The sequence below is a fragment of the Calidris pugnax genome, unplaced genomic scaffold (assembly GCF_001431845.1).
Source record: "Calidris pugnax isolate Ruff unplaced genomic scaffold, ASM143184v1 scaffold44, whole genome shotgun sequence".
NCBI lineage: Eukaryota > Metazoa > Chordata > Aves > Charadriiformes > Scolopacidae > Calidris > Calidris pugnax.
Window position 1 is genome coordinate 44,861,681 of NW_015094506.1, and position 71,794 is coordinate 44,933,474.

Genomic DNA, 71,794 nt, shown 5'->3' on the forward strand with positions numbered 1-71,794 from the left:
CCGCCGAGGAAGGTTCTCGCTCCTCTCCTCATTCTCCACCCCTTGCCAGGGTGTAGCTGCTCTCGGGGGAAGCTTTCCATTCCGCCCCCTCTCTGCGTCAGGCTTCACCCACCGCAAGGGAAAGTTTCCCCCTCGGCGCCTACTCGCTCCGCCCGAGTGTGGGAGCGCTGCTCCAGCGGCCGGGTGTACTAACGTAAATGCCGCCCCTTCTCGCTCGGCTTCCCCTCCTCGGGTGCGAGAGCGTTTTTGTCTGTAAGTTAGGTTCCCCGGAATAACTAAAAGAGTCAGTTTAAGCGCTGTTTAAATGACCTCATTAAAACAGCTGAGGACCATGTACGGGCTGGGCGGAGTTGCTCTTCTGACGAGGAGGTCGTCGCATTTGCAGTGTTGCTTTGCTGGGGGTACGGCGGGGGTGGGGGGAACGGCTAAGGAAAAACCTGCCAACTATTAATGACTTTATTCTATTTGAACAGAACTTCGTTATGGAAAAACGGATCGATATTCGTTTATTTGTATGTTGTTGGATCCTGTTGTAGGAGTTGAGCAGCTTATGCGTGGGGGTAATGTGGTGTGTATTACAAAGTTGGGCCGCGGCTGGCCTGTGCCTTTAACACTGGCATTTAACTATATACTTAGTGAAAATGAAAACTATGGTATGCAGATATCGTGAAAATGGCCCATGTCTTAATTTCTGAGATTCATAGGAAGATGAACTTATCACACATGTCTGGGTAGGCTTGGAAACTTGGTAGATATATTTTCTGGGTTTTTTTCATTATTTCAGTATTCTGATGGGAAGTAAAAAATGTTTTTCAATCCTAATGCTTTTTTTTTGTTTGTTTTAAGGAATGCAACTCATTACTGTTTGGGTGGGGTTCCTGTCTTTTCAAAGCAATTCAGTGGTAGTTCCCATGTCTTGTTTTTGTGTGGCAGGGTGTAAATATAGCTTCTGCATTTAACCTAGTCAGCGAATAAACAGTTAAAATTGCTGATGCTTTAAGGGTGGTGGTTAGTTTCACTTAAAAATGTTCTGTAGCACTTCTCCCGCTCTTAATTTGTCCCCAGATATGATTTATTTTTTTTCTTTCTTTTTCCTCTGCAGTAGTAACTTGGTGGGGGATGAAGCTTGAATATTTGGTGAATGTGTAGTGTGAGAACTCCCAGAATGAAAGTTGCTGGGTATATGACTAATAGGGAAGACTCCTGCCTAATAGATGCTACTTAATACGTGTTACATAAGTAATATGGTGAGGTGGAGTCTAGTTGCATAAGAACCGACTGGGGCCTTGGGAGCTCCTGTAAGTAGTCCATATGAGTTGCAGATATAGCTTGCAGGGCATCTCTGTGTTGTGTGGGGGAGGGGGTAGAAGAACAGGATTGGAAGCATCTAACAGTGCTACATTTTTCCTTTGTAGGTTATATAAAGGATACCAGGAAAGAAATTAAGGAGACAGTAATTAAGGATGACGCAGTGCAAAGCTCTTGAAGGTTCAGAGTCTCATTTGAGCCCAGCTTTTAGGATATAAGCTCTGCTTCCTAAAAGAACAGCCCCCTCCCTTTTTTGAATGTCAGGTGATGGCTGTCAGCTGAGCATTGCACCAACCAATTTTGTTCTGTGCAGACTTCTACAGAGAGCAGGATTCTTGAGTCCTAGAGTTTGTGAGGCTTTTTTTTATAAAAAAAAATAATAAAGGCTTACTGGAAATAGTGTTATGAGGAGGCAGTTGGTTTGTTGACCAAACATTTTAAGTGACTGATTCTTCTTGTGTAGGCATAGTATGACACAAGGTAAATACTCCCTTTGTAATGGAAGCTTCCAGAGAGGCTTGCAGTATACAATGATTCTTTTGATACAGAACAGATTTATTTGGGACCTGACATTGCAGATATCTCATTGCAGATGTGTTAAAAATGTTAATTTGAGCTGAAGATAAGAAAAAATGCAATTCTGTTTTATTAGCACTTTAATTTAGGCATATATTCTGTAATTATGAAATAGGGAGTAGTTGTCTGCCTCATGGTAAGCAAGCAGTTTGAATGCTTAGGTTAGAGTAGTTTATATAGAATACCTGGAAATCAAAAGCTTAACTATGGCCGCTAGAGCTCTAATTCTTAAAGCACCCTTTTAGGTATCTCACATTAATACCAGATCTTGCTTTAAAAACCAAGAAGTGAAATACTTTGAAAGTCTCTGTGTACTGGTATCTTATTGCAGGAGTACTTGAATTGAGATGTCTTTCTATGCTCTTTATGAAGCTACAGAAATGAAGGCAAGTTTAAATGAGCTCATAATATCGGTTGGTTTGTTTGTTTCAAGGTTATTCTGTTAGCTGTTCTCAGGGAAGCAGTGTTAGTTATCTTTAAAGAAACAACTCCAGCAGTGTTGTGGTGCAGTCTCAAAACAATGACTGATGCATTCTGAATTACTTCTGCAGCAGAACATGAGTTAAAAAAAACAAATGTGCATACTGAAACCTCAAGGGAGGGGATTTGCCTAAAGGCCAGTCTGATGCAAGCAGTGTTTTAACCTGAAAGGTGAGGGGAAGGAAAGGAGAGGGGGGCTGGGTAAAAACAGGCATGTAGCCTGTGTTAATGGTAGCCTATCAAGAGAGAGAAACAATTTCTACTGAACTACCATTCTTTCCTTTAAATAAGGATTTTAATTGGCTGGATGTTCTCCAGCAGTTAGACTTGTGGTTCTGACTTGCAATGATAGCTAGTTTGTGCTTGTATATGTGGTCTCTGCTTTTGCTAAGACCTGTTATTTAAACACTGTTGTTTACTTTTAGCCTTACAAAGGGACTGACAAGAGTTCAAGGGTATGTAGGGGAGAAAGGAGAGAGATACTAACAGCGTAATAGATCTGAGTATACGTTAATGCCATAGTTGAAGTAGTGCTCATGCTGAAAGATGATCCTGCACCTTTTCCCAGCTGTTCATTCTTGCTTCTGTGCCACCCCCTTTTTTGATGGTGCAAGTGATCGTGTGTGAAGAAGAATGGATGCAGCATAAACTTAATTAGAACAGGTGATTTTCTAATGTGAATGTTCACTGCATGGCTTCACAGACACTCCTGCTTGAACAGGAGTAGGAAGAAGCAGCTGCAGGGGGAATGAAAATGTGCAGGTTTTAACCGTTAGAGAAATCAGATGTGTTTGTTCTTGGCAAAGATGCAGTTCTTAGGGAATTTTGAGAGACAACTCTTAAAGGCACATGGCTACTGCAACTAGAATCTCTGCTTAAGGAGTCAAGCATACTCAAAAAACCCCCTCAAATGTTCAAAACTTCATATGAGTATATAAGGTACTGCTAGATTGACCTGCAGTTGTAGGCAGCAAGATCATTTCAGATTCACTGAAATAGTACCCTACAAATATAAGTTAAATGCTGTTTCTCCTCAAATGCAGCCTAGTTAAGTGTTCACAAGATTTTGGACTTCAGGAGCTTATTTTGTTGGAACAGGGTAAAACTTAGAATGGACTTGCTTTTTCCAGAATTGACTAATAATCTAATAGTTGAGGTTGTCAGTGAAGAATCATTCTTACTAGGTGAGTTCTAAGCTATTGTTAAATATATAAATAAAGTTACACCAGTGGGACACAGTGGTCACTAGTCAAATGAATATGTGTTATTTGCATGTAGTAGAGCAGGTTGAGTGACTGCCAGCTGATCAGTTCATCCACCTGAATGTGGAAAGACTGTGTTCCAGGCTTGAGCAGCAGCAGGGTAGGAACTTCCTTCACACACCACTTCAGGCCTTGTGTTTTGATGAGCTCTTCTGAAAAAGTTGAGACTAACAAGCTTTTTGTCTAGAAGGAGAACAAGTTATTGGGTGGTTCTGCAATTCTTAACAGTTGAGTTCCTCACTTAAAGGAGCAAGTTTAAAACTGCTGTGCAGTCTGCTAATCCCAGGATTAGTGGGAATTTGCACCAAGTCCAGCTCACTAATATGACCTTTGGGTAGTTATGTAGGGTGGTGGTTTTTTTTTCCTTCTAGCATGACCTTGTTAGTTGAAGTAGAGCCTTTCTGATGAGCTTCTGGTTGCTTCGGAGAGCAGTATTGAGCTGTCATCAGTCAATGTTAAGATGCAGGCAGCATAAGAACAGTGGTTGTTCTTGAGGATCTGAAGGAAGAAAATGGGGGAAAATACTGCTTTCTGAGAGTTAGGCTGTGCTAGAGTCAGGAAGTTACTGAACTGTGAGCTCCAGCACCTGGAACTGTGGCTGAAGGTGGTCCTATCACAGAGAAAGCAAATGTTTATGTTGCTTGTAAGCCTGGAAACCAAACAAAACTTACCTGTTGTATTTTTGTGGTTATTAAGCGTTGGACAAAACAGGTTGCTTATCTCTGCTGAAACTCCTTACTGTGTCTTGTCTGGAGGGAGCTTTTTAATAGGGGTAGAGAACAACCACAGGCTCAACAAATAAATTTTCTGTACTCCTGATACTCAAGTATCAAAGCACTCTGCTACCATGTTAATGATGCAATTGTTCTTATTCCAAAGTAGAAATGCAGCTTGAGTGCAGTGGTATTTCATGTCCCTTCAAAGGTTTAGCCTTTGAGGACTGCCATAGTCCTACTCGGTGTGGCCTGTTAGGACTCAGTTTTGGAAGTACAGAAGTCTGACAGCAGAAGGGTGTACTCATAATGGGTAGCTTTCTGACATTGAGTACCACTGGTGAAAATAATGGATTTGTTTCCTGCAGGCTGCAGTAGATTGGCAGCTAATGAAACTTTGTATTGGTGGAGTTCAGTTCTTAGTATCTGATCTATAGGAATTAGTATGTGTCTTTCTCTCCAGTTGGTTGCCAAGTATATGGATCTTTGATAGTTGCTTGATGCAGTGCTAATGCAACTGCAACAGACTAATGAAGTACAAGTCCAACGCTGCCTTGTGTGGTGGATCTGGGGTGTGTCAAATTGAGTGGGGAGGGCACTAGGAGAACTTGTAGCAAAGAGCTATCTGGAAAACAAGCATTAGCATCTAATTCTTGTGCTGAACTCCCTCTTTTCCTTGCCTCCTGTGTTCCTGCCTTTCCTTATCAGGTTAGATGACTGTCATGTGGTTCCCCAAATTTAAGTGAAGTGGAAAAAAAAAATGAACTGGAGGTGCAAAGCTACGCTGATTTATTAAGGCAAGCAAAGCAATCCCTTGAAGAGACTGTAGCTGGTCATGAGATTGAGAAAGTAATTCAGTCTTTAGCCTAAGAGATCTTTTACCAGCTTTATTCCCCATTAAGTGGTAAACTGTGCAATGGTTGTGCTGGTTCATTTTCGGCTGTGGTGTTTGTCACCCAATGTTGTTGGGCTGATTATAGTTTGCTCGATGTTGTCTTACCTGCTGAGACAGGGTAAATTGTCTCGAATTGCATCCAGAAGAACTGTGAGCCTTCTGGTTAGAAAACTTTATAAAAGCATGTTACTTTAAATGTCATTGTCACAGCTATCCTGATTTAGAAGACCACTCTTCACAAAATGAAACTCTTGCTTTTATCAGGGTTTGATATTCATCTCCAAGGCTGTGCTCCGTTACCCCAGCATTCATGTGCTGGAGCAAGCTCATAAGCTTATAAAGGCATGCTGGGCAGTTGTCAGATCCTATTTTTAAACCATTTCTGAGAAACACTTCTGTCTCCTATCTCTGTACAAGCATAGGAAAGGCTATACTTCATGTAGGAGCCACAGTGTCTGGGCTCAGTTAACGGTGTTACACTTTGAATTCATCTCCAAGGCTGTGCTCCGTTACCCCAGCATTCATGTGCTGGAGCAAGCTCATAAGCTTATAAAGGCATGCTGGGCAGTTGTCAGATCCTATTTTTAAACCATTTCTGAGAAACACTTCTGTCTCCTATCTCTGTACAAGCATAGGAAAGGCTATACTTCATGTAGGAGCCACAGTGTCTGGGCTCAGTTAACAGCAATTTTTGAACTTGAGTGTCTCCTCTGCAGAGATAGTAAAGTTGAATCTGCACTGACTTGTGTTGGGGAGGGGAAATGACAATAATTAGGAAATAGTGGCAGTGGACTATTGACTCCTTGCCTATGATTACCTATAGTGAAAGAGGTCTAAGGTGCTTGACAGATGGGCCAAACTTTAATAGGAGTCCTGATGGCTAGTGTCTAAGTACCTGCTTTGCTATATTTATTGGAGTACAAGAAGAGTTGAGAGCCGCAACACTTTAAATGGTATCTCTCCTTGTGAATCTTAAACATAGCTGCTTTGCTTAATGATCTGCTATTGATTTGCAGTAACACATTTACTAGAATTGTGTGATGCTACTGAACACCACCTTTAAATTTTCACTAATATTGGAAGATTGCGTAAAAATGAAACTGGGTTCTATGTGCAAGTAGGGCTAGTACTTTAAAGTCTTTCCTCCCTGTGTCCAAGATCATCTGCTTCAGACTAGGCCTGAAATACAAACACAGAATATGGGTGTTAACATGATCTTGCTATACTAGGGAGGGAAGTCCAAAATTGAAGGACTACTTCAGAGAATATATATATTGTTAGTTTGGGGCAAAATAAAGAATACTGATAAAAGATTTAGACTTGGTTTTGTTTGTCTTTTAAAACTGGTAGGCAGGGATATTTCAAACTGGGCTAGGTACTATGAACAGGAAGAAAAAACATCATGCTGCTGTGAGATGAATTATACAGTGCAAAATCAACATACTGAGCTCTACAGATCTTAGAGCTCTTTCAAGAGATTCCTTGGACACTGCAGATGATAGTGTAGACCTAATTGATGGGAGGGAATCACTGTTTCAAAGCACTATTAGGACTGTAGCTAAGACTGCACTACTTCTAAGAGTTGGCAATGCAGGGTCTTCTGTTGTTTTGTGGTGTTTTTTTTCTAGAACAGGCAAGCTGCTCCTCCACATTTTACTGCAGATTGTGCACTAACAAATATTATTGGCCTTGGAAGCGCAGCTGTTAACTAAATTGGTTTGTCTTGTCTTCAGTTTCAGTGGTATGACTACTTAATAATCATGTTCCCATTTAAGTAAATTGGAGTAGTTAACAGACACCAAGGAGAAGAGCAGCTCTCTAAATTTTTTGCCTTGTGGGCCAAGTGTTAGTGCGTATGTGAAGGAGGAAAGCTTACTATTGGATCCATTGTAATCTCATCCTACAGCTACCAAAGCAAAGTAATCTGTTTGAGGGGTAAGATATCTTCTGCATTTGATCTCCTGTTTAAATCTGTTTGCTTAAACATGCCCTTTAATTTCAGTAGTGCAATGATAACTGCAGCATGTGTTCTAGAACTGTTTCCTCATTTAAAAACAAAACCAAAAAAACCCCCTTCAACTTCACACACTTCTGTAACCTATCAAGAATATTCATATACTTGGATCCTTTTCTGTTCAGTTTAATGACTGCCTTACCTGTTCTGATGGGGACTGTAGGCTTATATCTCACATTTCTCATATGACTAATCATTTCAATGTATTTTGTAAAGAGCATATCACCAAGTGAGCAGTGATTGAGCTGTCTACAAGTGCACCTTCTATATAAGTGACTTGCTGGAAGCTACTTGAGCATGTCTGTAGATGCTGCATAAAGCTTGGATTTTTTTTCCTGTAGATGGCCTGTGTATTTAACAGGAAGTGTCTTGCCCTGGGTGCCTCTTTTTTTTTTTTTTGCTTCAATGTTGTTGAGCAACAATTATGTACTGATTGCATTCATTACAAGTAAACTCTACATCCTGTTTAGAATAGGATGTACATATTAACAAGTGTAAAACATCTGTTGCATCCTCCTAGAAATAGCATGTTGCAGTCTTGGATATTTCAGCTTCACAGCTGTTCAGAAGCCATTCCATATTTTAAATCCAAAGCCTTTAATGGGTGTCTGAAATAACAGTTTAAAATAGGTAGTGGGGTTTTATTACATGCTGCAAGAATGAATATTGTTTTGGAGTTGGTACTCATTACTGTTGTGCGTTATCCATCCTCTCAGTGGCACTCTCCACTGTTTTAACAGACCATCAAAGAGCAAAAAAGAACTAAACTGGTTGTCCAGTAAGGTAAGTCCAGGAGACCTTGCTTTTTCTGTATGTGCCTTTCTGAGATTCTTGGTTGAATCTGAATTTTGGATACGCCCAGCTGGCACTGGAGTGAAGGAGAGATTTCTTTACTGCTTAGAAACACTTTTGCTGTAGCTCAGAAGCTGAAATCTTGCTTTACTTGTCATATGATAAATAAAGATGAGATGCTTCATTAAACTCGTTTGCTTTTCCCTTACACAAGTCTAATGTGAGCATTGGTGTGTGGTTTGTTTTTTTTTTTAATATATGGGGTTTTGAGTCCCATTAAGCAAGAGCATGTCTGACTTTGAAACCTTTCTGAAACTCCCTTAATATCAAATTCTCAGTGCTTAACTGAAAGTGGTCAAAGGGGATTCCTGGCCTTCTTGAGTGTTGCAGGAAAAATGAAATGCATTCTTCTGTAAGCAAGCTTCACAAAGATCTTTTTGAAGTAATTCTTCTTCAATACATGTCAGATAAAACCATCAACACACAAAATATGACTATATGTGTGACCATGCTCACAATTATGGGTGACCAAAGGGAGGATGATGGGGGTCTCTAGAGGTAACTGCAGCTCTTCAGAGGGAGGGATGAAAGAATAGATGGGTTGAAGCAAAAGGTATATTCCTGATGTCAACTGAAAAGTATTCTCATCAGCATTTGTAGGTTTTCTAAGCCATTTGTCACTTAAAAAAAAAGAAAAATCTGAATCAAGTACATAATCATTAGAGGTCCTGCCCCTAACAGCAGCAAAAAGGTGGACTGTAAGAAGGAAACCTGATTGAAATCCTGCTGTCTTGGTTGAAAATAGGCAGGCCTAACCTGTAGTTCTTGGAACAGCATATAACTTCTAAGTAGCTCAGGGCTATATCTGAAGTAGATCATAGAAATGATGAAAATAGAGGCATTGTATGCAGCAGCAGAAATCTGAAAGACCAGTTTGGAGAGGGATCTTCTGCATGTGAATAACATCCCTATTTCAAGAAGTTGTGCTGCATCCTACATCACATGATTGCTAGCTGTTGTGTAACAGGAAAACATGGCTTTTTTTTTCCATTCATCTTATGGAGCTCGTGGAGGGAAACACAGATTGGACTTGTATTTAACTATAACTTCCTTCCTGTTGGGAACTCATGTCTGAACTGTTACGGATTTCTGGCACTTAATCTGCCATGTGGAATACTTTGGTTTCCTGCCCATACGAAATTTGAGTAAGCTTTGGAGTCTCAGGGTGAAGAGGGAGCCATCTTCCTGTGGTTTCTCTGGGAATCATCTTTCTGTGGGATAAGAAAGTAATTCTATGATTGTTTCCTTCCCAGCTTTCTGGATGGGTACAACTAGGTGTACTGTGGTATATCATTGTCCACTGGTAGTATGTATAAGCTAACAATATAGCATGTAAGACCTATTTAAGCTTTTTTATTCTCAAACTTAAGGACTCTTACTTTCAGAACTTAAGATGGTTTTGTTATATCTGAATGATACTTTGTGTTATTTCTAAGCTTTAAAATGACTAGACTGGAGGCAAGCTTAACGGAAGGCAATTTTATGCTTAAATTTGCACCTGCCTACCAGACTTCTCCAAAATCAGCTTTTAGTTTTCCTATGCAACAAATGGATAGTGTGAAGTACATAAAGAAGCCATGGAAACCAGCTGAAGAATGAGGAAGATTGCTCAAGAATGAGCAGCACAGAAAGTGAAGGTGCTTATCTTTAGTTTGGTCTGCCTCTTAATTTTGAATCCTGTTTTGGCAGTAGATATTCGTGCTAAATCTCCTTTTCTAGCTTTCTGAAAGACAAGAAGCTTTAACCACCAAATCAGTAGCAGTGTTAAATGTAGGAGAACTGGAATCTTGAAGCCTGTAAACGTGCTTCCGAAGTCATGCAAATTCTCTGTACAACTTGCTTGTCTGCATGGCATAATCAATCTCTTGTTTTTTACAACTCTAAATTTCTAGAAATTTAACTTTCGTGTTTATAGATGGAAGTAGAAAGAACGTGATTTATTGCAATCTGTTTTTATACTGTCATGGAAGAATCTGTCTTGTGGCAGTTGCCTGTATGTCATTTTTTTTCTAATGTCTCTAATATATGTGATTTGTTTCCTATCTGTGTACTCATGCTGTTTCTATTAACTTCATGTACCCATTTAAATATAAAGGTGTTCATTTCATTTGTTTTCTAATGCGAACGAGAAACTCTGCTAAACCTGCTGATTTTTCATGACAGAGCAAGAAGTGCTCAAAAGGGGGGGAGCTAGTGTTTGAGTTCACAAGCCAGAATAGTCTTATAGCTTGTAGTTTTTCCTTAACTGACTTCTAAGATATTGGTAGAAAAAAAGCTATAGTTGAAAAACAGCTGGCAACAGGCTCATCTCTACCCTCAGAAAAGTAAACTTTCCTGCCACAATGTCCTGATCTGTTTGGATAATGATAAAAAGATACTGGGCAAAACCCAAGAGTTCTGTGACTGTTTGCCCAGAGTATAAATATTTCAGGTTTTATTGAGTGCTTGTGTGGCTTAAATGTTGCAGCAATACTGTCTCCGTTATTTTTAGGTTTGGGGAGCAGGAAGAGTGCTTGCTTCCTGTCTTCCCCTCCCCCAAAAACCTTGGGTACCTTAGAGAAGGGGAGCTGTTTTATGAGCTCCAATTGAAGGATGTCAGTATACGCTTCCTGACCTCCTTTGTGAAAGGGGTAGTAGAGCCACTGCAGTGCTCTGACAGTATTCTTTCTTTTCAACCAACACAAAGGCACCAAGCTTCTCGACTGAAACGAGAACATGGTTTGTTATCTGTATATGGATAGTCCATGAAACATGACTATTAAAGCTCATAACTAGAATTACTACTCCTCCAGTTGCTGTCATGGGAACTTTGATGCTATGCACAGGCATGACTAACATGAGAAATCAGTGAAACTCAATACTCTAGTGCCTCTTAGTCATTAGAACATGAATATATTTAGGTAATAAGCATTAATGTCTTCACATCAGCTGCTACTTCTCTTCTTATCCATAGCTACGAATTACTCCTGCTTGTAGGTTTTGATACTTATCTGTGCTATAAAATGAAGGAATGGGATAACTTGGTAACAGTACTTGTCTAGTTTGAGGTATGCCAAACTGCATAATAAAAACCCTTAAAAAACCAAAATCCGAAACCCAACCCTAAATTGCTACTTTGACCCTTAGAGGCATAAAAAGATCCATAGCAGTTCCTTGGATTTTTCTCCTAGGGGAGAAATGCAAAAATTGCATGTGGTCCTGGTTACTGGTACTGTAAAAATTGTGTTAAGACCACAGTTTTCTTGTTGCATGAGTTTATTGGCAGCAGTGCACAGGTGTTCAATTTGTGAGGAAAAGTGCTGGGCTATCATGTGGATCTCACTATATTTGCAGTCAATGTGCATATACCCTTAGTATAAATAATCTCTCTTCCTGACAAATCAGACTGCAGAAATCCACCAGAAGTATGGTCTCTTGGCATTGCAAAGCATGTTCAGAACAGGCCTGGAATCACTCAGGCAAGAAGCAGATAAATAACTGGCTTTGGCATGTAGAAGTGTCCGTGTGTGTAGAGCAAAGACAGAAGCAGCAGGCTTGTCCTAGCATGCTCCTCCAGCAGCTACACAGAAATGTCACTACTGTGTAGAACTGTGCTCTCCCTCCAGTTTTCTTTGTGTTTACCACTTATTTAGTAGTGGTGGTCATGCTCCGTTTGGAGATGTTGGTTTGCAGTTTGACCTGGGTTTTTGTTTCATTTTAAGTTAGGACTTTTGAAAACTGATCAGATACCAGCTGCTTACTTTGATTCTTCCTGATGAAGTGAAAATTTCATACTGGTATTAGCTGCCTTGGAGAACTAGCTATGTATGAAGGGATACTGATTGAGAACAAAGTTTTCAGAATCTTGAGCTCTGGAAAAAACTGAGTATCTGCTTACAGAAAGATTTGTAACCTCTTGCATCACTACTTAGGCACAGACAGTAAAGCCTTAATCTCCTGATGTCTGAATCATGCTAATTTGGTTAAAAAGACAAAGCAGTATGGTCACTGAACTAGTGAGAAAGTTGAGCAATTACATTTGCCCTCAAATATATTTTTAATTTGCAGATGAAAACTAAAAATTTTGCTGCTAGTTAAACTTTTTAATCAGTAATTCTGTGGGCTTGTGCAATTTGTTTTGCAGCTTTGACCAAGGAATCCTCATTTTCTTACAGTAATTCAATACGAAATTAGTAATAAACTAACAACTGGGTGAACACTTAAATAGTTGGATATTGGTAGAACTGCCCCTATCCAAAGATAAAAAGAACATAAACATAAGCTAAAGCAGTGAATCGCATGAAGGACAGGGGTTTAAGTCAACATATGTTCCCTTGAAACAGTAGGGTCTGCTAACTGCACGCAAGTCTTATGTGGGTATTGAAAGGTTCAAATGCAAGTAGGGCTGGTAGCACCATCCGTTGTTCTTGATATGTTTTTAGTTTCCCAAAGTCCCAAAACTAAAGTTGTACGTTGTAGAACTGAGGGCACTGGAGGAATCATGCTCCAATTCTTGGTTTTATGCTTTAGAGTAAAGCCTCTTGCTGTTTTTATGAGGACTCGCCAAAATCTTATCCAAGCTGTGATCCTTTCATGGGAAAAGAGTGTATCTCAATAGTAGGTGTGGTTTAAGGAGCTTGTGTTTCAAAATGAATCTTTCACAATTCCTGATGCTGGTCAGATTATATGTACCTTAGACGTGTGAAACAGATGTGACTTACCCATGTATAACACGTCCTTTTCATGGGTATCGCTTAGAGGCTGAGTAACATTAACTAGATCTGGAAAACTTGGGTAAATTTTTCATAAAATGGTCATTCTGGACTGCTCTGAGTGTATGAGCATGTATTACTGCTAATTGCTTCTAGTTAAACTAACATCTGAGCAGAAAGGAAGAAGAAACCACTTTGGTAAAGCTTTTTTTTTTTTTTCGTTGAAAGATCAGTAACAACAGCACGCAAGTGGTAAATTGACATATATACATAACAAGGCTAAGAGGGGTACATTAAGATACAATTAAGGACCTCCAAGAACAAAGGCAGGACTGGGATCTAGAGAAGGGAGAGGGGGTGGGAATTGGTGGGATGAGAGGGAAAAGCAGAAAGAGAAGGTCCTTCCATAGGACCTTCCACAGGACCGTCTCTTGCTCACCTCTTGGTGAGCAAGAGAAGGTCCTATGATGATGAGAGCCACCTTTAGCAACAGCAAAAGAAAAGGAAGCCTTATGTGAGGGCCTGCTGAAACATAGTGACTGTTAGCTAATGACACCTGCCATCAAGAAGTCAATGAAAAAGTCTGCTGGATCTGGAAGCATGGGATTGACAAAAGCAGCACTGAAGCAGCTGGTGGGGTTGTTGCTTGGCCTAGGGGCTGGAGGAGTCGTCGCGGTGGTGTGGCTAGTTGGAAGAAAGAATAACTAGTGGGATGGTAACCCAACAAAGTAAAAAGTCATAGCAATAGGACCATGCTGATGGTGACTGAACAAGTTCAACTCCGTGTTGGAACACTGCCAGCTTCTTAATGAGCCCTAACTAGGAAGTGGTATGTCAGGGCCTGTTGTGGGTGTGAGAGGCAACAGTGGCTTAAAGTATTATCTCTGCTTGCTCTTCACTGCTATAGGTTATTGTCCTGGCAGCATGGTGTAGTGCTCCATCAACTCAGCTGTGTTACCATTTGTGAGAGTATGCGGTGAACAAGGGATTCACTTGTTTAATAAGGAAGTCACTTTCTCCCGCCTCTGACAATTTTTGAGCCGAGTCTCAGTGTGGATCTTAAGATTCATCAAAATGAAGGGGGAGCTATTGTATGATGTGAAACAGAATCCCTCCAGGCCTGTATTGATGCAGAAACACCTCTTCCTCCTTTTTACACTTCCATTTAAACTGTGTAAGTCAATTTTCAAAGCATATCAGTGGTTTATGTCACAGGCATAGATAACTAGAAGCTAATAACTGGTAATCAGTGAAAAATTTGGCTTGAGGAATTTTGTTATGTAGGAAGTCTAAAGCAGAGAGAGGGGGCAAAGTCTCATCAAAGGCATATTGTTAAATATTACCATGAGATGCTCTTGGCTGTACTCTTATTAGTTTGTCACAATTTAACAAAACTGATTCTGCAGGAAATGAACCAGGGATCTCTTACTGATAACAAGAAATAAATTGGGCAACAGCAACGTAGCCTGTAATTACAAGCTTTATAAAACAAGGGGGTCCAGTGGCCCGGGCAGTTTGTTCTGATATTTCTCAACTTTCCCTTGTTAGATTTCATAATGTTACAAAACATAATGGAGATGAGTAGAACAGGATTTTCTGCAAGTGTGTTTTTTCTAAGCATCAAACACTTTTCACTTTCATTTAATGGATTAAAACACTGCAATTAGAACAGTGAGCTTAATGACAGAGTCTTACTTTCATAGATGACTACTCCCACCGCCCCCCTTGCCTTTCCATAGTAACTCCAGTACCTCATGAGTTACTAGTAATGCTGGCAGAGACTAATGTTTACAACTCAGTCTGTTTTTTGAATACAGGCTTCAGTCTTCTTTAGCAAATTAAACCCAGATGGGAACTGCAGGGAGCAGAATGGTATTTAATTCTGTTTTGTGGCTTGTGATGTTAACAAAACTCTTTGGGTATTTTCATTGTTATTTTGCCTAGAAAATGGCTTGTACCTTCTTCCTGTCCAGTCGCTGTAATGTGCGGTCGTCTTCCAGTGTGCTGGGGTAGCTGCTTTACTGAGGTATGTTGCTTTACTTCCACTACAGGGATAGGCTATGGTGTAAGCATATTACATTGATTTTTTTTTAATTTTTTTTTTTCTTTTTGCAAGTAAAAGGATCAAAAGCTAGTAAATCCAGCCAGAAAATGTTTTTTTCTCTGCTCTTGTGGCACAGCTGATGGAGATGTAATGCAGTTGTTTTGCAACATGTTACAAATCTTTCTCTTCTCTCCCTTAAACTACCCTCCTTGAAAGGAGACAGGGCACTAAAGAAATACTCAGTGGAACTTGATGAGGGACATAGGCTCAGTCACCTGAAACTTAGGTGGTCCTAGGATCTGAAACTTCAGTGGTCCTAGGATTTGTAACGCAGACAGGATAAGCATTTGTTCATGCATTTAATGCTGTGCTTGGTGCCACCTCAGAGGAAAAGACTCAACATGTTGAATCACAGAATTGTTGCTTCCTGCTGGGGTTTGGGATTTCCTTGCAGCTCCCCGCTCCGTAGCTGCAGGAGCTGGTTTTGCGTAGTGCGTGCGCTCAGGCAGGAACTTGCTGGAGCTGAAGACAGAAGCCAAACAGTTCTGCGCAGAATGTAATAGTTTCTGAGTCAAATTGTGTGGTAATTGTCAAAATATCATAGGGTGTGGTAGGAACTGCTGTGTCTAATGTTGCTGAGGATTTATCCCTTCATAATTTCCTTAAATGAGTATCATCTGTAAATCTCAATTAACATATGAAAGTGGGGGAAAGATTTCTTGATATTTTCTAGCTGTCTGAAACCTGATAGTGTGCAAAAATAAATTTCAGTGTGCTGGAGTGTTGGAGGGTTTGGGTTTTTTTTCCCCAGTTACTCAACTTACATTCTTTCTGAATTTCCCACAGAAAGAAAGAAAAGCTACTTGCAGAAGAAAAAGCTGTAGCTTCAAAAAGATAAACTCAGAAAACTCTGAGCACTGGAAATACGATAAAGCTTGAAATTACTATTTAGTTTCACTAGGAATTAAAAATATGTAACCCTGGAAGTTAGAGTAGTAAATTGTGGAGTATTTTGAAACAGAAACCTCCTTCATATGGCAGTTTGCTTCCTAAAAGAAAAGTATTCCTAACAGTTTGTTACAGTACTAAATTTTAGCATCAAATACAAGATTTTTGGTTTTACTATGAGCACAAAATTTAAGAGAATTCATATGAACTCTACTTCTTCAGTAGTTGTTCCTGATAAACCAGGTCTTACAGCTTCAAAAGGCAAACAGGGAAGGGGGGGAGTAGTCAAATTTTCAGACAGATAACTCCAGTAAACCGAATCTTTAAAAGGAAGAACATAATCAATGCTTGTTCCTTTTCTTGGTGACCACTTCAATTAAGTCTTGCACTTCTGTAATGCAGTGACGTGCCTTCCAGTGCTCAGAAATATTAGCCTGCTGTTTACTGGGAAGCATATTCCTTTGAGACCTAAGTTCAAGGACCAATCTAAAGCCTCTAGTGCCTGTACTGTGCCGTCTCTGTGATACAGCACAGGCGTTTGTGATGGAAATATTTCTGCGGTAGTTCTTTCTTTTTTCAGGCAATCTATTAGATAAATGGGAACGCTTTTGAAATAAATACAAAACCCCTTGCTTAAGCTTTCTGAATGTGCAATAGTGTGAAACAGTGCGTTACTCCTGTGCGTTATACTTTTTTCTTATGCTACTTCAGGTCTGCTGTATTTTTACCCTGCAGTGCCGGAGGGGAGCTCTGGAGGAAGCAATTTCTCTCCTGTGTTTTAACCTCTGCTATACTTGGTCCAGTCCTTGTACAGCAAACGGTTTCTTGTGGTGGACTATCTTCTGGTGCTCCTCGGAGGAAGGGGGAAGATTTGATCTTAACGGAGTGTCTGGAATAAAGGACTTCTGAGGGCTGCCCGAATTTGTTAAATCTAGTGTATTACAATCAGAGCATCTAGAAAAGCCTACTTCATATCATAATTTGTATTTGTTTCACTTTGTAAGTCCCAGCATATTCCATGAAAATGTTTCCAAAGCCTTTGAGTTTTTGTCTCTGAGCTCTAGTGGTCCTAGGACATGAACTAGTGCCTAAAGCACTACCGGAGAGGAAACTCTTCACTCCATTTTAAGTGAAGCATCCACCTCTAACTATAGTTCTTCCTGGGGTAAAAAAGGCTCTATATTTTAATTAGGTACGGTCCGTGTACCTTATTTGAAATAATAAGATATTTTTTAAGCATTTTCAAATGAAAATTTTCCTTAATGATGAAGGACAGCCATGTAAACTAAAGCTAGACTCTCTATGTGTGTGTGTGTGACTATTTGTTAAAGGAAAAGCATGTTTTCAGAGTGTGGTTTTTGGACTTCCAGACAGATTACACAAGCTCAAGAAGGCCCACCCCACATCCTGTGTAGAAAACCAGCTCACAGAAATGCCCATTGTTCTTCAGGATTATAAATCACTGTATTTTCTGCCTGCCTTTTTTTTCAAAGTACTATATGGAAAATACTAATGCAAAGTAACCACAGCAGCTTAACAAGTGCTTGGTCCTGCCAGGTACTGATTGCTTTGCTCTTACTGAAATGGGGGGTGAGGGGGTAGAGGGGATTAAAACATTAGGCTCCCTGGCTAGAGAACAAAGGTATTATGTTGGTAAAAATAGCTGAGAGTGTTTTATTAGTTATGTGAATCAATTGATAATTGACATACTTTAAGTCTGAAAGCTGTTTCTGGAGCCATATTGCAGCCATGCCAGTATTTACTGTCTTCAGGGGGGGGAAAAAGTTACACGGTATGCGGTTTGCTTCAAGCATGGTGAATTTTCCTTGACATTGCATCACCCCTACTCAGCTACTACCCCATTCCCTTTTTTTTTTCCGTGTCTGGATCTAATGCTCCACATAAGAGGTAGGTGGTTAGTTTTTCTGAATCTCTACCCATGCTTATTGCTGAGTTGTGTGCTATTCCATCTGCAAGTTAACAGACTGATCCGTGAAGAGAGCTATGAAGCCAAAAATGGTAAAACTTGTTCACTCTTCCTTTCTTTTTTTTTTTTTTTTAAATCTGTTTCACCTACGTTATCATCTTGGAGCTTGTTTTTTAAAAAGCTGAGGTGCTGTTTTTCATGTTCCATTTTCAAACAGGAAAAGTGTGTTTCAAAGTGAATTTTGAAGCCCTCGTATTACAGTTTTCTTACTTTAAAAAAGCAACAAATTGTATTTCTTACTAGAGTTCAGTACCTATTTAAGACCAAACCGTTTGTTATGATAATACAATGTAGCTAAGCACAAGGCAGCCATGACGCTGTTTGAGGCTGTATCCTGCTTTTCTGCAGTCCTCTGGAAGGAATCACCTCCCTTTAGTTGCTGCCAGTCTCCTGACTGTGCAGCATTCCCAAAACATGTGGCCCATAAAACGGGAAGGCATTCAAGTAAACAGAAGTTCCCTCAGGACAAGATTTGCGTTTTCATGTGGAGGTGCAGCCTCAGTCCCTAGTCAGGGTCGACTTCTCCTTTTGGTGACACCAAGGGTTGGGGAGTACCTAGGCCATCCCCAAGTTTTGGGCTTAGTGTGCTCCTGGGTTGGCTGGCACAACAGAGTTGAGTTCTTAGAGTGTTTTTGGAAGGACACACCCTTCAATTAATTACAAGTTAAGGGAAAATAATCCTTTCTGTGTCTCTTCAGTGTCTCTATGTAGCAATAAATGACCAGTCCCATGATGTGGCTATAGCTGCCAAAAATCTGCAGTGAATGTACAGCTGTATCCGTCATTAACTGTACAATATTGCTGAAGTGGCCCAGTGCTTTCATGAATTGCGTTCAAGGGTAAGTAGCTCCTTAAAGGTAAAGAGTTTTGTGCTTCTACAAGCACACAGTTATATTGGTGGATAATACTGTACTTCTATGATTGTGTAGTCCCATCCAGCCTGTTCTGTTGAAAGTACACAACTTGAGATGGGTTCAGTCTGCAGTTTGAGTACTTTGAAGTTCTTCTTTGAGACTAAATTATACTATCAGCCTCAGTGAGGAGTATTTCCAGACCTGTTTCCAGTCCTGGCCTTGGTAATTCAGGCTGTCATTGCTGCTCTGCAGGATTATGCTGCATGGGATATTAGGGCACAAACCCTTCAGACTCAGGCTCCTTTCACCGTGTCTCTTCTTCTCTTTCATAATTATAAAAAGTTGCCTTGGGTGGCTTTTCCAGTGGCTGCTAGACTCCAGGGGAATGATTCGGTCAGTAGTGGTCCCCTTATGCCGGTAGCAAGGGTTCAAGTGCTGATGGCCTTGTCTTGGCTTCCTAGATGTGCTGTTGAGTACCACAGCATAGAGGATTTTGTCCACAGGGAAAGCTACAGTTGTAAATATTCTTCTTAAAACAACAGGAATTCATAAATTCACGTGACTGTGTTTCAGACTGGCCTGTGTTGGTCACATCATTGACATGCTATTGGGCGTTAGTGAGGAGCGTGATAGAGATCCCTATGGGATGGAAGACTGCCTTATGCTTACTGCTGTTACCTTTCTTTAGAGGTGACTCTCAACAGAAACTGTTAAACTTCTCATAATTGATCTTGGCATGAAGCTTTGAACAAATACAGCACTGAGAATTTTCAGTTATCTGAAGAAATATAGGCCAGAAACTCTCCTTTTTTTATTTCTGCACCTGGCACAAAGAAGTATAGAGAACAGCCCTGGGAACAGGGGCGCCAGCCTGGTTCCTGCTGCCCTCAAAAGCGACACATTCATTCATTCGTGTACCCCCTATCGAAGCTGAAGCAAAGAATTGTTTGCTGTGGGTTCTAAATCAGCAGTCACTATTCTCTTTCTCTTGTTGATTGGTTTCTTTTCAAAGCATTTACAATGGGGAGCGCAGTTACAAAGTTGAGAGAGGTAAATTCAGGGCATGTAGCTCAAACCACAAATGACTGCACTTAGGAGTAATGTCGTTGTCACAGCTGTACACAGCTTTCGTTTCTAGAGAGTCTGATTCTCTGCACTGGTCTATAGGGGGGTATAAATGAGAGAAAGCAGTCCACCTTAATTTGATGGCAGTCTGCTGATAAGACTAGTGTTATTCTAAGACTGCTTAGTCCTGTTTAAAGGTTGGGATTTTTTTGAAAGGTCTCTGATTTCTGTGCATATTTTGTACAGAAACCCATTTAAAAGCTGGGGATTAATTGATCTGTAGTATTTGATACATAAAACATGATGCTTTCATCATATTTCAACTGCATGAGAGTTAAAAACGGGATTATTAAGTAATTTTTTTCCAAAGTTTAAGGAGATTAATTATATTTTTAATACCTCTAGGTTTATAGGATCTGATGCTGAATTATAAGAGGCAATAACAACACATTTAATTACTGCATATTACAAACATTGGGTAGATTATATAGATAGAACAGAAGGGAACTGAAAATGTCTTGTGAGTAACAGCAACAACTGCCTGTATTTCATTTAATTTCTGTGTGGGGTCATTTATGTTGTAGAAAACGATGTTTTATGAACAAGCTTTTGAGGGGAATGATACGTTGCTAAGGCTGCAGTATTTTGTATTATGCTGTACAGATTCTGTATCATAAATCAAGGAAGCAGAGCCATATATCCATGACCTCAACTCCAAAAATCCTGCAATTAGTTATGATTTAAATTAACATGTATGGGAAACAGCTTTTAGAAATCTTGGAAAATTGGAGGTGTGCTCAATGAAGGACCTCTCAGCACCTGCCAGAGCAGTGAAACACCAGCTCTGGCTGCCGTGAGCTGCCTTGTCTGCCTTACCAGGTCATCAGTCCTGTAGTATTAAAATTGAAACTTGCAAACTGGGGCACGCTAGGTAGAGTCAATATAATTGCTCAGTCATACAGAGCTGTAAACTCCAAACAGATGTCCATAACAGGGGTCTTTACCAGTTCACTTCAACCCATTCAGTAATGCATCATTCAGTGATTTATCCAAGCAGGTTGCGTACCCCAGCCCATGTGAGCCTCCCCTCCCCAGTGCACCCACATACCAGCACTGGCAGGCAGGGGAACTTGCAACGAGCTCGATCAGCAGAAAAAAAAAAAGATTTAGTCCAGTGTAGGTCTGTGAATGGCTTGTAGTGGGGTCAAATGGGTGTGAGTGCAAGAGAAACAGGAGGGGGCACCTCCTGTTTTGGCAACAATCAACAATCAGACTGGCTCTGTGATTTCATGAAATCATATCTGTAAGTTACACGCACATCTATAAGTTTCTGGAAAGCTGTGGTTGTTGAAGGCATCACTTCCCTGCAGCTGAGTGCCACCTCTCTCCTGGGGCACTGCCACTCTGTCAGCTGCTTGACACAAAGGCAGGTACAGGGGACAAATTATGAGCTTCTGAGATCTTTGTAGAAATTTCTAGGATTGATGGAGAAAAGTCCTATGGATAAAGTGTGGTTCAGATGAACTTATTTGTATGTTTACATTAATATGTGATTATATAGGTGACTCTTGGGTGACTATAAAAATGTCTAGACTCAGGCTTGGGCAGCTGCAATTAGGCAGATGAGCCATACTTGAGACTGAAGACCTCAGTGAAATTTGCTGGAAAATAAAGGAATCCATGTAGTAAAAAGACAAATGCAAGAATAGCTAACTAAGATCATTGGTAAGGAACTAGTATAACTCAAAAGCACAAAAACGAGTGGAGAGGAGGTTTACAAATCCCGGCCAGTTTATCTGGACCATCAGACTGGTGTCAAAGTACTGAGTTCAGTTTGTGGATGGGGGTAAGACATTACAAGGTCACCATCAGCTTGGGGAAGCAAAAAATCTTCATTTGTACTTGTAAAGTTCAAAGACCTTGAGCATTGTCTATCCGAGGACCTGTTTTAACTACCTACTGTTACAAGTGACACTAGAGATTACTAAAACTGGAAGAAGTTAGATGAACCAAACCTCTTTTCTCATTTTCTATTTTGTGCCGTCGTTAGCGTTCTTGGCAGCACTTCATAGATATTCACTTTCAGTGGGTTTTATGCTTGGTTGCACTTCCTGTCTCATATATTAGCATAATGATGTCATTCTCACGCACGGCTGGGGGGGAGCGTGGTGGTGTGCTCTGCCCAAACCTCTGCAAGAAAGGCTTCCTCACTCTCCTACGAGAAGACTTTGCTTCTCCTCTGATGGCTGACATCTTAACGAAGGTCTCGTTTTTGAGTCTCCCCTGTATGGAAGTGGGGAGCAGAGTGGGAGGAAGAGGCAGCGGGAGACGTACCTTCCTCACGCCATCTTCTGTAGGAAGCTACTGACACCACTGTCCATCTTCACCTACTATGGGTGAGCAACTGGAGCCTGCAGAATTCCCTCTGTGCCTCCATAGCCCTGTACGGAGCTGTAGAAAGGAAGGAAACGGTGGGGAAGCTGCTTATCCCGAAAGCAAACAAAGCAATGAAAAGTGGGACCGGAAGATTCAAACACGTCCCTGCTCCTCTGGCCAGGCCAGAGGGAGGAAAGTACTGAGAAAGTCCCATCTGCCCAGTGCTCTTCTCATGGACTGGGCGAGCAGCAGGGTTCGTTCCTCTGGTTCTCCTGCATGTCCCAAGAAGGCAGTGAGGACAGAGTGGTTTCTCCTTGGGGATGTTGCTGCAGGAGAGGGAGGAGGGTGGCTGCCAGGAGCGGCCCCAGCACCTCTGGGGAGCAGCCTGGGCCTGCTGTTCTTCCTGCCTCGTCAGGTCGGTGTGTACCAGGCCAGGCTTTGCTGTGCAAGCAGCAATTATGCAGAAAGCTTCAAAGCGATAGAAATCAGCATGTTTAAATAAACGTAGGAAAAACTTCTGGAAGACTTTGTCCCCTTAAATCTGGCTGAAAGGGGCTCTTCCAGCATGAGTCACCCGCAGCTGTAGAGGAGCCCTGGGCAGAGCCTTCCTCCCCTTCACTGAATGGAGCTGTCAGAGTGCCCGGAGCCAGGGCAGGGAGAAAAATACCCCGATTCATTTCCTAACGAGATATGCATGGGAGAATTCCCCACGGGGCCACCGGTGGGGGTTTGCGGCTTTGTGTTTTTCAGTCACTCAGCTCCACATAAGCAACATTGTCCGGCTTCGAGCTCCCACCCAGAGGACTGAAACACCCCAAGCCCGTCCCCGGGAAGCAGACAATAGTGTTGATACGCCTGTTGCTGCAGAGGAAGTGGCTTCTGTTATAACCAACAAGCAATCTGCCAAAGTCCACGGTTTGGGTGGTTGCCAAGCTAAATTTGACATAAAATATTTAACCTTTTTGGCTTTTCTCTTGCTGTTTTCTGGAGATGTTTCTCCTGTTTCCTACCATTTAAATCTCACATATGGCAGAGGTTTCTTTCACCCCCATAAAAATTAATACAGGCTTTTATTTAGAAGACACATAATTGTTAACAGAGAATCCAGTCTGATAGATGAAAATATTCTCAAATGCTCTCAGTAGGTTAGCAAAACTAGGGCTAAACTGTATGCAACTGAGGTGCTGCTCAGGGCTTCATTGTGTCCTCTCCCATTCCCCCGTGCTGCATTCAGTTTTTTATCTGAATTTGACATTGGAAATACAACGTATTGCAGAAAAGCTGGTATGTGAAAGGCAGACTTCAGGTATTTGAGGCTCCAGGCGCCCTCTTGTGCTGTTTTTCTGGGAGCATCGCAGAGCAAGCAGCATCCCAGCAGCAGAGGGTGAGCAGAGCATCTGCCTCAGTTTTAGTTTGCAGGGAGACTGGGGTGTGCTTGGGCACCTACAGCGTGTTCCAGTACGGTTCTGGTGTGTGGGAGTTACTTCTTGATGGGGCTACTCACTTCACCCCAGCAATACAATGTGACTGTTCAGAATGAAGCTTTGAACAGAAAAAAGTTACTTACTTCTACCAAAAGACAAAACTAAGAATTTTAGATTAATTCAAAAGTAGCAATGTTTGCAAAGTATTAAATTTCTCTGTCTGGCCAGATTTTAAGTTGCGAATTTCAAACTTCACTGACTTGTTAATAATATGATGCAAGTTTAAAATTTTTTTTGTTTAGACTGTGCTGTATGTTTATAATGGTGCACCTCCTTGCACTGCATAGTATCAGGAAAAGGGCTCCATCTCCCTGGAAGTCAAACTCTATGTTTAGTTTTATTAAGTCTAGTTAATAAATACTTTTTCAGATTTTTCACTGCAAATGCTTGGAAATACCTCATTTCTCCAGATAACAGTAAGTAAAAGTGCAGACTCCGGAGTAAAGGAGGTAAATTGATTACAAAGTTAACTTAATAGCTATGATACCTCTGAAAATACGGACCTTTGGTGGCTTGCTGCTTAAAGAAATAAATTTCACCGTTGTTTATATTTGGAACTCAAAGGATACAAATATCATATTATTTTCCAGCCTGATGCAAAGTCCAAAACTGACTGATACCTCTAAGATGCAAACACAACTGAGCATAAGATGCTCAGTGAGCTCTCCTCGGCGTTCTTCTGTCTTCTGAGCTCTTCAGGGGTTAAAGGTGTTGCTAATTTCAGGCTTATTGACCCAGAGGGGTTTTAGACTGGGCTACCTGCCATTCTGTGATGACATTTCCAGCAAAATAGCAGTTCCTATCTATGTACCTCTCAGCCTGAAAGCTCCTGAGGATTACGATCATTTCGTAGAGCAGTAACTTGAATATAAAAGAAGAATGGTCGTGTTTGGCCTGGCTGAGATCCATCTACCTGATACAGATCCTGTCTCCAGCAGGCACCGTAAGTGGATGCCTTGATAAAAGCCTAAGAACAGAGCAAGTATAAATGCTACTTCCTTTACTGCTCTCCCAGCCTCCAACCATTTTCACATCCTGAGCTGAATATGGGGTTTGTGCATTTAGCAAACCTTGACAGATTTAATTTCCAAGATTTTACAGCCTTCCACTGAGCTAATACTGAACTTCAGCATTCACAGCATCCTTGTTGTGATCTCCTCTGACCACTGAGCTGAAACCGTGCAAGACTTCCATCATAATGCCAGTATCTCACTTCTGAGTGCTAATGGTCAGCTCTGACCACATGTATGAAGTTAAAATTGCTTTTCTGACTGTGCATGATTTTATATTTGTCTGTACGGAATTCTGTCTGCCATTTTATTGCTCACTGACTATTTTTTTTGTGCAGTCTGTTGCCCCTCATTCTCTCCATCCTGAATAATTTATATCATCAATAAATTCTGTCATATTCATGTTTGCCCCCTTTTCCAGATACACTGAACCAGACAGCTCGATGTCTCATCTCTAGGGAACTGCACTGATGAACTTGGTCCACTGTGAGCACTTACCATCTTGTCTTCTCTTTCCCATCTTTTAACGGTTTACCCTGGCAGAACCTTCCATCTTAAGCCATGGCTGCTTAGTTTCCTTAAAAGCCTTGTTGAGGAATGTGGTTGAAAGCTTTATGAAAACTTAAATATACTTAAAACCAAACCATCCTCATTCTTGTGGCTGCTGAGCCCTTCCAAGAAGTCTGATAGGTGCTTGACACAGATTTCCATTTACAAAAAACCTGGGCTCTTCCAAAGTGTATCTTCTATATCTGTTTGATAATTCTCTTCCTTATTATGGTTTCTACTACTTGTTCATCAGTGAAACTTTGTACAGAGTTATGGCTCTGCTGATAATGGTATGAGTTTTGTAGTATCTCTCTACGTTCTCTGTAGAGTGTTAGAAAAATGCTACAGCATGGTGTGTCTGTAGAGGGCAAGTAATGTCTGTGAAGTATTTTCAAACAGAAAATACTGTGGAAGTGCACAGAATTAATGTTGCTATGTAAGTTTAATAGGAGTTACCACTCATCACAGCAACAGAATGGGTATAACAAAGTGGATCAAGTCAGGTTTGTGCATGTATTTTGAGGTTACTAAGAGTTAGTTGCCTGTACCTGACGGTATACTTGAATTTGACGCAGTAAAGACTAGAAATTCATTTAGCACACAGGTAGAATTTTTCAGGGTCTGGGCTGAAAACTTCCTGCACTTGAGCAGGAGCATTTTTGGGGGATTGGATGTAAGGATTGTTTCCAGCAGAGCGGGTCCAACCCCTGGAAGTTTTCAGGCTGCTCTGGGGGCCTTCTGTCATGAGTGATTAACTACTTTGTTCAGTATGAGGGACCATCTCATGACAGTACCTGATGCTGTGTGAAAAATAATCCTGACAGGCACTTGGGAATCTGCAGAGTACTAGACAGGGTGTAAAAAGTGCCTTTCCTTTTTCCTTTTATGAAGAGGATGAGGAAAGGCTCCAGGCAGAGATGAAGAAAGAAACAGTTTTTCTTCGTAGTTGGGTCTTCAGCAAAGTGCTGGTTTAAGCTCTTCGAAAGGCAGCACAACTTACCTTGTGTGGTTTGCATAGCTGAAATAGCTAATGTAAATGAATTCAGAGACAAATCTCCTTAGCAAAATCAACCATTCCTGAGCACAGAATGTTGTCATTAATAATTTGAGCAAAGTGTGTGGTCGTTGTTGTTCTTCCATTAAACCTACCTACTTTAAAATATCAACAAAAGGCTCCTTGTGGCTGCACAGCTTAACTTCAGTGTTTGAAAACCTGACAGTGCCAGGTCTGATGCAGCTGCTGGTAAAAGATCATTTGGAGATTTACTCCTAAATTACCCAATGACAGAAAGCAAAATATGAGAAGGGGGAAAAATCCTCAAGCAAATCCAGCAGCTTGGGAGTAAATTATCCTTTTCATTTTACTAAGCATCTGAATTACTGCTCAATGAATAATGCAGTAACAGTTTCCAGAAGATTGGCAGTTATATTGTAATGTTTTGATAAAACAAAGGAATGCACATATTAGCATAGGCCTGTTAGGACTGTGGATTGAAATGTGTGCACTGAGCGTGTATAAGATCTGACATGCAGAGATACAGGGGCAACACATGCTTTGCAAAAGACTGAATCTAAATTGATGCTTTGCATCCCATTCATCTGTTGTTTCACAGTAAGTATGTGTGTCTGCTTGTCCCTAAAATACACAGTAGTAAGCAGGACATACTTAAAAAGCAACGTATCTTGCATTTACAGGAAGAATGGAGGGGACAGGTAAGAGTGTGTACATAGATACTCCCTGCAGAGCTGCTGGATTGTGATCATTAGCTTGTGCATCCATCATTACTCAGTATTGCAGCAGTTAACTCCTGCCTTTTAAAATAATGAGTTGTTTAAATCCATATAAAATACTTGGTCTTGTCTAGGGGCCAACTCTGAGCTCTGACGGTTGCCACATTCTGCTCTTGCGTGCAAGATTATCTTTCCAGATAAGCGTGAATAGAGTTCAAATGAATCTATCAATAATCAGTGGAAAGGATGTCATAATGCAAAATCTGATACTGTAAAAAAATATCCAAGTCCTTGAAAACATGTGTTTGGAAAGGAACTGCTTTATTCTTAGCATAGCTGCTGGTCTGCCAGCAACAGCTCATGAAGAGGTGTGGGAATTAGCTGAATAGACTCCCTGCTGGCAAGGAGAGCTGGGAGGCTGGATGCGACCAATACGGACTGACTCCTCATTTTTAAATCCCTTTGGATAAAGGAAGGTAAATTATTTTTCTTTGCTGATGAAACACATTGTGAGGCAAAGCCATGGTCAAGAAAAAAAAAAAAGACAAAAGTGTTCACTGGAAATAAAGTCTTTAAAGTCAAATGGAATACAGTGTAGCATGAGATTTGTGATTTCTTTTAGTTTGTCTCGATCTCTAGATTCATCACAGTAAGTACAGCTAAGAGAAGAAGATGTGGGAGGTGGGGAAAGGAAGAGGTGGCTGAAGATGAAGCGCACATTTTTAATTACTCAGTTGCTCATTCTCTGATTTGAATCTGTTTATAATTATTAATTAATCTATTTTAAAACTATAAACTATTAAACTATTTTCAGTTGCATTTTTCTTTGTAGCATTTGCTGCAGTGCAGGACCTGTGTGGTACCATGCTGAGTCTAAGGAAAGGGCAAACAGAAATACTCCCTTGTCCTGTGAATGCCACAGTCCCTATCAGGATTCCCATGACTATTAACAGGCACTTTTCCCAAAATCTACTTTGTTTCAGCATCAGTTATATGAAACTTATAAAGCTATCTATAATGGTGCCCTCTGGTGACTCCAAACATTTTTACACTGAAATTAAATAAAACACTCATGGAATTTGGCCTGCTACTCAAGTTGGACTATTCATTAAAATTCATGAACAAATTAAGAGCTCCTAGAGCTCAACCAGACAATATACACAGGCCGGACACATACAGATGTCCAGGGCTAACCACAAGTGTTGCAGTAGTAAGAGAGTCTCGCTCTATTATGTAAGTAATCTCTTGTGTATTCATGTTAGAAACCTGACTTCTGACACTGCAAACTGATCATTTGTTTTCTAGTGCCTAGAGAAAAGAAAAGATAAAACAACAAAATCTCTTACTGAGTTTGTCTTGATGCAGGGAACATGGAGGATGTTAATCGATGATATGAAATCTTAAGAAATAAACCAGCTGTGCACAAGGAATGTCTTTTGTATATTCTACAGGTAGTGTGGCTGCCACAGAGTCTCTGGAAAGCTGGTTTCCTCGATGCGCTGTTTCCTCTCCTGGATACTGGTTTTTGCATGCACAGCCTGTCTGCGGCATCTAATGGCTCTGCATTTACTGCCTGTCACTCCCCACCACACTGACATACCTGACCTTTCTCGTTGCCCTGGCTCTGGTGCTCACGTGGCTCCTACTCGGTTCTGGTTGAAAAGGAGTCTTGTCTTTGCGGGGTCGTGCTATTTTACAGCCAGATCCATGGTCTTACAAACACCACAGCTGATAGAAGGAAGCAAGTAAGTACGTGTGGCTGTTGATGGATGGCAACCCTTTCAGCATTGTGTTTTAAATCAAGACCATGCTATGTCCTAATCAATATGGATGCAACACCAGTGAGGTAATGAGACTATCACACTCCAAGGCAATTAGCCCAACAGAAAACCCTCCACAAGTAGATACAAGCAAGATAATGGATAGGGGAAAAGAAAAAATAAACCCTGTGTTAAAGACTTTATATGAAGTGCGAACTATTATCTAATGATTTAATCATTTTACTGAATTTCCAAATTAGGCACATACTGGCAATAACTGTATTAGGCTACATAACTCCTGCTTTTAAGCACTATTTGCCCACCCCATGCTTAGGAGAGGCTGCGTCTCCTCACATTCATGTCCTTGGCAAAACAGCCCCTTAGGCAGAGTGTAGATCAACTGGCTTTTATGCATATATTCTCTAAGAAAAACTAAAGGAATAAAAATATTTGTTTTGACAAGATGCCTACTGAGATCACAAATGTTAAGATCAGAGGTACGGGTGTGATTTTATTCTTGCTTCCTGAATAGTAAAATCTGTAGAACCTTCTCCACTAACTTCTTGGTTAAGTCAGTAATTTCCCTTTCAACTACAGTCTGTATTTTAGGAAAATATCTAGTCTTTATTTTACAGGCCATTTAGTGTCTGTGGAAGAGTTTGTGCTAGCATTTTGAGGTCTAGTAACACATCAGGGAAGGATGGTATTTCTGTACTAGTTTTTGCAGCTCTTTAGTGTACGTGTCTTTGTCACACAGAGCTTCTTCCTGGCCTGAACAGTTACCCGAGTTCTACCAGGAGGAGAATAAACCCATGGATACATTCATACATGTTTAGCACGGCACTGTATCTCTGAACATTGCGGGAACACACAAAAATTAGTACTTTTCTCAGTAGCTATGCCCAACGTTCCATTTCTAAGGTGATGTGTCAGAGAGCCTCTGCTTCCTTCCTGGTCAAAATTGGAGCTGCTTACTCTGTGCTCGCCTGGCTCATGTAGCTCAACCAGTTGTCTCCAAGCTCTTGCTACAGTTGCACATGCACGTCCCACCTGATGTACTTAGACAGTGGCCTCTGCTGTGCCCAACCATTCCTCTGTAAAGGAACTTAATTGCTCTTTTATTTAGCCTGAATGAAGGGTAGCTGTCAGGCTTGTGCCCTGTGCTTCGTCAGCCTGTGACTGATCACAGACGTGTGTGATGTCTTGTGCTTCCCACGTTTCGACAGCCTTTGGGTTTATAAAAACAGTGGAAGGAGACATGGGGTTTGGTATGGTTGCATAACTGGTTGTAGAATACATGTCTTCATACATGTCTTCTCAGCTGTACGGGACACCTGTTATGCATTCTACTATCACAACACATGGAACGCGTAAAACTGATGCTGATTTGATTATCATGCCCATTAAATGGCTTTTGCTTTCATTTTTCCAGCCTTCTCCCATCCATTATAAGTTTCTGTGGCTTAGTACCTGGAGTAAGACCTAGGAAAGGAACATGTATTCTGCAAGGATTTGGGGGACGGCTCTGAAGCTCGTAAGCCTTTGGATGTAAACGTGCTTCTTGCATACTTATACTTTCCTTATCCTATGCAAAGAGAACTGGAATGCAGCATTTTCAGATTAGGCATCTGGGGAAACTAGTATAGGTATTGCTGGTACATAGATAGCTCCTTGGGGGAATCTGCTGAAGGGAGATTTTTGCCTCTGTTATGAATCAGATAACTTGCCCTCTTACCTGTTCTGGAAGTTGTTCTAGTTTGTCTTTATCGTGTCAGTCTCCCCTCTACTGTTACTTGCCTGCTCTACCTGTGGCTTGTACTTTTATGGTTGCTCACAGCAGAGTTGGGTCCTTCTTTACAGCAGCTCCCACCATCCTGGAGGAGTTTTACACCGGTGAAAGAGCCGCTATTACAGGTCATCGTTCTGGGCAAGAACAGCAGTGACTTACCATAAGACAGGTCATGAGAACACCTCAGTTACCTGAAATTGCTGTGAAAATCAGGTCAATGCAATGCGCTTCTCACTGCGCCTTGTTATGGTAGATCCAGGAACTTTGGGCAGAAGGGTGTTGGCTACGATAGAGGGGTTTTAGAAATACAGAGAACCACATGGAGTTACAAAGAAATTTCACACCCCAGGTAGGTGGAGAATTATCCTTGTATCTTATCAATGGGAGGGAGTCTCCAGTCAGCTTCTCCGCTGCCGTGCTGGGGCAAGTGACTCAGCTCTGCAGTGGAGAAGAATGTCCCCATTGCTGCTTTCCTGGAAGCACCTTCACCTGGAGGTTTCTCATTCAGGAATTAATTTGCTTATGAAAACCCATCAGTTCACAGAGCTTGGGGTGGCACAGCTGCAGGCAGATTGCACTCACGGGGATGAGGATGCACAGCTGTAAGCAAGCCTAATTAAGAGCTCTGACAAATTTTCCAGTATAACTCCACCAGTAATTGTCAGGATCTATGAAGTAAATAAAGGTTAATTATTCTCAGTCCTGAGAGTTGCTCAAGTTTGTAATCATCCTACCCTATCTGGAGTTAAACACATGAGGCATTTTAAAGGAGGCCGCAGTTGCTATTCACTGGTGATTTGTTACAAATAAAAGCTTTCAGAAATAGCACAAGACAGGTCTGGCAGCAGTCAACTGAGCTGTGATTTTAAGACTGGGGGAATCATTAGAAAAAGGAGGCAGAGCATAGCAGAACTTGCAGCCTGGTGATTCCCATGAGCTTAGCTGCAACTTGAGCTACTATCACGAGTGAGACCCTGAGTATCTGAATCTCCTGAACCATACAGGTTTGTACTGAAAAAGACATACATATTTCGGACAGAATAGTTTTATGAACGGCTTTTCTTTCCTTCCAAGACATCAACTTTATTGATAGCACTGATCCTAAGGCCTATTTACTATCTCTAGACGTTATCTCTTAGCTTCTTATTTTATTTAAGGTTAATTTCACTGGAGAAATCAACCATTGCAGGGAGTGGCTCAGTTATGTAGATAATCCCTAACTCCTGTAAACAACTTTTGCCCAATTTGGACAGCACAAACCAGTTTTAAGCCTGGTTTGAAGCAGCTAGTGTTCCTAGAAGTCCTCTGATTGCATATGGCAGCAACCTGAGGAAAAAAAAGGCCCCATCCCAACAGGTAGGAGCCCAGCTGGTGAGTATCATCTGGAGAAGCGGTCTGGAGTCAGCACCTGGAAGCTGCCTTTCCATGAGGAATGGGAAATTGTTGAGTGTCTGAAGTATCTGCTTTTTTTGTTGTCAGCTTTTCAATCTCCTAAAAAAGATAAAAAATATGTTGACACATGGTGTTTGTGGGTCCCTGTGCTGGCATTGTGAACATCATTCTGCATAGGAGGGGGTGGAGGAGCAGAGTAATTAAAGCATCCCACTGTGCAGCCAGATGCGTAAGTTTATGTCTGAATTTGTTAGCCACTCACCAGCCCAGGTGAAAGAGGTCTTTTGGGATTAGTTAAATTCAAGCTTAAATCCAAGGAACCCAGGTGGTGTATTAACCTCTTCCCTCCAGGATGGGGTTAACTGCAGAAGTGAAACTTCTTAGCCATATCCACCTGATGGACTACTTGGATCTAGCAAACCTTTGAACTCTTTTGCCTGGATTTGTTCAAACTCCTATGTTGATATAGAAAAATAGGTCTGATCCCATGTACCCTTAGGATGCTGCTTTACTTCCTGGGGTTGGCTCTCTCACAGTAATAATTTCGACACGTCAACAGCTTCAGAGTGAGCCACAAACCCGATGTGATTTGCTCCTTGTGACTGCAAAGGCACATTCTTCCTCCCTGGCTCTGACACATATACCTTGGGGAGTATCTGATTTATGCATATGGTGAGATATCAGCATGCATTGATTAAGCATATCCAAAAACAGGTTTTCAATTGCTATTGCATAAGGAAAAATTTCAGCTTGTCCTCTTGAAATATCCTGGCACTGTTTGGATACAAAAATTATTTATTAGGGAGACTTTAAAGCAGGATGAAAGTAAGAAATCTTATGAGAAAAGTTCTGTTTGTTTCTTACATTTTCTCCACCCTTCCCTCACCCTCAACTGTTCCATATGGTTAGAAGGAACATCTTTTCCAGACCCTTTCAATCTAAAATACCATCAGATGGAGCAAAAGGAAAGCTGAACTTGCCCCAGAAGCATTCTCATGCTGGAATGTTTTAGATGCTCCAGCCCCGGAGCTTTGAGCACAGGGAAAGTCCGAGTAGCAAGATGTCCATGTTGTTTGTGGAGGGGTGGATCAGAGAGTCTCTCATGCCTTGGGCGCTGTAGGGAACTATCTGGCATTGCAGAAGTCATCCTGCAATGTGATGATGTGGGGACTTTGGTGGCAGTACCAGCTCACAGACTTCTTTCTTGTTCTTTGTCCCTCCCTGCCCGTTTCCATGCCATGGGGCACCATAGTTGTGGCTGGATGAACACGATTCCCTACAAACAGCACTGAAGGCCAGAACACTTTGGGGGGCAGGGTGGGGTTGTTGTTTAAAGCCAGAGAAGCCCAACACTGATCTGGTTCACAGCATGACCCCACAAGTGGGTGCATGCAGGTGTCTGCCCTCACCCACCAGTGGTGTGGTAAACAGGGCACTTGCCCAGTGTGCTGAATAAGGTCCTCACTCTGAGCCTCTGGGTATGTTGTGGAAGGCTCTGCTCCAGCTTCAGCTGCATCACATCACGACCTTTGAGACTGAATGAAGATGACCTCTCGCACATTGTTTGCCCTGGAAGTTTACGGAAAACTGCAGGGCCCATGGGCCAGACCGGGAGAGGAGTGCCTTGTCGTGAAGAGTTTTTGACCTTACCTGCATTTGGTGCTATCAAGACCAAGGTGCGTATATTAGGATTTCTGGGAGATAGAATATCATAAAATTTTGTGTTTCTGGGCTTCAGAGCAACTGAGGAGGCTTAGGGGAATTTAGATGTAGGTAACAATTTGTTGTCTGAGCTCAAGCAAAGCTGCTCAATGGATGTATACTGTGTCACCTCTTCTACTGGAATAACACTGTCACGACACTGCATTCAGTTGCAGGACTTTGAGGAGAGTTAAAATTCAACAAAGATGGAAATAAAGTCTACTAAACAGCTCTAAATTTCTCTTCTTGTACTGGACAAGAGACGACACAGAAACAATTTCAGGTACTGTAAGACTAGGTGAGATAAAACTACCTCAGGTTCTGTAACACGAATCTAGATTGCTAACAGTTTGCTAGAAAAGAAGTTAGGCTTTTTCTCTGTGAGTAAAAGCAATTACCTAAAAGCTTATTTTTCTATGACATCATTAAAAAGAAAATGAGAGAAACCTCATGCCAACATTTGTTATAATTTCATTAGGATCCAGGTAGATCTAATTTATGTGGGGGTTCTGTTTCCCAGATGAGGAGCAAATTAATCTCATCTGACAGACAATTGAGTTACAAAGGCTTCGCTTGAGAACTGTGCTCCAACAGAATGTAAACAAGACTTGGAGTTTAATAAGGTCGGACATAAAATAAGGAGCTAAATTAGGCAGGGTTTATCAGCCAACAACACATATAGCTAGACCTTCTCAGAGGGTGCGAGTTAGCATGCAGTAAAGCTAAATGTTTACATTAACCCTAATGTTTTGCTCTCTGACCAGTGGAACTAGGAGTTAGAGAAAATAAGTTTATAAACCATAGAAGTAATACAACTCTGCAACAAGTTGTAAAGACTTAATTTCTCCCGAAGACTTACAGATTTTTACAGTGTTAAACATCACCATAATTATGAAATCTTGCATTAAACCCCCAGGGAAAGGAACTGTAGTATCAATGCAACATTTGAGACTTAAAATTTATGCTCTGGGAACCAACAGCAACCACACAAGCAAAAGATTCATGTAGCAAAATGGTGAAAGGGCATCCCTGCTAAATGCCTTGTGGAAAGTGCTAAGCAAACTGGAATAGTTCCAAAATATGTAGGTGGGATTGCTCTTCACAATGCTGGGATTTACTCCATTATTGTCCAAGTGACTCAGCTGAAATTGCCCACAATATACTAGACATATTTTGTTGTCAATACGTTTTGCCCTGGCCTTTTCTCTCCATGGCTACATGACCTTAATTCACCTAAATTTCTGAAGTGGTGGGGTCAGGTGGTTCTGATAACAGCACTGCACTTTCCATATCCAAACATGATGTAGATTCATCTGCATATTCAGGAGGGCAGTGTGTCATCGCCTTGTATCAACATTTCCTTGGTTAATCTACTGCCAAGAGAAAGATACCGCCTTCCTTGCTATTGGACTGAGCTCTTTATCTTCTATATGTGACACTGCCAGCTGCTAAATGACCTTGAAACTGATTCCCAAACGCAGAAAAGCACCTTATGCTTAATTAAATCAATCAATCAATCAATCAATCAATCAATCAATCAATCAATCAATCAATCAATCAATCAATCAATCAATCAATCAATCAATTAATCCTGTTTGCTCCCGTGGTGGCAGAATAAATGGACATTTTTCATTCAAAAATGGATTAGGGCTGAATGTGTTTTGTGCAGATAAAAACCCAAGGTTTCCACATCTGTACCTGGCAGGATAATGTCCTCTGATGCTGTAGTCCACCACTCTTTCTGACAGAAAACAGGCTGTTCTTCCTGCCTTTTAATATAGAATATTGTTTGCCTTAATTATCAGATCAGGATTTGTTCAATCATTTCACAGGAGTTCCTGTAATCTCAAATGGAAATTAAAATCCAACCCAACACATGGGATTGCAGTATCCTGATTTTAGACCAGACAGTACCAGCTGTTTCAGAAGAAGGTTTAAGTAGCTCCTTAGATACAAATATGAAATAATCTTTGATTCTGCCTCTGAGCATTCAATGAGGGCCTGGCCTCTGAAGCGTAGTGGTTTATAACTCTAGCAATTCTTCAGTCCTGTCTAAAAACTGTCAAACATCCTCATTAGCTACTTACCTCTCCAGTAATGTTTCGGTTCCTAAATCTCAAGAATACCTATTGTCAAGGAGTTTGTAGGTTAGCTAATGGTGTCACCCTCCTCTGCTCTTCCAAACCTGCCATTTGCAATTGGCTTGCCTTCAATTTCACTGACTGTCACTGTCATACTGTCCTGGTTTCAGCTGAGAGAGAGTAAATTTCCTTCCTAGTAGCTGCTCTGTTTTGGATTTAGTATGATAATAATGTTGGTAACACATATAGTTTTAGTTGTTGCTAGGTAGTGCTTATATTAAATCAAGGACTTTTGCGGTTTCCCATAGAAGCTGAGAGGGAGCATAGACAGGACAAGCTGGCCAAAGGAATATTCTATATCATGGATGTCATGCTCTATATATAAATGGGGGTTGATGGGGGCAAGCATCCATGATCGCTGCTTGGGACAAGATGGGCAATCGATCATCAGGTGGGGATCAATTGTATTGCATCACTCATTTTGTATATTTTTTTATCATTATTGTTATTACTGTCTTTTCATCCATTAATGTTCTATTAAACTATCTCAACCCATGAGGTTTTCTTCTTTTCCTGTTCTCCTCTCCTATCCCACTGCGGGGGGAAGTGTGAGTGAATGGCTGTGTGGTCCTGGCTGCCACTTGGGGTTAAATCTACCCCTACCAAGATACCTGCTGCAGCTCCTAAGCACTTTGAGGTCCTGTGTGCTAAATGTCCCCCCTCCCTCTCTCCTGGCTCCCCAGGGAAGGAAGCCCAGACACATGGGCCAAAAGGGAGATGTTTTGGCCAGGTACCATGCAGGTCAGAGGGTGTGTTTATCCTAAGTCTAGGCACCACTCTGGTGCCTTTTCTCTGTATTCTGTTTAGATAAAATTCTCTGTATAATATTATACTTTAACATATAGTTCCTTTTTTCTGTCTCCCTTTTAACTAATCCATTCTCATATAAATACCTTACTAGGCTCTTTAAGATGAAGCAAAACATACCATTGCTCTTTATTAAGGCTCTTCATGCAGACTGGATATCCTATAATGCCAAAACAGCTGCTCTTCTGTGTTGAACAAGGGCCATAGATCCTAAAAACTATGTAAGCACCTAATTCCTTTAAAAAATCAGTGGGATTTAGGCATAAAAATAGCTCCTAAAGTACTCAACCACTTTTATAAACTAAAGCCAAAGCATCTCCTCTCCAAACAAAGTGTCTTGAAACTTGGTTGTGGATTTGCAAGACAAAACAGGATGATCTCTGTGCTTCGAAAGGGCTCCAGTTCCTGGCAGGGATAAGGAAGAGGCCCTCCTTGGGGCAAGTAGCCAGGAAGAGACAGGACACAACAGCTAACAGGGAAAGAAATCTGTCAGTTGAACTCCACTAGTGCTAGGAAACAAAGTTACAGGGACTGCAGAAGGAAAATGAGTGGCTGAATTTTGAATTATGAGAGGAAATTAAAAAAAAAAAATCTCTATTTTATAGGACACTGAATGGCACAAAAGAACTACTGGACCCCAGGCTAATACATTTCAAACTACTCATCAACTGACAGCATGTCATAACCAGACCAGAACATAACTATAAATAACAGTAGGAAGCCTACCTACATCATGCCAAGACAATGAATCAGTATTAGTCATTTGGTGCTTTTTTTAAAAAGTTAGGGGTTTTGCCCAAATCCTACTGAAAATCACTTCTCTCCTCCCTCTCTAATACCAGAGGATATTTGGTTTATATATGTTTTCTCAGATTTCATGCCATCAGTTTGCCTACCCACAGCATTTAACAAACTTCTTAGCATCCTTATTAAAAATTAAACCTGTTTATTAAAATAACTTGCCTCAGAAGTTTTTGAGAAAAATGTCTCAGCCCTATGCAAAGCATAATTAGCACACGGGATGGAAAGCTGTGTGGAGGCAAGGGAGAACTTGTGCTGTTTCAGTGACCTTAATTCCCTTCATCTTTATACCTGTGTAATCACTAATATACAGAAAAGATGTTTAATACTGATATGGCAGCACCTTTTAGTACTAGAAGTATGCTGTACACAAGACAGCGAAGACTTCTTACATTCTTTGACTGTTATTTTAATTTCAGTGTTTTAAAGCACTTCTTAAAAAAATTATACTATCTGATTAAATAACTATCAATATTTTTAATAATTCAACCCATTCTTAAGCTTATGCATTTTTTCTCAGCATTCATTGCTTTGAATGTATGTGCTGCCATTTGGAGTACAATAGAAATAGCTTGTGTAGACAATTTTGCTAGAAGACCCATCAACTAACAGTTGTGTCTTATTTCAAAGGATTAATCATGTCTTGATTAAAAAAAAGACTTTCCTTATGGGTAACTGCTTTCTGCAGGGTTGATACTCCCTCTTTTGAAAGCAAAGTTGCAGGTGTGGGAAGCTACCCAGGGGATGGAGCAGCGCCCAGAGGGAACACAGGGCACCATGGGCCACTCTCTGATCTGCTGTGGCAGGTCTGTGTTCCCAGGGGCCGGTTTCTGGAGAAACAAAACAAGGTGTAAGTTAATAAAATTCTTTATAGGTCAGCTGCAAACCTCTTTTGTCACAGATGTGGAGAAAGCCAGGTGGGCTCTTTATATGTAAAGAAATATCTTATGGCAAGCTTGGTGACACTGATTGATTAAATTTTTTAAGACTCAGGTTGATCTGAGAAATTCACAAATAACATTCCTCCATGGGAATGTTTTCTCCGTGTTAAGGACAGTGAACTAACAGGGTCACCTTACACTGAACTTAGAGTCACACCTCATCTCTGTAGGCTTCACAGTCCAGCAGGGAGATAAATTTGGGTGGACAATTATCCTGTGTCCACACTAGCAAGCTAAACAGCATCAGGGAGCTTTCTTGGGGAGTGGAGCTAAGCTGACTATACCAGCACAGTGGGTCCTGGACTGGTTTTGACCTGAGTTAAACGTGCTCTCTCAAACGTGCTCAGGTAAGATTTGGGAATCAGCATGCACCAGGCCCCCTTCCCTCCCAGTGGGCAGCGTGGGTGAAACCATGCTGCTTTGGAGGCTGAGACTTCAACAGCAAGGGCGCAGGACGTTCTCTGCCAGAGAATGGTCTCAGACAAATTTAATTTAGTAAGTTAATTTTAATTTGTATGCGTGGAGCTGTGGAGTGTGGGTGAATCCTTGGAGGGACAGGGCATGCAGTTACCTCAGCTCTGCTTCTGCCCCAGGGGATTCAGATCTCCTTGGGGTTCATGGATGCTCTGCTGCTGCGCAGGAGCAGTGTCTCCCGCCCCCAAACACCTCTCAAACCCAGTTACTTGGTGTCGTGTGGTAACAAAGGGAAAGATGTGGGGAAGCAGGGTGACCATTGCAGGAGTTGTATCAACACCTAAACGCATCGGTGTTACCCTGTGGTGCTGGGTGGCTGCAGGAGGCCCCTGCTTCTGGGAGGGGAGGGAAGGGAAGCCTTTCTGAAAGGACCAGGGCCTTGTCTAGAGACTTGCTGCCCTGTCTCCAGCTGCTGAAAGGGGCAAGCTGTAAGCCAAACATTGATGACTGATGAAAGCCACTCATTAGGCATATTTCTGTGTTATGGGCAGGCAATGGGGTGGCTTCTCTGTATTGATAAACCCATCACTCCTGACCCGCACAGGCTGACAGGATGGGAAATATGGCGGTACCTGTGGCTGCACGGCCTATGTAAGCACATGAACGGTTTGCCAGGGGCAAAACCCCATCTACTTCCCTCAGCAGCACCTTTGTAACAACTGTTTTGAGGCAGGACCAAGAAGTCTGCTGAGGACCAGCATCTCCTGTGTAAACAAACACACTTGCAGGCAGGCGCTGGGGCCCTGTCAGAAAAGAAGATGACTGGAAAGATAAGGTACCAGCACAGTCTTGAAAGACCTGGGTTCGCTAAGAATGCGCAGCTTCATTAAGGAGGTTTTGTGGGTTGAAACATGTTTGAGCTGGTAAAAATAAATGAGGGGTGGGCCCTGATGCCCAGGCAAACACCTGAAATGACTGCGCTCCTAAGGCAAGATCTTGGAGCTGACAGAGCTCCTGTGGTGTGAAGCTGCCGCGCAGAAAGCAGAAATTGCTAAAATGCTTTAATTAAACCTCAGAGGGGAGTGGGAGAAGGCAGATGTTTCTCAGGAAGAAGAGTATATCTAGCGGCGGTTCCTTGCAGGACTTGACCGCAGCACATCAGAGAGTGGTGGTTCCTTCAGACGGGAGCTCTCACCCAAGTGCCAGCCCTTGGCACCTTCCTGCAGAAAGGAATAAAAATGCAAAAGCATTAAAAAAACACTCCCCAGAGGAATGGGGTTGGGGGACTGGTTGCAGTCCCCTTGCCATGGCAGCCCCCATCTCCACTGGGGCTGGAGACCAGCCCAGGTGGGGATCGTCCCCACTGCCCCCACCTGGGCTGGTCTCCAGCCCCTGCTCTCTGTTGAGCATTTTTTAGGAGCTTAATTTATTCTTAAGTGCTTAATTGATTTAAAGCAAGCATCAAGGAGGCAGAAAGAGCAAACAAGTTCTCGGCAGAAATCCTGTGAGTTGCTGCTTAACTGCGCATTTCCAACCATTCCCTGCTGCGGGCAAAAGGGGTGCCAGGAGATGCAAGAAGGAGATTTTTTTAGAACCTAATTATTTACTGGTTTGTAGGCTTTCAGATATTTCAGCCTGGCAGGTTTGATAAGGAAACCTGGAGCTTTGGTGACAGCAATTAGCATGATTTCTACAAGGTATGACTGAGTAATTGCGCCATTATTTATGTCCTGTAAAGTGACAGACTACTAGAGAGAGGTTTATGTTTTCTGTTTGTACTTTGTTTGTGTCAGGGTGGATGCTGTCACCAGGAAGATGGCAAGCAGAAGTGGGAACACTACAAAGAGTTTCCCTGTGTCAGTGCAAGGACATGCACTTCTCCCCATCTTGTCCACTGTCCGGTGCATCTTCTCTTGCTTTTATTCTGTGGTATTAATAACAGTGATGATCCTCAGAGCCAGGTTGGTACTGGTATTAGCCCTGGCCTGGGAAGACCACAGGAGCAGGGATAAGGGTGCCCTGGGTTAATGCCATGCTGGGTAGGCAAGGGGACAGACCTCGAGGCAGATCGATGTGTCAGCCCTAGCAGGCTGACAGTTGGGTGGAGGTGTCCATGTTGATCAATATTGAAGAAGACAGTGGAAGAAGTAGCAAAGGTTGTGTTTCCCTCTGCTTGCAAGTAGGTTTCCTTTTCCAGTTTATATTGCTTCCTGCCAGGCATGAAACCAAACCTCTTTGAGTGCAGGAATAATTCAGTCCACCTCGAACCAATTCCTGTGTGCTCTGAAAATGAAACATGAGTAGTACTAAAAATAATCAGTAACAGGGCAAGAAATAAATAATCCACCGCTTTGTCCAGGGAGAAATTCTTTCTGACTTTGTCATCAGCAAGTAATTATCCTTGCTGGAACTGGCCAAGAGGTTAACATATCTGAAGTGCATAGATGACCCTGTCTTGGGGAAAATGGGGGGCTGGGATACTTTTTGAGGTCCTTTGCAGGTATGACTTTAAGAATAACGCTGTAGAAACCATTTAGGACACCACTCCTTTCATCAGTGAATGACTGATAATTTGGCTTTTTTCTGGAATGTTCGGACACTTCAGAAGTTTTTAAGGACCGTGTTAAATTCTTACAACTTCTGGAAGCATTGTGAATGACAAAGACCAACAATTTGAAGATGAATAGGAAACATACTTTTCAAATGCCTTAATCTAAACAAATACTTTAAATCTGGGACTACCAGTACAGCCAAAAAATTAAATAGAAAGGAAAATTTTACACACAAAATACTCTTCAGCTTGACATTGGGAAAAACTGGTGTACTTGAGAATGAGCAAAACCATCTGAAACAAACAGGTTATTCCGATTAAAGAATACCTAAATTCTTTCGTAATGGAAAAAAGACACTTTAGGTCTTGGGGAAATTATTTAAACTGGTATGAACCACCAAGGATGGGATGCAAGGAAAAAGTAAAAACTAGGGCCTCTCAGGACACTTTTAAAGTGGTGCAAATCTGCACCAGTGAAACCAATATTGCCACAGGCAGCACTGACCCCACAGTCAGTTTCAACATTTAAACTTAGGGCTTTAATTCCAGTGTTTCTTGAGGCTTGAGTGAACTCAATGGCAAAAAAAAAATAAATTTTAAAAATCTTTTCTGCACTCCTCCCCTGTGTGACTGAACCTCAGCTGGGTTAATTCTTTGCAGCTGCCCAGGCAGAAAGCCAGACACTTCAGGTGGTGGATTGCGGGCAGAATAGGAGAAGGAGTTCTGACATCCTCACAAACAGGACACCCTTGGGCAGGGGAAAGCCCACAAAATAACCAAGTGCTCGGTGCTGATCTCCCATGTGGGTTTTGTAAGAGCCAAGATAAGGAGCATCCAGCCAGGTGGTAGAACATAGTAATGGCACTGCAAGAGCCAGGTGATGGGGAGGGAAAAGGGATATGGCCCAACTGTGCTCTCTTCACTTGGGACACACAGTTTTACGTATCTTACATAGGAGCAGAAAGTAGGAACCTTTGATGCACTTGCACAGTAAAATTAGTGTAGAAGTTAAAAACTTTTTTTGGCCCACAGTCCTGACATTGTACTTCAACCCTCCATCCTCCCTCCCCCCTGCTGGCTAATCCTCTAATCCTCTACAGTTTGAGTTCTCCTCTCTGTAATTCTATTTTTTCTGTTTGAAAATAGTTGGAACCCTTCTGAGTTCTTTACTTATTATTTTAGTTCTCTTTAAACAAATATTCTCTGATAGGGCCAGTCTTTGGCATAGCACCTTCCCTTCCCCTAACATTCTGTCTCCTTATGAGACAGACCCTCTACTTTTGCACATCCACTTGGGTGCTGGAGCTCACATGAAATCTAATACAGTTGAAAACGTGTCATCCTTCTCATTCATGTTTGCACATCAAGAAATTATCTTTGTTCATTATCACAATGCATATATCTAACAAAATCACTTAGCTTTTTTTTTTTCTGAATGCCATCTTTTTGTTTCCCAAAAACAAACAGAGGGCACCATCAATCAGACAGGATGAATTCAGAATATTTGATGTCTGGGGCTTTCAAGTGAAAAAAACAAGCTAATAGTAATGTCATGCTTAAAAGCTAGTGTTCTTCCCCAAAAGATTGTATCTAAAAATATCCCATGCTGAGATCATTATTTCTGCTTTGTGCTGTTGTGAGTCACGTGAAATGTCCAGGAAACCTGAACAGGTATGTGAAATGCAGAGGATTTTGAAAAGATTGAGCAAAAAAGTATTATCCATCTCGGCTGCTGTAAAGCTGCTGGTCTGCTTCAGTTGAGATAACGGGTCTCCCAGTCTTTTTCTTAGCTTTAATGGCAGCAGAGGAGTGCCAGTAGCTGAGGACGGGCTGCTGGTCAGTGTTGGCCGATACCCAAACCCAGCCCCGCAGCAGGCAAGCTCCATGCACAGAGGGCCGGGGCTGTGCAGCAGGAAGGGGAGCTGCTGTTTCCTGCTCACTTTGCAAGCTGTTGTGCAGTTTAAAATGTGAGGCCGAGAAGAGAGAGATTGGGAGAGTGAAGGTCTGGTTGGAAAGTTTCAAGTGCCCTCCCTCATGTTCCCGTTGCTTATGAAGGAATAAGCTTGCCCTTGTCAAACAAGTGACCTGGAGATTTATGTTTGCACCGTCAGGACTGCCTGTCAGCAGTCAAGGTCTAAGTGTTATTTCTTAAATGAAAGCAAAAGCCTGTCCTCCTCCTGCAGGGAGGGTCGGCAGCCCCTCCTGCCTCCCGCAGTGGGGCACCTGCTGGTTGGACAAGGCTGTGCTGGGTTTGGGGAAGATAAGGTCCACGGGCTCTGGCCGAGGGCTGCAGGGTGAAAAGGACCTCACTGAAAACTGGTCTGCCAAAATCTGGCTCTGATAAAACAGCCCAACCCATCCTGTAAAGACCTTTATTGAAAAATCTTGAAGTAATCACAGAGGAAATGATGGGGACTGAGGCCTCCCTTCCCGCCCGAGCCAGACACTCCCCGGCTCTTTTTCCCTCCAGCCCGCTCCACACGTCCCAGGGGAATGGCCAGGGCTCCAGCGGTGGGACAGCAAGGGCAGGCTGAGGCGGGGGGGAGGAGGGATCACAGCAATGTACTCCACGCTGTGCTCAACTCCTCGTAGGAATATGGAAATGTAGGGTCAAGTTCAGAGATTTCAGTGGCAGGAGGGGGAGGAACAGAGCAATTCCTCCAGCCATAGTGACATTTCACTTATTTATACCAGCTGCAAATCTTATCTGGGGTCTTGAGAGACTGTGGTGTGGCTTTCCTCGTTTGCATTTAAGAAGGCAGTCAATTAACAGAAGCGCTGCATGCTGAAATGCCTGCTTTATGAGGGGGCAGGGCTGAACAGATTAAAAATATATAGGACTTTGGATTATATTACATCCTATAAAACAGTTTCCAGCTCTGCGTCCTAGTCCATGTATCTCCTCCCTTATCAGCGCATTAGATATAAAGAAACGACTCTCACTGTTTTTATCAAGAAGGTGAGACTGTTGTGTTTGACTTTTTACTTTGTGGTTTGTAGCATGTCAGTTCCCGGTGAGACAGAGTCTGAACCTAGTGTTGGTTCGGTACCTTTGTAAGTTGCTGAGTATCACGAGAGGATAATAAGGAGTATGGCATACATGCCCTACCTGACCTCCATTCTGTCCATCTTCCTTGGGTGGTCCATTATTTTGTGTGCCATATTCCTTGATTACACGCCCTTTCAGCTGGACACAAGCAGCAAACCTAAGAAAACAATCATAGAACCATAGAATGGTTTGGGTTGGAAGGAACCTTAAAGATTATCTAGTTCCAATCCCCCTGCCATGGGCAGGGACACCTCCCATTAGACCAGGTTGCTCAAAGCCCCATCCAGCCTGGCCTTAAACACTTCCAGGAATGGGGCATCCACGACTTCTCTGGGCAACCTGTTCCGGTGCCTCACCACCCTCATAGTAAAAAATTTCTTTCTAGTATCTAATCTAAATCTCTCCTCTTCCAATTTAAAACTGTTACCCCTTGTCCTGTCACTGCACTTCCTGACAGAGTCCCTCTCCAGCTCTCCTGTAGGCTCCCTTCAGGTATTGGAAGGCCACTATAAGGTCTCCCTGGAGCCTTCTCTTTTCCAGGCTGAACAACCCCAGCTCTCTCAGCCTGCCCTCATAGGAGAGGTGCTCCATCCCTCTGACCATCTTTGTGGCCCTCCGCTGGACCCATTCCAACAGGTCCATGTCCTCCCTCTGTTGAGGACTCCAAAGCTGGACACAGTACTCCAGGTGGGGTCTCACAAGCGCAGAGTAGAGGGGCAGAATCACCTCCTGTGACCTGCTGGCCACACTTCTCTTGATGCAGCCCAGGATGTGGTTGGCTTTCTGGGCTGCCAGTGCACATTGCCAGCTCATGTTGAGCTTCTCATCTACCAACCCCCCCAAGTCTTTCTCCTCAGGGCTGCTTTCTAGCCATTCTCCACCCAACCATTATTTGTGCCTGGGATTGCCACGTCCCAGGTGCAGGACCCTGCACTTGGCTTGGTTAAACTTCATGCAATTTGCACGAGCCCACCTCTCAAGCCTGTCCAGGTCCCTCTGGATAGCATCTCATCCCTCCAGCGTCTCGACCACACCACCGAGTTTGGTGTCATCGGTAAACAAAACAAGCTGTCCTTAGGAGAGATGTTGCAAGATTTGGTGGCTGGTCGGTTCCTCCCTCCTCCAGACTTCCTTCTGGATGTTGTTACCACCACCTCCTGCTTGGTCAGCTTCACAGATGGTCACCCCTTGTTCTAGATGGTAGCAGCAGCCAGCAAGATGTTTCCTGTACCTTTGCACAGCTCTGAGATTCGAAAAGCTGCTCCAGGCTCCAGAGAAAGCATGTGGAGCCTGTTCAGCCTGTACAGAGAAGCTGATGTTGCCCCAAGGCAGGGAAGGGACGCAGAAACCACCAAGTGATCTGGCCGGCCATGGGAAGAGTCACAGAAAGAAAGCAATGAGCAGGCTTTGAGATGATCTTTGGGCATCTGCAGTCACTCTGAGGCTGTAAACCACTAGTGGCAGGAACTGTCATCTCCTATGAAGCACAGTGGGTGGTGTAGGCCACATAAAATACATATAAATCCCAGTCCAGCCCAGACTGTAAAACTGGCTTAAAGTGAAAACAGATTCAGGCGCTTTTCGGGCTGCGGGCAGACATCAGCTCAGGGATGTCGCAGTTCCTTCTGTGCCTCTGTCTGTGGGTTGTCCTTGCTGCCTCGACAGAGCGTGCTGCTTCCTCCCATCCCGTGGCGCAGCTCCCTGTCTCTGTTCATCCAGCGGCTGCCTGGGGAAGAGCGAGTGGCCGCAGCCGGGTCGGAGCGTGGTGACCTCCGGCAGGGCAGTGACAGCTGGGGCAGGAATGGAAACCTCCGGCTGGCACCGCTCCCCATGGAGTGCCGCCCCGTCTGCTGCGTTGTCGGTCGGTGCCCAACGAAGACGTGACCCCTTCTCAGCTGTTGGTCGCAGCTGCGATGCCAGGGATGCCCTCAGATCTGCTGTCAGGCTGGGGCAGGCGCTGCGGGGACTCGCTAATCCCCTCCAGGAAAGTTCCTGCGGCTTATTTCAAATACCCAGTTGAAACTGGTTAATCCGAGCGGGTCGGTCTGTCTGGCGGGGCCGGCAGCGCGCTGACACATGCTGTGGGTGAAGGTCGGCTGCTGCTCCGGGGCACTGACGGAGAGTGGCTGGTTCTGCCGCCTCCCAGCCAGACCTCTGCCTGCAGCCCTGAGAGCCTCCCGTCCAAACCCTGTGCACTCCCGGGACGTCTCCCATGCAGTTTTTAGGGCTTTTTTGTGCTTCCTTAGTTTGAAACAGGAGTTCTGTTGTTTTCCTGGAGAGACCAGTAAAAGCTAGGAGGATATTCACCTTAAACTTCCCCTTTATATCTAATTTTACACCTGGGTAACAGAGTAATTTTTCCTAGAGAAGCAGACGAGGTGAAGATGTGTCTGTTTCCAGATTCAACAGCACAGCTAACAGATGCCATTTTAACCGTGACCTGCGTTTCGCTGTAGCCCAGTTTATCTTGCTCGGGAGAAATCTCAGGAAGTCGTGCAGAGCAAAAGGGTGCAGCTTGGCTTTTCATTGTTTTCACTGCTCCTACTCTTACATGACGCAGGAAAACAGGGGGAAAAATATCCTTTTGCTGGAACTCACTCCCATGTTTCTTGTGAACCCGGAGTTGAATCAAGTATCAGTAAAATGGAAGCTGAGGGATCACAGACTGCATCGAGGGAAAGACAGAGCTCAGTGCCCTGCACAGGTTTCACACTCTGCCAAAGTCTGTTTGCTTCTCCTAACTCAAATGCATTTAAGCAATCTTGCTGGCATCTCTACATAAATAACTTTCCACAGCAAACAATCTCAACCTTGAATCTGCAACTTTTGCTTAGGAAGAGTCAGCTGAAACTGGCTTTATTTTCATATAAACCTAATGACTTTTTTTGGTCATATGATGTTAATTAATGTACATCCACATAACACTGTTTATGTCGGCTGAAAGGCAGACCACTTCGTGAGCTATTTGGAGGGCACTGGTAAATGAACTCTGAATAGTCCCTTCCTTCGGTTTGAGTTGCTTTTCTCCAGCTGTAACTCCTCTCCCTCCTAACTCCTCAGCTGAGGTTAATGCTCTCAGAGGAGTCATTACACCAACCCCCCAGGCCAGGTCCTGGGTGTATACTTATCTTAATTGCCAATTTCTGAAAATCACACAATTTTTTTATACGTAAGTTACAAGCTCCCTTCTGTGAGCCCTGTGATGGGCTCAGCAACACATGGCAGTGAGGTGGAGGGAAGAGCTAAGGGCAAGCCTTCCTCCAACAGCAGCAGGCAGGTTTGCTAAAGCCTGTCTGTCAGGGCTGTCAAGGTTTTACATGTGGCAATAACACAGTCTCCGTACACGTACCATTTTATTCAGAAATGCCTTGATCAAGGTCAAACATTGCTTTTCTGAGGACAGGCAGATCTTGATTCGAAAATTGAAGTGCAGGCAGCTCACCATGTGCCAACAATGGATGACCCTCCCACTTACACATATTTGTCATGTTTCTCTATCTGAATAGCTTCAACTTCCAAGTGTATGGAAGGCTTTGTTGTCAGATTAAAACCTCTGTAATCAAAGTCATCTCTCTTCCCTTTCATGGGAAGCATTTACAACTGATTCATCCGCATCTGACTCACCTGATACAACAGTGGATTGCTTTCAGGACAGTCCCGAGTAGGGAGTCAGGTAAAGAGGACATAACTGGGATACTGTGACAACTGGTAGTTCTGATGGAGGTGGCCTGGCCACAAGGTGGACTAATGCCTGCATGCCACAAGAACAAACCAGGACCACCAAGACCAGGTGGCAGGGCATATGTGGAGACAGAAATTGCTCCTGATTGGAGTAATGCATCTGCTTATCTTCTCCTAGTTAAAATTACTGACCAATCCCAAGAAAAGGATCATATAGATCTTTCACAGCTAAGGCATACTAAGTAAATATTTTTTTTATAGTAGCATGTATGCTACAGTCCTCCTTAACTCAGGCAGTGAAGTCCTGGGTCTTGGTGCTCAAGGCCTATTGATTCTCTGTCCCTTCCTTCTGTGATGACCAACAAATCTTTACAGAACTGCAGCATTCAGTGTCTTTGACTGGGCTTTCACTTGACATTGACTGGCTTTGGGGGCTTGGAAGTATCATTGGCTTCTCATCTAGCTACCACAATCTGCAAACAATTAATCTTGGTCTGGACTGTACAGCGGCTCTGGTCTACTCTGTCTTCACAAATATTTCTCCTCCCTTGACCTTTTTGGAATGATCATTCAATCTGTAAAGTTTCCCTTTGCTTCCTGTTGTATTTAATAAATTCCTTTGCTTAAAAAGTCTCATGTTGATACTAACCATCTGGCATCGGAGGAGAGGAGAAAACAAAGGACAGACAACAAGTTGAGTGCTGGATTGTGGGTCAAAAGCCTCATCTGTAAAATCCTAGTGTAGAAACATGCTGAAAAAGGAGGGAACAGGAGTAAGAACTGGGAAAACTTCTGCTTCAGGCTGTTTGCTGGCGCAGTGCCCAGCAGGCACTGCATCAGGCAGCTCAGACTGGGAGCTTGTTTTCATGCTGCGTGCTACTTCATTTTCTGGCCTGGGACGACATCTGGCTGGCATGTTCTTTTCCACACCCCAGGAAGAGTGCTCTTTTTGGCTGGTTACTGTAGTCCTCGGCATTAAAATATAGTGAATCAGACTAAAAAGTAGCATGAGATTGGCTTAAAAATAATGAGGTTTAAGTACAGTTGAGCTTTGAGTTCATTTTGTTTGCCCTCCGGCTTAGGAACCTTTAGAATATGTAATGTGCATATTTTCCTGCTTTTCATCATGACCGTGAGCATTCAGAAATCACTTTAAAAATGGAAAAAAAACCCAACAGACAACAAAAACAACAAAACAAACAAAATACATCCTTACCTTTTTATTGAGAAATGCAGAATAAATTATTTGGGCTTTCAGAATAATACCAGTTATCAGAAACTCTCTATAAAAAAATAATAGTTGCTAAGAAAGTAGAAGGGAGATAGTAGGATGACAAAATTGGAGAAACAGGAAAGAAGACTTAATACCTCCAAGATATTGCGTAAGTCCAGGAAGAATTGGGCTGTAGTGGTGTGATACTCACACAAACATCTCCGGATTTTGAGTTCTTTCCCTGTGGCTGGAGTTCCTCCACCAGCAGAGAAGAGGTCCTAGATGAACAGAATTCATGGTCTGGAAACAGACACCACAGATTGTTACACTAATCTTTTACACCACCAAACCCATATCCACCAGGTTGCATTGAAGCACAAGGAACTTCTGCTTGGCTTCTTTCACATCATTCTGGTTTTCACAATATCATGGTTTAACCCCAGCTGGCAACAGGGACCACGCTGCCATTCACTCACTGTGCCCCCCTCAGTGGGCTAGGAAGAAAAGGGAGAAAAAGAAAAAAACCACCCTGTAGGTTGAGATAAATACGGTTTAATAGAACAGTAATGGAAGAAATAATAATAATACTAGCAATAATAATGGTAAAGGAATATACAAAATGAGTCACGCAATGAAATTACTTACCACCCAGTGATCAATTGCCCATCCCATCCCAAGCAGTGATGGCAGATTCCTGCCCCCAGCCAACCCCCCATTTATATACTGAGCATGACATCTACGGTATGGAATATTCCTTTGGCCAACTTGGGTCAGTTGTTCTGCCTAAGCTCCCTCTATGCTTCTGTTGGAAGCTGAAAAAGTCCTCAATTGCTTAGCAACAACTAAAAATGTTAGTGTCTTATCAACATTATTCTCATCCTAAATCCAAAACACAGCACCATACCAGCTGCTAGGACGAGAATTAACTATCATCTCAGACAAAACCAGGACACAACAGCAGTTTTGCATAACAACATGTTTCCATTTTCACTGATAACGTGATGCAAATCTTTCAATCTACCCCTGCAAAACGGAACAATTTTCACAAAATCTGTTATTTTCACACAACATGAAACTGAAGTACTGCATACCGGCAGAGTTGTTTCATTTACAGCCTGGGCTGCAGGCACAGATCTGGTAGCCACATGTTAGTTCAACCTGACTCTTCTTGGCTGGGGAATTCTACAGAAAGGACGGCTACAGGTGTGAGGACTAACAGACCAATAATTTCTCTTTTGGTCTGTGTATGTTTATTACTTCTCAACCCAGTAATAAAGCTTTCTGGTTTTAGCTCTTACGGGTAGGTTAGACAAGCTCAGGTGAAATACGTCCCTTCCAACTACAGCAAGAATATAATTCAGTACCAGTGACAAGTTAGCACTATAAATATCTTAAAACTTGACCTCCGTGCACATGCCTAAGGGTTAAAAAGTACTATAGGAAGATCAGCATGGTTTCCCTTGAGAGTGGAGCCACACACATAGCAGCTGCTCTGAAATCATGTATCAGCAGCTCCTGGTCGATATTTACTTTGTTATTGACTCATTTGTGAGACTAATTAAGCATTGGAGCAGGTTGCCCAGAAACACGTTGTACTCTTGCTACTGATGTTTATAAGACCAAACTGGATAGAAGCCTCATCTCAAGGAACAGGAGGTTGGGCTAGATGCTTCCCAAGGTCCCTCCAACATGAGTGTTCCTGCGATGCTGTGATTCCAGGTCTCTCAGGCATGGATCTCAGATTTTGAGGTTTTTTTTCCCCTGCATTTTCCAGTCTATAAAAGTACAGCCTGGCCTTTTAATCCCTTCATAATTCTTGTAAAAAGGGAAAAGAGAAAGATGCCACTGAAAAGCAGTAAAATGTGCTGTGTTCGTGAGTTTTTCATGGGTGCCAAGTACAGACATTATTAATATTTTGAGCCTGTAAGGGTAGAGAAGAAGGAGAAAGGGGAAGAAGCACTTATTTTATTTGGGAAAGTGACAGGTGGAGGTGTGGTCTCCCTGCTGGAACAGAAGCACAGTCCAAAGATGGCTGGCTGGCAAACCAGAATATTGCTTGGCGTGGAATTTCCTCAGAGCTCAACGTGAAGCATGACTCCCATCCTGCAAAAGCAGCAGGCAGAGTCACACAATTGGCTTAAATACATGCAATCTCATTTTATTTTACATTGCATTCTGGAGGCAGGTTATCTAAGGCCTCTGAGAAGACTACCAGATTCCTCAGTATGAAATGCATGGAACATACGTGTGTGGTGATACTCTCCTTACTGTTTTGGGAGCCTCTGTGCTAGAAATCCTGTCCAATGTTGGCTTTGGACTTTTTCCAGTTCCCTTCTCTGGGCTTTGCCACATCCCCAGCCTTTTCCTTCCTCAGGCGGTTCCTGAGCAGGATGGCTCTGCCGCCCGTTCCTGTTCTCCAGACACTCCCTTGGAGTTACCAGGGAGTGGTAGGGGCCTGGGAACATTGCTTTGGGATTGTGGGAGGTCAACACAGCCTAACCAGGGAGGAATGGCTTGTTGCTACAAATGTTTTCGCCACAGTATGGTGGTCTCAATGCACCCTCACAGCACGCTTTTGCTCACGGCTAATGTATAAATGGCTTCTGGAGTCCCTGCTTTCTTCTTTTGGGATTAGGGGCTTTAGCTGCTCCCAGCCTTCAACCTGGTAATCTTAATCTAATCAGATATTAATATGCTCAGGGCAAATGCTTTCTCGGATGGCCTAAATCTGATGTCCCATTCCTTTAGGGACCATCAATTTTCCATGTTCTGTCACCTTTGAATATGCTCATGAGTCTCCTATTGCATGACTATTGCTCATCGTTGCTGTTTAGTATTGTCTAAGAGTCATTTTTCCAGCAGTCTCATTAACCTCCGGCCTTTCAGCAAGAGCAATTTGGAAGAATGCTTATCTCCTGGTGCAGCAGTTTGACTTAAACTACCTAACTTTTCCATTCTTTCTGATGCCTGGTACCTCTGCTCTTCCATCCCTCCATCTCATGCTCCTAAACACCACCCAGAGCCTGGAAACAGGCCTCTTGCCCACCTTATTCTGGAGCTGAGGGCAGGTCTGTAAGGCTATGGGATTTAGGAAAGGCTCTCTAACATGGCAATATGGGACTCTTCAGGGCTCCCATTCAGCTCTCTCAGCCCCGATTCCTCTCTTGTTATGTGTCTCTATAATTTACGTTGCCCTAAGGGTGGGCTCAACTTCTGAGCTATTTCTGTAGCTTTGTTTCTCAGAGATGGTCTTCACCCTGCTGAGTCTTCAGGTTCCTGGAGGAGTGGGGCCCTATGGCCAAATGATTCTGCTCTGCAAAATTTAGATTTTCCAGATATGATCAACAGATTATTTGCTTCTTCTTACTAGCCATCATGAAAAGCAGCACCTTTTCAGGTGATGGAGATCCTCCTACCAGTTTCTTTTTGTCGAGCTGTTTGATCAATGTAGATCATCCCTTTCCCCGAAACCAGCTTTAGGCATCATGTTTTCTGGGTAAAGGATCCAATACATTGTAGGGAAATATTGAGAGAAAGAGAGAGAACGAAATAGGGGGAATTAACAATTCTTGGGAAATAGAGTATAGGAATGCACTGAGTCCCAAAAGGAATGTTTCTGTAACAATGATTTTCAGTCTGAGGATGCACAGATGGCTTTTAGGAGATTTACAAAAGATCACTTGTTGAAAACAAGTCCTCATATTCTACAGGGTGATGTGTGTATATGAAATTTAGAAAGGGGTCTGGAAAATTTTTGGGATCTACAAACTGGGAAAAGTACAAAGCCACTAAAAAGTCTCTAGTAGAGGGATTTGATTACAGTGAACTGAGAGAGAAGTCATATATATCAGCACTGAAAACCTGAACTGAACTCGTATGCCAAGAGGGAAGACAATGTCATCATCGCCTACTTGTTCCTTGAGAGGGTAAGTAGAGGATTAGTGTCTGCCCTGACTGGGAAATGCAGAACCTGCCCCTGGGAAGTGCTAGGCTGTGTAGCCCGGCCAGATGCTCCTTACATTTTAGACAAAGTTCTCATCCGCATGTAGAGAGATGAAGCTTGCTCTCTTAAGTATTCAGAAATTCAAATTAAAAAGTAGAAGTTCTCAAACTTGCTAGCTGTCCAGTGTGAGTTAATACACTGATGGTTTCACCTTTTGATTTTTGCCCTGTTTGTGGGAGGTACAGGAGGTTACGTGAGCACTGTCTCTGTTACCTTGATCTCTATGGATGCAAACACAAAGCTGCGTGTAACCAGCTCCCGCCCAATAACCCCCGCGGGAGGCTGGCCGTTAGATGGCAGCACAGATACACTCAATACCCGTCCCTGACAGGTGCTGCTCTAGGAAGGTCCCTCCATCACTTCCAGCATCCCCGAGGTGTCTTGTGGCTGAGGAATTTCCACAATACTTAATACAAAATTAATTAGAACCTGTAAATGAGGAATTTCCTATTATATTACAGCAGATACAATAAAAACTCCCGAAGTAGTAGCATGTATTAAGCTGGAAGCTCTTTCAGAACTTCTGAATTATTTTATATCTTAACCTTCTGAAGCATACAGGGAATTCAGCCATACTGAATAAACCAGCTCCTTTCTTGACAACATGTATAGCAGCTGATAGCCTGAAAGCTTTTCCAGAAAACTCCCTCATTTTGATGCCACCAACTGTCTCAGCTCATTGCCTGAGGAGCATAATATATTACATTATTTTCAATTGCCATTTGAGAAACTCAACAAATACAGCAGGCACTTAATTGAGCCTCAGAATACTCCAGTGACACTCCAACTGATTTCATTTTATTAATGGGAAAAAATGGAAGCAAACGGAGAGGAGAACTACTTTTCTTTTTCAAACTTAAATGTCTCCCACCTAGGTCATTACTAATTTTGCACTGTGTTGGTATAACTTCAGATAAAGGAGAATCAAGATGCTAATTGCATACCCCTTAAGCCTGACATTCGTGCTGACATCCTGGTGCTTTGCCTGGTATCTTGTGAGAAGGCCGTGTTCGAGAGTCGTCGAAGTAATGAGGTGCCTGGTCTTCTCTACGGCAGAGCAAAACTCCTACCTTTCTGTGCTAAGACCTGATGGGGAAACCCTGAGTCTGTGCTAACCGGTAATGTAACTGATATTCTAGAGCATCTTCTGCTGCTAAGCTGTGGAAATATTTTTTTTAATTTGTGGTAATCATATCCAAGAGACATCAGTCTAGTATATAGGATTTTGACAATTTATATATATATTTTTTTTTTCCTCCTAAGAAATGGCAAGGTAATAGATTATTAATAATTATTAACAATAACACATAAGCCATATTCCTTAATAATAATTCTTACAGCTATACTAAGCCAATATTATGCTAACTTGTGCTTGGCAAAACCAGGAGTAATAATCCATATTGTTATGCTTATTTAAAACCAAATTGTGGAGGTAAATTCAGCCTCAGCTCCTAGCTTTTCGGAGTGTCTTTCCTTCCAGGCTGTTTTCCCAGGGGACTGAGCTGATGTTCAAACTTGGAGGCCAGTCTCGCACTGGTGGTCTCGGGAAATGTTTTACAGCAGCTATTGAAATCGCTCCAAAAGGAGAGGAGCTTTTTAGTGCCTCGTAGGCAATTAGGGGCCACAGCTCCTCTTGGGAGTTGATGAGCTTATATTTTATTCTCCAGAAATTTGGCTCTTGTACAGGCAATACTTCCCTCGTCACCTTGTGAAGTGGAGAAGCTGTAACTGCCCACAGCAGTGTGGCGAGACTATCTGGAAGAAGGGTAGGATATATCAGTTTACTTTTTAAAATGCAAAAAGCATTTCAGAAGGCAGTATGAAGTAACACTAAGCAAAAATTTAAGAGAGACAGATGGGTAATAGAAAGTGTCACGGCAGTATCTGATCACTGCAAGCCTTGGCTTCGTGTACCCGGCAGCATGGGATTAACATTGCTTGATATAAAGGGAAGAGCATGAATTTTTAAACTACATATTCTCCTTTCTGCAGAATTTTGGGTCTTCCATGAAAGCCTCTTCTCAAAACATTAATGTAAGCCAAGGAGGATCACAGATCAAGGTGGAATGGCTGCAAGTAAGGCTAATGCACGCAGGCACTGCCAGCTACGCCAACAGCAGGCAAAGCCATTCCCTTCTGCACAGAGCTCCTTGGAAAGGAGAAATGTGTAAACCTCTAGACTTTAGCACATGAGGAAAAAACTATATTGCTTTTTGGCACTTCCTCAGAAGGTACTCAGCATATGGCTGGCTTTTCAATGTATAAACTACTCAGGACCAATCTGTTTGGATTTTAAAATTACTTTTAAATTTCTTTTAAAATTTATTTTAATTTTTCTAGTTATTATTCCATTTCAAATCCTCACAGAATCAGCTGAAACTACTAAAACTTTTAAGTGTTTGATGGACATCAGACTAGCAGAGTGAAAATGGACAGAAAGCTGCTGGCCCGAGCATTACATTTTACTACCTAGAACAAGGGAAACTGGATGGTGTGAGTGAAGCTGAACCTTGGTTTTGATGGAAATATGACAGAGCCTGGGATTTTGGGAATAATTGGTCCCCAGGCACAATCAATTCTAGATCATCTCCAAATGCAGATACCACTGCATCAGCATCGTGGAGGCAAATCCAGTATATATCTGACAAGGAAGTACCTTCCTCTTGGTGCAAGTTTTGGGATGATGTATATCTGTGGCACTCCCTGATGGCTGCAAGAATTTTGCCCTCAGTGTAACTTCATGTAATGAAATTAGGGGCAATCAATTTCTGACTTTTATTGTGCCATTCAAATAATTTGTTCAAGATTTCCAGTCTATTTAGGAATAACCGAAATGTGTTGCCTATAAAAATGAACAACACTCCAGCATCCTACACACCTGGAAGTTCTCTATTTAACTATAATTAACTCCTAAATAGTTTACACACTCTATAAGCTAAATTTTATACCAAACAAAATAATCAGGAACGTTATATTGGTGCCCATATAGTCAGGTGCCAAAGGATGGAGATGACTTACCAATAAGATGATTTTACTGTGAATTTGACTTATGCACACAAATCCCTGCACTCATTAAGGGACTAGATTTTGGTTGGACTTTGTACACCTTGAGGATCTGTGTCGGTACAGGTGTGTAGGAGGTGGCCACTGTTTAGAAGGAGGACAGTAATCCCAACAACAGCAGCTGTTACCACGGATGAGCTGGAGAAAAGCACTATCACACTTTATTTTAGTATGCTACAAAATTCATCGTTGAACTTTATTAGGTACTTTAATACCAAGCATACTTTAAAGTAACAAAAATTATTGTTGTTATTACTTTTTACAGAAAATCAGGTATTTCAACAGTTTTCTTTACAGTTTGTTGACTTAAAAAAAATTACAATTGACAGTTACAATGGAGTGGGATGGAAAAATGGTAACATTTAAAAAGATAAAACATACTATTCATACTGAGTTAACATTTAGTGATGTACATCCTGGTATGTCCCCTGTTCTGACTGTGTACAAATTTTCATTGAGCTACCCTGGCAGGGTTGCGAGGTCTGGTGATGACACTTTTTTAAGCAACATTTGTGTATGTATAGATTACCCATTCACCATGATGCAAAACTTAGTAGTCCATAACAAAATAATACAGTACAGAGAAACCCTGTTTTGGTGATTTCTGTTGCAGGAAAAGTGTCATGACTGCAATAATTTGGGATAGAGGTAAACCTAAAGGAGCAAATGAAGACAGTGATACATTAGCACATCCAGATAGCAAACTCTTTCACAGGATTTTGAGGTGACAGCTTGGCTGCGAGTCAACAGGAGCAGTGAGTGAGGACAGGCTTCGCTGGGAGACCATTTAACGGGGACTCCTGAATGAATGTACCCGGTCCTTAAGGATGAGCATCTTCCAGCTGACACTGGTTGGACTAATAGTAGGCTTAAAAACCTGTCTGAAGTGGGACCTTCATGAGTTCATGCAGCCTCATGTGTAAACTGACTGATTTTTACCTTCCATCCCCTTCCCGTCAGTAACAAGTACTGGGAATAAGTTAACAGTAATTGCTTGATTTGGGTGGGATTTTTGACCAGTTCTCACGCTGATCTGGTAGAAGTTGGGGAGTTACAAGAGCAGATCTGGATTAAAAAAATCTTTTTAAAAAAATGCTGCCCAGATTCACACATAAATTTACTTGGTAGACATCCACATCAGTGTTGAGTCTCTAAAACAAGCAGCACCACAAAGGTACCTTGGTAGTTAAATAAAAGAATTTTCTAATTCCTTGCATTTATTTATTGACAGTTTGCTTAAAGAGAATTTTTCATTAAAAAATAAAACTAATTTTATTAGTTTCATGCAGTAAATTCTGGGATAACTTGTGTTGTGTAGCCAATAGTTAAAAAACAGTTTTAACTCATGTTTTAATCATGTCTTCGGTGTATTGTGTTATTTGTTATCAACATTAGGAATGAATTATTATTTTTGCCATTTCCCCTAAAAGCCAAAGAATGAAGCAACAGGTTTAAAAAAAAAATCTGAAAAAAATCAGTGCTGCAGTGTTCATTCTGGGCTGGATTCAGCTGCGATGTGCAGAAGAGGGTGGAAATAATGCAGGGAGCAGCGTGCTCCTGCCTGGTCCTGAGCCAGGAGGAGACGTGTGCCGTGCTGGTAGGTATTGGAGAGGAGCAGAGGGGAGGGGGGTCCCTGCTTCCCCCTGTTGCTCTGTGTCTGGTGCTTGGCATCCAGGCCTTTCACTAGGAGGTTTTTCTTCATACCCTGTGCCTCCCCCCGCTGTTTTACTGCTCAGTGGCTTCTGGAGATGATGGTGCCCTTTGGGGACTGACCTGCTGAGCCCCTGCAGAGGGAAGCACCAGCCCCACTGGTGTCCCTGGGCTCTGTGCACCCAGCCCTCACACAGCTATTTGCAATGTGCATTTGCTTACTAGTCTCTTAATTTTGGTATTAAGGGCAGAAGGGATTGTTAGATCACCTCGCCTGACTCTGGGCCAGAGAGTGTCACTCAGTGGTTATATGGCAGAACAAGGAAAAGAATAGAAATGCCCTTGCCACGAGCAGCTGCATGTTACATTTAAGGGGTAAATTACTTTCTCCTATTAAAAAAGAAATCAAGTGTTTTTATTTTGTCACTTCAAATACAACAATTCTATGTGTCTTGGGAAATTATAGTATTATGACATTGTCAGACGTATCTTATAGTATATATGCTTCATAGAACTAGAATATAGGTCAGAAATCATTTTTCAGTCTTAAGTTTGTTACAGACACAGATTAATTGGAACACATATGCAGTAAAAATTGAGAAGCTTTACAGTTTTAGTCAACATATTATACAGTGAAGTAAATGAAGTGCAGCAATGTAGCAGTAAAAGTTATGCTTTTTCCACTAGGTGATGGAAACATTCAGAGAGTCTATTTATAAATGCTAATTTAAGAGAGATGTTCTATCAGCTTCTTGGCTACTGGGATAGGAATAGTCTGGAGTTAACTGCCTCACTACTGTGAAAGGTTTTAAAGCTTTTTGCTTTCTGTCCGAATAAAAAAAATGACATTTACAAACCTCTTCAATGCATATATATTACATATGTTTATCTAGCAACAACTACATCCCTTTTAATTTATTCCCCAAATGTGACTTTTCATGCATGTCTTCTGGATGCTGTATTCAGCAACAGTTTCTAATGAGCTGGTGTGTAATCCATGATTGCATTTCTCTTCTGAAAATCACTTCCATGTCTGGCTGATCTATGTCTAGAAGGTGGTGCTTACCCATCAGGCATTTTTGCACTTGTCAGCGTTCTTCTCTGTCGGAGGCCCTTTCCCAAGCTTCTTCCCATTTTAATGTTGATGTACAAAAGCTGTTATTCGTTTTGTTTTGTGCTCATTCTAGTGAGGATTGGCTTAGTAGGACTGTGCAAAACAGAGAGAAGAGAGAAGCTGGTTTACTGCCAACAAACATACAGACGTTCACGCTGTGCTTGGCTCGGGGCGAGCCTCTGATCAATATTCTAATACACTTCATTATTTGCATTTCCATTTATCATGAAAAACGACAAGTTTAATCTTCAGATATGACAAGGATTTGTAATCTGGAATTCTTAAAAATCATTTTTCATCAGCTAATCGACACGGGAAGTCAAAATAATGAGATTGTTTCATTTAAAGTTTGAACAATATGAAAATAAAGTTACAACGTGTATGGGGCAAGAATGACATTTGCTAGATGAATATCATGAATCAAGTTAAAATCCTGACATTTTTGTTCTCTATCAATAATGTCTTTCATTCCCCTGAGCATACAGTCCACATTCATAAACAAGATAAAATAATACCTTGTGTTAAATTTTGAAGGAGCCGACCCCAATGAGTACAGAGGTGTTTGCAACCCAAATGCTCTCTTAAAGACTGATTCTCACCCACCCAGTTTCCACAGACTGCAAACAGAGCTGTGGACACAGGAGAGCAGACACTGGTGAGGAGGGTTCCCCCTCCTTGCTGGAGGTGACTGCCTGTAAATCAGCGCTGGAGAGGCAGCACATGGGAACAGGGGCTTAATGAGAAACTCTCTTTACAGGTACCCACATACATGCAAATACAAACATGACTGCTTTTGGCCTTGAACAGGAGGTTCATACACCAAATGAGCTCTTCAAATTCACCATTAGCTAAATTCCCCTTGGTCAGTTGGGCAAAACTGTGGAGCCCTTTGGCAGCAACCCCACTCCCCTCATCTTAATGCAGGGGCCTCTGCAGGAGACTGCTGGAATGCAGAGCTTGGGAGAAATCACAATTTTTGCAAACATAAAAGAAAAAGAACTGGTTTCATTGTGAAATAGCAGCGAACTAAGAGTTTCAGAACTAGAAATTCTTAAAAATGTTCCTGTAAGAAAACAGAAATATTTAATATCCACACACACGTTATGTGGCACAGCCACCTCCTATTCCCACTGATTCCTCACATGCCTGGACTCTTGTGGGTGGCTTGGCCTGCTGATAATTCACCCAAGGACACCAGGGAGAGTGACGCCTTGGAGCAGCCCAGACCTGAGAGCTCGGGATGCTCGAGAACCGGGGAGCCTGGTGGTGGCTAAACTTTCTGCCCTGGACCCTGGGTTCCTCCTTCCACCATCAACGTCCAACAAATTGACATTTTTCAAGCAAAGTTTGTTTGGGAGGAAGTTTTCTGACTAGTTATAGCCCACACGTGTTCAGCACGCATCTGTAGCCCAGATGTATTGCACAGAGAAGACACTTTTAATTAGTGTTGGTGAGAGTAGAGAGTATCAAGAAAGCTATGCAAGAAGCATAAGGTGAGATAAGGAAGGACCTGCAGCAGATGAATGGATGTTTCGCTTTTGTCAGAAAATGAATACACAATGTAGTGTTCACTGTGGCATAAACATTTTTATGATGTAAGCATGTAAGGGGACTGGTACTTTCCAACTGCAAAAGAAAAAATTGCCATTGATAGCTCCTTTCCCCCTTTAAAACATATTTGTGATAAATAAAATCTATTCTAAATGATCTGAGTTGGGAATTTGGGTACATTTTACTCATATGGTTATTAATGTAATGAATATGGTAATTATTAATATAGGGAAGTAACACTAATAAATAAAAGACTAGAAAGAAAAAGTGCTTGAGCCTCCAATCTGTTTATTTGCTAAGTAAGGTGTCAGTTTTTTTGAGCCTCTTAAACAATCCATAGGTGGTGAAACCAAAATCCAGGGAAAGCCAAAGTTGCATGTCAAGGAGCATGTGCCCTGGTATGCCTACGAACAATCTAAACTGAATAAAACTGAACGAACCATTTCTTGCAATTGTTTTTAGTCATTCTTTGATGTGCCTGTGTTATTCAAATCCTTAATAGCGCTTATTTGATTTCCAGCAGTACTCAGTGTTGGGGTTGTAAAATACTAAAACCTTTATTAATTCTTTTGACAAATTCTGCACACAGGTGTTATACACATGGAAATGAAATTTAATAAATGCCAGAGGTGCCTAGTTGATAAGGTGGAAATGAGTCATTCGCATCCAACATCCCTCAGCCCACTTTGTATCACATCATAGGCTTTTGACTCCTTGAAGTTTCTTTTCTTAGAGCTACTTACCCTTTTCTATTGCTGTTGCCTATAAATCAGTTAATGAAAGCAGTCTTCATGAAAGCCGTATTACCCAAACCACCTAGGTGCTCTGCTGTTAAATTCTCTATTTAAAGTCTTGAAAGGCTGCCTGGTAGGCTGACATCCTGACAGCATGCTTATTATTCATATTTGACCCGTTCAATTAGGGCAGTTACTTCTGTTGACTGCAGAGCCAGGTTATAGTCACCCTGGGAGAGATTTGCAGCATTTTAGCATTTATATACATTCTCAGAAACAGAGGCCACCAATATTTCTTTGTTTTGAAGATGAATCATAAGGAGATTTCCAGGTTGCTCCCTGCCAAGGTATAAAGCACATACTGAATGTCAGGTAGTCCCTTACATGCTGTTACTGTACAGCACGGACAGTAAATATACACCGAAAGTTAGACCTTCTAGGTCTGAATATATATTCTCTCCAGCAATCTTAAGACCTGGCACCATTAATTGTCACCAGCCATATTTATACCATTTTCCATTTATTTGCCATTTATTTGAGTGGCATCTAGAAAATAACACCTTTCCAAGAGTTAATCTTTTATCGCTATCTCCAAAGACACACAATTACTGAGCTAAAGAGCAACTGGAATTCATGGTCACACCAAAGTTGGTGCTGTTCCAAAACCACATGAGCTGGCAGAAGCCCATGAATTAATGAAGCACCAGAGATTTCTTCCCAGCGCCTCCACAGTATTCCTCTAGCCTAGAGAGCAACATTATCTCTCCTGAATGCTGGTGCTGTGTTTGGTGTATGGGAGGAGATGAAGGAGGAGAGAAACATTTCTGCTGAAGGTCTGCAATTGAAAATAGACATGCTGAGGCACCTTTGATAACACCGCTGCCCAGGCAGTAGGCCAAAAAAATTTGGACAAGTTCAGTTTTAATGAGGTGCTTGGAGTTCTCGCCTTCCTGCTTATGATCCTCATAACCACAGGGAGAAGGTTTTGTTGTTTACATCAGGGTTGGTGCAATGCTAAGTGCGTTAAAACTTCACTTGTAGCTACTGCATCCCAAAATTTGAATAGCAACATGCATTCAGGGCCTGGGCAGTATCTGGATGTGTGTAATTAAAAAGCATGAAAGGCATGTCAATGCCCAGCTGCATAGGACTGCTGGTGTCCCATCTTCTCTTATTTCTGTGAAGACATTCCCTTTAAAACACATGAAACCCCATTTGAGTGGCTTGAGAGAATGATTTTCTTTTCCATGTGATGAGAGAGGAATAACATGTATTCCCATTTGCCTTTAAATGTGTATTCTTGTTTTCCTACCTGCTGTGGGTGCTTTTTCTCTCTTGATGCATTGAGCATTCTTTGCCCTGTCTCATTGGGGGGTGCTCATGCATTGCCTGGAGAGCCACAACAAATATTGTGCTCTCAACGAACAGCTGGGCACCAACTCCGGTCCTCTCCGAACTTGTCTGAGTCACAGAACCATAGAATCATTTAGGTTGGAAAAGACCTTTAAGATCACCGAGTCACACTGTTAAAGTAGCACTGCCAAGTCCACCACTAAACCATGTCCCTAAGAACCACAAGCTGAAACTCTAACGTGCTTTGGAGATCCTGTCCACAGATCATCCTGGAAATAGCTGTGTGGCCAGAGGTGAATGAGTTGTGCTCCCTGATGCCTAGTCCTGCACTGCAGTTTAGACAGAATAAGGAGGGAACAAGGCTGCCCCGTGGAGATGGAAGGAAGAATGCACAGAAATTCCCCAACTATTTTGATAGCAGCCTTTTTTCAGTGTTTCACTGTTCAACATCTCCTCAACAAAACGTGATAAATGACCTGTCCACACCAGAGCTGCCTAAGCTCGTTTTCTCCTCCTGCTGGCAAACCACCAGGCAGGATCTGGCAACTGCCTGCTCCGCAGTCACTCACAGCTACTGAAGCCTGCCTGCGAGGGCAGGGATTGAAAAGAGTACTCAGCAAACCTTCAGGGAGTTACTAAAACTTCTACAAAACTTTGGGATCGAAAATGTGAGATGGCTTTGTCCGTATGGCATTAGAGGAGAACCTCATCTCAGCAGAAGGGCGTGTGAGCTGGCTCTTTTGCTGCAGCGCTTCCTTGTAATAAAATAGAATCAAATCACATAAAAAACACAAGGTTTTTACCAATTCGATACGCAAGCTATGTGAAACCAGAACTGAGTGGAACAGTAGGACTTATTTGACCTGCTGGGCAGCATTTTGTGCACTCTGTTAGTGGCAGCAGCTGATCTCCAGGGCATGGGATGTAGAAAATGTTTCCAGGGCTGTAGAAAATGGTTTCAGGAGCACTCAATAATTTTCTAAATGTCCATCAGAAGGATGCCCAGGCTGTTTTGCAGGCAGAAGGCTCAGTTCATGGCTGCACAAGGGCATTTCTAGCATCTGAGAGGACGGTTTCAGGGCAACAGGGGTGGTGATGGTCAGTCAACCATAGAATGCATTTTCTTAGACATCCTTTGCAAAGAAGAAACAGAAAAATGGCTGAAGGATCCAGTCAGATCAATTTTGCCGGGTTGCTGTATGGAATATTTGTGTACAACATATCTCTGGACAGCCCTTTGCCATCAATAACTCATACACTGTCATTCACAAGAAAAAACCCAGTGCATTAGCAGACCTAAAGCTACACTCCTTGCAGACTTAATGTTCCCAGTGACTGCCCTGCTGGCCAGGTCTTGCCCTTCCCTGCCAGACTCTGGCCAATTCTTGTAGTTTTAAAACCCAGTTTATTCTTACATTGTTTTCCCCCCTTTTTCTGTTGTTATGTGTGGAGACTGACACCTGGCAGGAGGAAATGGCTGTCAGCTCAGAGGCTGTTTGGTTGTAGGCAGTGTGCTATAGGGGGAGAACAGTGACACGGCAGGGAAACATTATTTTCTGGGTTATTTTCTTTTCTTTCTCCAGACAGAAGGTTTTTTGAAGCTGTTATGACAGTAAGCAAAAGTCTGCAGAGAAAACTGTGGCTGTCAAGACAAATTACTTAAAAAAGAAGAAAGGATTGAGCAATTAAGTCTGACCACCTTATGCCAAAGGATGAAGGGAGAAATATATTGGGAATTTAAGTGGAGCATCAAGGCATTCTCCCTGTTTGTGATCTTGATTTCTTCAAGTTCATATTCTTTTCCAGATGGAAATTTTGAGAAAGGTGTGGAGCTTTTTTGGGAAGAGAGAGAAGATGGAGAGTGGACTTTGGAGGTGCATCTCCCCTAACATCAGCTCTCTCAGTCAGGCATTGGGTGTGTGTCTCTGGCAGTCCCTGGAGAGGGACAGGGCCCTCCTGAGGTGACTCACTTCATCCAGCAACACTTCCCAGGGTGGATGAGCACCTGTTGGCTCCAGCGGGACTGTAGACCATTGGATGAGACTGGAGGCCTAAGTCTGAGATGGACAAAGTGAGGTGTGTGAATCCTGGACTTAAAATTACCACGCACAGAGGGATTAACAGCATGCATGGAGACACAAAGAGAGAAGCCACTGCCACACATAGAAGATAATCTTCAAATATCAAATTATTAGGCAGTTGTGGATTAGTTGTTTGTAACAGGGTGTCAAAGACCTCACCTGAGCACAGCTTGAGGACAGGTATTTTTAGTCCTGTTGGGTGTGCAGTTGTACCAGGACAATCTTCACCAGGGAGTAAATGACTTCACAGAAGGCGGGTCTAAGATTTTGTCCCCAGCCCAGAAAGGCTCAGTAAAATAAGCTCAAAAGTTTAAGGGCTGACTGGCCTGGGTGTAGAGCTGCAAGGAACAGGCCAGAGCGGTGGGAAGACATGAGTATGGCAGGCAGCTCAGCTGCTCTTGCCAGGGAGACTGTGCCGGGGGGAACAGGTGAATTTTGATTGCAAGTCCCGAGAAACAGGATTAGAGCAGTTTAAACAAGGCACCTCACCAGAGCCTGAAAATTTTCTTATTTCCTTCAACTACACCTAAATATAACCCTGTGGCAGTGAAAGGCTCCAAAATCCTTTATATGGGCAGGCTTCAAGCTTCCCTGCCACCCTGCCTAATCCCTGGCTCGGGTGGCTTTTCTCTGGTTTGATTGCAGCTCCAAGAATGCAACATATGCATATGTGTCAGTGAGAAAGACAGGAGGACAGCAACAGGGAGAGGGAAGAGAGACCTATCTAAAGAATGAGAAAGTCATAGCTGTCATCCTTGCCATCTGTCAGCACCAGTCTGGGCTGATGGGAACAGGGCTCTCTCAGGTGATGGCTCTGCTACCCACACCTCACTACCAACAGCTTTTGGGTCCCTCAGCTGGAAAGGTTGGTGCTGCACGGCCATACCTCCCCAGCAGGCACGATTGCCTCTCTGTTACCATCACGCACAGTGCAGCGTGCCCTGAACAAGAGAAGAGGTTTTGTGTCCGCTCGAGGTGGGTACCGAAACACTGAGATGTAGTGATCAGATCCTGCTCAACAGTGGGCAGCATTTTCCTCCATTTCAATATTTGCTCTGTGCCTGTCAAGAAAAGGAAGATTTTTATCATAATGAACAAACACAGCAAAAAGCCTCCTATTCTTTCTCCTAAAGAGTTTTCTTTTACTGTGGAGCATCACAGAGATGGTCCTTCCTCTGATGGTCCCTTTCCAGAAGGCTCATCAATTTGTCTTTTGTACTTGGTGATGCTTCTGGCAAGTTTGGGATGGGAGTCACGTCTCAAGACAGGTTTGCTGGCATGGGAGATGTAGTATGTTGTTGGAAGAACTGGAGAGAGGCTGAAATGCCTTCATCAATAACGTCTTTCATGTGAAGTAGCTTCCTGCTCTGCAGAGTTGTAGGCTGGAGTCAAGCAAAATCAGTTACTTGTTGTTCATCTATTTTTATTTCCTCTGTGTGGTTTGCTGCAGTCTTTCTTTTCCCAGATGGTCAAATAAATCGCTGTCACTAAACAGGAGTCCCTGAACAGTGATTCCTAAACTCTTCCTGTTCTTTAACTGCTTAATGAGAAAATATTTTACTTTCTTTATATTCTGCACATTTGCTGGAGTTGTTTTTCAGTCTCTCCCCTGGAACCCAGAGGATCTGTAGGTATTTTTGTTTGTTTCACCATCCTTCAAGCTGCGTGATCAGACTGCTCAGAAAGCTCTGCATCGTCTTTATTTAAAAACTGTTATGAACTTTGATCCATACTTGTTTATTGAGAACCTCTCTGAGGATCAGTGGAGATACTTCCATGAGATCCTGGGCAGATCGGCCAGAAAATGTTTGGATTGTCATTGTATACTCTTATGGTTTTTTCATTTTCTTAATAACAGTTGATGTCTAGCTTTATTAGCTTTATATCTTCCAGGAGTTTTCCTATGCGGTGCTGGGTAATGTTAGAAGTTGATGTTGGTGTATCTTCAGTTTGGAAAAACAAATCTTATTGACATTGATCCAAAACTCTACTTGTCCAGGCTCGGCTGTCAGGGAGGGCAGAGGGCAGTGCCCAGGGGCAGCGGGGGCTGTGGGGGGCTGTGAGCAAGCCCAAGCTCCCTGACTGAAGTGTGGTGTTGAGGCTTCATGTTGGTTTGAGCCTGCGTTTCTGTGCAGCACAGAAGGAGTAGGAGTTCGGCCCTGGGAGAAAGCCAAGATATTGAAGCAGAGGCTTGAAGGTGCCAGCCAGGATCTCTGCGTATGGAAACTGCTACGATGGGGTTTATTTTAGTGGTGTGAAAGAAATGGAGCTCTGCTCTTTTTTCAACAGATCGGATTTCTCCAAATGATTTCCCAATTCATATAATGAGTTTTTCCTCCTAACAGGAAGGAGCAGGGCCATGACAGTTCTTTGGCCATTCTGGCATGTTAAAATTGACATTTCTGTGAATGAAATTTCCTGAAATAATTTGCTGATTTTTAATGATCACATAATAATTAAACTTCTACAAGAAGTTCAGTTTAAGTACCTCAGAAAATGTAGTAAAAAATATCAATGCTGGTGAATCTTAAATGCTGCATAATTTAAATCTTATTTAAATATATATTTAAATATAATATAAATAAAACATTAGGAAGGAATTCTTCACAGAAAGAGTGGTCGGGCATTGGAATAGGCTGCCCAGGGAGGTGGTTGAGTCACCATCCCTGGCTGTGTTTAAGGGACATTTAGATGCGGTACTGAGGGATATGGTGTAGGGGAGGACTGTGTAGAGTAGGGTAGATCGTTGGACTCGATTATCCCAAGGGTCTCTTCCAACCTGAATGATTATATGATTCTATGATTCTATAATAATAAAAACTTCCAGATATTCTTTGTGTGAAATGAATTTCCCCGTTCTTCAGCCAGTGCCAAAGATGTGTGACCTGGGAGCACAGCACCAATCCCACCTGCTTCCCTGCTGTGTCAAGGCACATGCAGGGGCTTCTAAAAGTTTTCCAAACTTTCTTTTTGTGCTGGTGGGAAGAGAAAATTCAATGAGTGGGGTGGGGCTGGGAGCAGGGCTCTGGCTGCTGGGACTCACCACAGAGGGGAAGGGTCCCGCAGCTGGAGGGTTTTGTCCAGGCCACCTCTGGGGCAGGGTCTCACCAAAGCAAGGCTGTGGGTCCTTCAACCTGAGAACACGCTCCTCTGGGAGTGGCTGGCTGCTATAATGTTTGGTCTCAATCAAAACCTGCTAATGACCTGTGAACATTGATCCCGTTTCTGCCTCCAAGAAAGACACAGGTGCCAAGTTACATGGTTATAGGAATCAGAAAGATGATGATATGGAGAAGCTTTAGTCTGAGGTTTCAAAACGGCAGCTTAATGATCAGCTTACCTGAGCACAGGAATGTTAATTAACTGGCTATATATTCTCTAGGCAAATAGGAAATATGTGGGGCTGTGCCTGAGGCCCATGACAATTTCCAAAGCTACGAGATTACATGTCAAACTAATGAAAAAATCTTTACGGGATTAGGTGATTTCAGCTAGAAAAGAGGCTGGATTTGGGAGATGGCAAAGACAGGGCCAAAGGAGAGAGCCAGGGTTTTGGTGAACACTATCCATCACGGAAACCTGCCTGATGTGCAGCAAGAAGCGTGTTGGATGCTCATGGTTTTGGACGCATTGTTTCAGTCATCTTCCCTTTCCAGCTGTCCTGCAGGATTGCTGCAAAACCAATTTATGCAGACTCTGGACAATATATTAGGATTTATTATTGCTATTAATTTATATTATTCCCTTAAACATTTTCCTGAGTTGCTGTAGGAGTGTTAAGTGCAGTCTTGCAAAAGAAAAAGAGGAGATTCCTGCCCTGAAGAGCTTTCAGTACAGGACGCAGACTGTGATTAACAGTGCAGAGAAAAAAACCAACTCTTCCCAGGGAAGGAAGGGGAGGGCTGTGTTAGGAAATTGCCAGCTAGAAAGCATGCAGGAAGGCAGGCTGTTTTGCAGTAGCCTGGAATGACAGGTGTGGTACAGTGTCCTGGTTGTGCTCCTTCTCCTCTGGGTCAGAACCAGAGGTGACAACCCAGAGGTGACAACCTGGCATATCCAGCAAGCCCTGCAGTTTTTAGGCACATGAGATTTAGCAACTGGTGAGCATATGTAACAGTGATGGCAATGAAAAGAGTGTCACTCCTGGTGTTGCTTTCCCCCTGTCTGTGGGAGCTGATCATTGGAAGGAAGCTGTGGGCTCCCACCTCTTCCTGCTTCCCACAGGGGCCTTGCAGACACAGGTGTTCCCCATCCTCTGCACCCAGCATTGCTTCACCTCCCTAGTGCCACCTCACAGCCATTTTCTGCTCTTCCCACTGTCCCATTTCCACGCACTGCTATGCTCCACGCACACAGTCTCTCCTGGTGATGGCTCCAGTACATGATGCCCTCATGATGGAGACTAAATAAGTAACTTTTCAGGTAACCAGTCTGTAAGCATCTCCAGTATTTTCTAGCCTTATCCTTGAGGCCTGCCTATATTAAGGCATGAATACAGAAGCCTTAATCATATAAACCTCACTTGTAACCTTTGGTGTCTCTTGCTGGAGTGAGAAGACCATCAGTGGTCTGAAGGGCAGCTCTTTCTACAAGCTTCCATTCTCCATCAGAGCCTTCTCTAACACTCAGATATGGCATCCATATGGTACTGTAGTCAGCCTTATCTGCAGCTCTGGAAGGATCACACTTTGTACAGTGTAAGGACAGCACCAGGGCTTAGGAGCCTTGATGGCTTCTTTCCCCCTTCTTCCTTACACCTGATTCATACACACACATGGACAATTTTCCATTAGTTTGGCTATTCCCACCGATGACTGAAGGGCAATTCTTGTGTAAATGCCATCTTTCTATGTAAGGATGTGACTGCTGTTGACAGCAAGAAGCAACCAGCCTGGTAGAAAACACTACAGGGAGGGGGAAAAACCCCACCCCATCTCAAACCAAATCCCAGGATTCCTCAAAGATCAGTCAACCCTTCTTCAGAGACAGCAATAGTTCAGAGCAACCCATTGGATAAAGAAGACCTTGATATAGATTTGCTCATCAGTAAAGAAAAGGAGGGGAGCTTAGACAATGGGAAAACAAGTCTGGTCTGCAGAGTTACATCTGCAGCAGCCCTCCCCGAGGAGCTGTACAGTAACGCCTTTCACTCCACCTGCAGTCTTTAGTATGGGGGTTCATGCACTCTCCTGCTGTGTAGCTCTACCAAAGCTCCAATAAAGGCTTCCACCCTCCCACCCCCTAAACAAGTGATTTTTGTCCATCCTTCCCTCTCATTTTCCTCCATCAGGGTATGGCCAGGTCAGCAGCGGGAGCTCAGGGGACCCTGCTGGGCTACCAGGGCTCAGGGTCACGTCAAGGGCTCCTCACCTCCAACAGACCCCAATGGCATCCACTTTTCAGTGCAGGTGCTGCCTGTGTTTGGTACCCGGCACCAACTGAGACACCTCCTCAGTGCTCAAATAATAATGATGGATTTCTGCTCCGGAGTGATAGCTTGTGTTGTGCGGCTGGGTTAATATATGTCAGCTGTCATCATCCCTGTCAGCTGCTGCTGGCAGTGAGCGGCAGATAAGTAAATCTGTGATGATGCATATCCCAGAGAGAGCAGGGATTAAATATTTCATCGCTTCAGACACTGAAACATCTCCTCATTTGGAGTCCTCTTCTTGTGGTCACGTCCTCTCAGATCACCCCAGCCCTGGGGAAGAGCAAAGGCTGCCTGGGTTTCTGAGACTGTGGGGCAGGGGATCGCCAGAGGCAAAGTCCCTGCAGCTGGGGCGAGCCAAGCTGCTGCTTCAGTCCCAGAGAGTTTAAAAATAAGCAGAAACTCAAGGAAAATTAAAAATACCCTTTTTTTTTTCTGATCTTCCTGACAGGCAGTTGTGCGGAGCTTGGTGTTTGCCTTGCTGCCCCTCCACTGCTGACCAGGGACAGGTGGCCTAGCACCCATCTTGGAGTGTCTCTGGAACACGCTGCTGAGCAGCCAGTGCCATGGACCGAGCACCCTCAGCAACACGGTGACTCACTCCATGTAGACAACACTAGGGAAAGCATCCGCCGTGGTTGTAGTTAGGTAAATGTGGTTGTTTCATGGTGTTCCCAAAGCGATGGGTCACCAAACCCCGGCGATGAGCTTGGTGGTCATTCCTACAGCACCGTGCGTCCCTCCTCTTTCTTCTCCAAGGTGTTTCTCAAAACCCATTGCTAGCAAAGTCTCAGATTATTGATGGCCTGGAGATAGGAAAAATGCTATCATTTAGTTTTCTTCACTCTCATGGACTTTCCTGATATTGTGTATTTCCTTGGTATCATAGGAGCTTTATATTGAAGGGATTTTCAGTGCAAAATACCAATTTGTTGAGATGAAGTTTTCTCAGGTTTTTCTTGTTTTTATCACATCAAAGGAGCTACTCTAGCAGGATGTGGAAAATGAAAGAAAATACTGTGATAAACAAGGTCTTGGCTACTTCAGAAACTGACTATTTTCCACTAACTACCTACAGAACCAAATAAAAATGAAAATGTGTCCTTTTTTGTTCCACACCAGAAGAAAGAGAAGACCCATCCCGTCAACTTATGAAATGAAGTCCTTGTTTTCCAGGAAGCCTTAATGAACCACAAACCTTCACAAACCAGGGAGATGTACAAACATGAGCTTCTCAAAAATCTGATTTCTTTCTTATTTGCCTCACGTTTCCTGACAGCTCTTGGTTTTCTTTGCAATCACTAAGGAACAGAAGGGGTTTTTATTTTGAAAGCTGAGATTCAAGTGCAACGTGATTCAGAGCTGAAACTTGGGAAAAAAAAAATATTGCATGAGCAGTTATGAAATTTCCAAAACCTGTAGGTAACTGCACAGGCATTTAATCTTCATCCTTACCTCCTCTTTATACATTCTAATTCCCTTCCTTTGCAGTGCTTTTTATCAGAAAACAGATATAGAGTGTCTTCTATACAGGTACATTCCTATATAGGTCTGAGGTTCCACTGACTCTTGTATCTGAGGGCTTAGTAGCTGGACCCAGAAGACAAGTGTTGAGGCTTTGCAGGTGGATTTTCTGCTTCACTATTATGTAAGGTGCCAAAATCAGTATTCATCTGTGCATTGCTAAGTAGCACCATTTCTGCTTGCCTTTTTTTTTTTTTTTTTTTAATTCAAGGAA

At 42.6% G+C, this 71,794-nt stretch overlaps 1 protein-coding gene and 1 long non-coding RNA gene across 4 annotated transcripts in view; one reads left to right on the top strand and one right to left on the bottom strand.

The window, feature by feature from the left end:
- Nucleotides 1-13,175: 13,175 nt before the first annotated feature.
- On the top strand, nucleotides 13,176-34,966 carry LOC106901261. Its single transcript, XR_001414295.1, has 4 exons — nucleotides 13,176-13,965; nucleotides 14,736-14,817; nucleotides 16,495-18,609; nucleotides 28,291-34,966. It is a non-coding gene; the product is annotated as an uncharacterized LOC106901261 (long non-coding RNA).
- Nucleotides 34,967-56,309: 21,343 nt separating this feature from the next.
- The window catches only part of LHFPL3 (lipoma HMGIC fusion partner-like 3), a 249,776-nt gene continuing 234,291 nt past the window's right edge, over nucleotides 56,310-71,794 (bottom strand). For all 3 annotated transcript variants that reach the window (XM_014963168.1, XM_014963170.1, XM_014963169.1), the window contains one exon: nucleotides 56,310-59,002. In XM_014963168.1, the coding sequence (XP_014818654.1) occupies nucleotides 58,974-59,002 (29 nt within the window). In that variant the 3' untranslated portion in view covers nucleotides 56,310-58,973. The remainder of the gene's footprint in view (nucleotides 59,003-71,794) is intronic.